The 72089-nt window shown below is 39.3% G+C and overlaps 1 long non-coding RNA gene and 2 gene segments (V, D, J or C); all 3 read left to right on the top strand.

The window, feature by feature from the left end:
• The first annotated feature begins 319 nt into the window (after window positions 1-319).
• LOC121909404 lies at window positions 320-2800 on the top strand. The segment is given in 3 exon segments: window positions 320-326; window positions 1176-1253; window positions 2105-2800. Coding segments are annotated over 3 exon segments (414 nt in total).
• Window positions 2801-4101: 1301 nt separating this feature from the next.
• LOC121908859 lies at window positions 4102-7022 on the top strand. The segment is given in 3 exon segments: window positions 4102-4239; window positions 5172-5459; window positions 6952-7022. Coding segments are annotated over 3 exon segments (414 nt in total).
• A 16532-nt stretch (window positions 7023-23554) lies between these two features.
• Window positions 23555-33658, top strand: LOC121909410. Its single transcript, XR_006099430.1, has 4 exons — window positions 23555-23856; window positions 24539-24637; window positions 26078-26125; window positions 33605-33658. It is a non-coding gene; the product is annotated as an uncharacterized LOC121909410 (long non-coding RNA).
• Window positions 33659-72089: the final 38431 nt, after the last annotated feature.

Below are 72089 nucleotides of genomic sequence, written 5' to 3'. Positions count from 1 at the left end.
ATTGTTTGAATATAGTTTTAGTTTTGACACACTTAATAAAGTGTGTGTGTGTGTGTGTGTGTGTGTGTGTGTGTGTGTGTGTGTGTGTTCAGTGAACTGTATCAGTCAGTTTCTGTTCAGTCTGACTGAGGGAGGTTTTTGTACGACGCTTTTTCACTGTGTGAACACAGGCTGACTGCTGATATTGTGGAGACTCTGACAGTAATAAACTGCTGCATCTTCAGTCTGAACTCCACTGATGGTCAGAGTGAAGTCAGAGTTTGATCCACTGCCTGTAAAACGATCTGGAATCCCTGATTCTCGCTGATTAGCAGTGTGAATGAGAAGTTTAGGAGTTTCTCCATCTCTCTGTTGGTACCAGGCTAAAGCGTAGTAGCTGCTCCCACCAAGATTCAAAGCATAAACATCCTGACTGGTCTTACAGCTGATGGTTGCGGAGCCTCCCAGAGCAGATGTCTCTGCTGCAGGCTGAGTCACTGTGACCTGGCCTCTGGACTCTGAGGATACAGAGACAAAAACATAAAGCAGCGTCATGGTTTTGATGGTTTTGATGGTTTTGTGGGCTTCATGTCAGAGGGACGGATGTTCATAGAGGAGAGGAGTTTGATTCTCTGGACTTTACCTGTGAAGCAGCAGCAGAGGAGAGTCCAGATGAGGACGGAGATCAAAGTCATGTTGTTGATGAGGAGGATTTCTGTGGCTTCTGTTGTGATGAAGGACAGCTGTCAGTCATCCAGTGTTCAACTCTCAGGACTATAAACTCTCCCAGAGCACTGGAGCATGGTGCCGCTGATGCAAAGTGTCTCTCTATGGAAATGCTCTGACTGACTCCAACAGGGACTTGGATTACTCTGATGATGCTGTTTCATCAATGGATCAATCAACTTATCACAGTATTGATTAGGATGTGTCAGTGATTTTTTTATGTGGTTTGGACTTCATGTGTATTGACGACTGTTTTTTTTTTTAGAATGTATTTTGTTATATTCAAATGTATTACCAAAAAAAGATAATATAACTTGAGTTTTAAAATCATTATATACGAAATAAAATCACATATCCATAAATTGGCGGCTCTGTGTTCTTGTAAGTTTTCGAGTTATTTCAGTAATTTTACTTCATTTTGGTGAGTTTGTTTGTGTCAAAGTCAGAGAGCCGTGTCTCTCTACACTGAGAGGTTTTTGTACGGCGGCTCAATGAGTTTGTATCACTGTGGTGGACTTTTGGTGGAGGAACCAGACTGGATATTGGAAGTAAGTTTCTGCTAAAATATTAAATACTGTATCATCAGTTAAGTTTATAATTTCTACGTCTGAACATTTGTAGTAGATATAAGTTTCCACTGTGCTGATCTAAAACACTTTAAAGTCTCAGTTTTATTGTTTGTTCCTCTTGTGTTTCCTTAAAGTTGAACTCAAAGCAGCTTTACTGAACTTTTTTTGAAATGTTCAAGTTAATTTGTTAAATGTGAACAGCTTGAACTGCAGGACAGAGTAAAAAACAACAGTCCTACTTTAAAAATGATTTTAATTTCAGCCTTTAATTCTCTGTTTTAATTTAATAATTTAAATTCAAAGAAGATAAACAATGTGAAATGCTGTGAATCTCTGATCATTTAAAATGTCTCCAGTTGTCTTTTAACCTCAGTCTGAAATCATTTTGACAGATTTTTGAGGGTTTTTCATTTTTTGAATGTCTCAACATTTTCCGTATATTACGGTGGTCTGTTAGTTTTGACTGATGAATCTGATTAACTGTTGATCTTTTGATAGTTTTGAAAGTAAATATGTTGTTATAAATTCAAACTAAATCATAGATGTCTGAATTATATATTCAAACTTTATGTCCTTATTTATATATAGTGTATAGTGTAAAATAAAATACATTAAACAGTCATATAAACGACTTAAAGGAGTTTCTGTCAGATGTTTTTTCTGCTCCACCAGTCACTCACTGACACACTGTTTCACTTCCCTCTGAGAAACCTCTCATGCATATCAGCACAGAAAGAGTCCTCATATGGCTCCACCCTCTCACAGTAAAGGTGTCCAAGTGTCTGGTGTTGGATTGACAGCTGTCCTCTAATCTGATTGGTGTCTCCTAGGTGATGTCCGTCCCACCCTGACGGTGCTGCCCCCCTCCAGCGAGGAGCTGCAGCAGGGGAAGGCCACGCTCATATGTCTGGCCAACAAGGGCTTCCCCTCAGACTGGAGTCTGGCCTGGAAGGTGGACGGCAGCAGCAGCAGCAGCAGCGGGGAGGAGAGCAGGAGCTCCGGGGTGCTGCAGAAGGACGGCCGCTACAGCTGGAGCAGCACCCTGAGGCTCCCTGCAGACCAGTGGAGGAAGGTGGGCTCTGTGACCTGTGAGGCCACCCAGGGCTCCCAGACTCCAGTCTCAGAGACACTGAGGAGAGACCAGTGTTCCCAGTCCTGACCTGACTCACTGGGACTCTGCTACTGGTTTTACTCTGCTACTGCTCTCACTCTGATCTCTAATCAGAACAGTGTAACATTGTGTAACTTCAAACTGTAACAACTGCATTATTGTAGTACTGATGACTTAGATGCTTGAAACAATAAAAATTTTCTCTCTTGAAATCAAATATTTTTCTGTGGATGTTTGACACCAACAATACATGCAGGATTATAACTCTTTCTTGATCTTAATCTTGGGATTATATAAAGTATTGTTACATATCTATGAAGTCTTTGAGTCTCAACTGACAGTGTGTCTGTTTAGCAGTGGTATCATAAATCATTATGTAAAACATGGTGTTAATGGAAGGATGAAAGGATCCCATAATTTTAAAACCCTTTCAAAATGTAGTTTACATTAATAGAGTTTTGAGGATTAGAAACAAAGTGCAGAGTATTGTCAGCAAAAGATGATATCACCTGGTTCTTCTTTTACACCAAAGGTTTCCATGTCAGTATGTTTGTTGCATGTTTCTTTAAGAATACCAAAAGAACACCTCTGATGTGTTTTTATTTATGTGCTGCATTAAAGTTCTTATTAAATTATCCCTGGTTTTGAGATGTTAAAATGTGCAATAATATGTTTTAATGTCTGAAAGGGTATTATCTTATTCAAAGAGAAAAGTAACATTTGTATTTGTAATGTTTTAAACAGATATAGAACTTTGTTTGCTCATATTTTAGTTTTCTAAACTAGTTTGATCATTTCATGGAAAATCACCCAGGTATCCTTTGACCTTGATGTAATTTATTATTATTTCAGTTTCATAAAGGGTAAATGTGCATTAAGCTGATATCCTGAATCCTGTCAATAAATTGACAAAAGTCTAAAGAATAAAAAATGAAGATCTGACATAGAATGCAGGACATAATCATAACAAATATGTAAAAATAACAAAACATGAGTGTGATCTCTAAAGTTACACTATGTACATATACAGTAGGTACAATCATTGTACAAATGTAGTGCATACGGCCTGCCTCCCCATGTTCCCCCCACACTAGACCTCTGACCTTTTCATGTGTGTCTGAAAGAAAAAAGGGAAAAAAACTGCTAATAACACAAAAATGACTGTCTAAGATAATTTTGTTTCCATTAGAGTTCTTCTTAAAAGCCTTCCTTAATTTCAGCTCCTGCCATGAAACCAAGAGATACCAACATTGTAGACGTAGACATGGACAGCGATACTGCAAGTGGGAACTACGAGAGGCCGCTGCAAACGTTGGTTGTGCCACCATCACACCAGTTCATGGAGAGAGAGAATACCACCAACAAGGACCCCTTAATTTCTCTTCTTGTCTCTTTCTCTTCTTCACAAAATAAATCTTCTGTTAGCTTCCTCAGTGCAGTTTCTCCTTTGGAATGTAGGTAACAGTAGCAGGTAGCAGTTGACAGCTAGCTAGCTGTTTTGATTTAAAAATATATCTAAAGATGATATTTCCTCTACTGTTAATTAATTTTGTTACCTCTTCTGTAGAGTATCTTCTGAAGAGTATTTGAAGGTTATTTTGCAAAATGTCCCACTTTGTAGGTCCAAGTTTGAGATGTATTCAGGAGCCCATCTCTGGTGCAGCCACTCTCTGAGCTGTGAGAGCAGGGAGGAGGAGATTAAGGGAGGAGCAAAACTGTCACTGAAGTACAGAAAGACACAAACTTTCACTGTGGTGTTTCATACTAAACAACACAGACAGTTTCTTCTTATCTTCAAGATGGTGTCAATGCAATTAAGTCTGTTTTCAACTTTGTTTCTGATCACACTAACAGGTAGGTGACACACTTCATATTTACTTCTATTGATGTTTGATTGAAAACTGAGCATGAAGTTGTATGTATTCATGTTATGAGTCTTTGACATGTTATAACAGAGTTATCTCTTCCTTTAGGTGTCAGCTGTCAAGAACTCACTCCAGTCAACAATGAAGAGAACAGTTTAGAAGGCAGCACTGTTACTCTGTCCTGTACATATTCTAAAGGAGCTGCTGATTATTTCTTCTGGTATCGACAATATCCAGGAAAACCACCAGAGTTCCTCATCTCTCACACAGACACAGGGGCTTTACTATCAGATCCAGTATCTAGACTGTCTGTTAATGTCAGTAAAGAGAAAACCCAAATGGATCTGCAGATCTCCTCTGCTGCAGTGACAGACTCCGCTCTGTACTACTGTGCTGTGAGGCCCACAGTGACAGCAAACCCACAGTCTCTGTACAAAAACACAAGCTGACACACTGACAAGCTGCTGGAAGCCTTTTTTCCACACTGTTGTACTGAACTTTTTACCTCCACTAGAGGGCCACATTATCAAGTAGACGGTGCACTACTTCTGCACTGTGTTCAACCATTCATGTCACTGTGATGTCACAGTGATGTCATTAAGGGAAGAGGGGCTTCCTCTACAGATGGGAGAAGCCCAGCTGTCCCCATCAGAAAGTAAGCAGACTTCAGTAAGTTGACTTTGAGGATTACTGAGCTGTTTATCTTTGAACATGTTGCTTTTAGTGCCAGCTCTGCTCCTCTGTATATTCACTGGTAAGTCACATTTTATTAACTTTATTAATTAGTTGAATTCAGTGGCAAGAACATTCATATCTGATAATGTAATTAAAGCAGCTACATAGTTACTGACGCACAGAACAAGAAGCCCAAGAAAATGTAAATTTGTTCACTAACTTCTGGATTTAAATACTTTCATGTAGGTGTCAGCTGTGAAGAACTCACTGCAGTCAAGAATGAAGAGAACAGTTTGGAGGGCAGCACTGTTACTCTGTCCTATGAATACCCAAAACTTTCATCTAGTAATTATTTCTTCTGGTATCGACAATATCCAGGAAAACCACCAGAGTTCCTCATCCAGCACTCGGCTTCTGGAGCAGTAGCAAATCCAAAACCTGGACTGGAGATTACAGTGAAGGACAAACAAATCCATCTGCAGATCTCCTCTGCTGCAGTGTCTGACTCTGCTGTGTACTACTGTGCTCTGCAGCCCACAGTGACAGGAAACACCAAAACTCTGTACAAAAACCTTTGGAGCAAAGACAACAGAATACTCCACAACATCCACTAGAGGGAGTCACACACTGTTAAACTTCAGTGGTTTCTTATCAAACAGTCTAGATTCTTTTCCCTCATGAGACACAGTTGTGATGAAGAGTTTTACAAATGAATGTCATTTGACATGTGAGTCTCCTCCTACTGACTGCAGAGGTGGCTGCATGGCAGAGAGCTGTTTGATTCCAGCTGTGAACATCAGACCAAACACAACTCACAAAACCACTCAACACTTATTCAAACTCAACATTCACTTACAGCACATTTCACTTGTGTAACCATGGAAACACTGGCTGTCATTTCACTGTTTTCAGCTCTTGTAGGTACGTATGTTTTTGTCATTGTGTGATATTTTCCAAATGATGGATATTTGACTCTGGAACAGAACTTTAATACAACATGTTTCCTTCACTAGGTAACACCTTGGAAGATGATTTCTATAGAAATCAGTCAAATGAACAGTTGATCAGTTTGTGTCCACAGAGTAACACTGTACAGTTGACATTTTCCACTGTCTTCTCCTCTCAGCCTCATGAACAATGTTAGTCTAATGGCTTCATTTTCTCTACTTTTTCCAGGACTAATAGCTGGAGACACAATCTCCCCTGAACAAGATGAAGTCAGTGGAAGAGAAGGAGGATCTGTCACACTCACATGTACCTATCAGACAAGTGCAATTGGTGGTGTTTACCTTTACTGGTACAAACATCATTCTGACCTTCAGTCACCTCAGTTTATACGACATGGATCCCAAACATCAGCTACAACAACTGAGCTGACCATACATAATCTAACCCTGGCAGACACAGCTCTCTACTACTGTGCTCTAGACACACAGTGATAGAAAGTGTAGAAGAGGCTGTACAAAAACCTGAACACAGATATCTGACTACTCTTCAAAGAGGAGGGAAGTGGTATTCAAACCACAGCTTCATATCAGATGGATTCTGCTAATTCCTGTTTTATCAGAGTCACTGTGGTTACAGCTGCTAATGAAACACTGTGGGAGGATTCACATGAGCAGCAAATCCACATCAATGACAAACCAGCTGGATGATGCTTCAAACACAAGACACCATTTCAGAGACAAAAAATATTAAATGAAAAAAACAAGTATAATAACAATAATAATAAACTTTATTTATATAGCACTTTTCAAAAACAAGTTTACAAAGTGCTTCACAGACATAAAACAAAATACACAATGCAATTACATATCTAAGCTAAAAGACAGTAACAAATGGAAACAAAGGTAAGACCAAATAAACAAATTTAAAAAAAAACCTACTTAAATGAACTTGTATAAAAATGAGTTTTTTTTAAAGAGTTTTAAAAGAGGACACTGAGGTAGCTTGTGTGATTTCCAGAGGAAGGTTATTCCACAATTGGGGAGCTCTAACAGCAAATGCCCTTCTACCCCGTCTCAAGCTTTGCCCTGGGGACTGAGAGCAACAGCTGCTCCACAGATCTTAGAGAACAAGCTGGGGTGCAAGGGATGAAGGTCAGTGATATAAGATGGGGCTAGGCTGTTCAGAGATTTAAAAACAAGCAGTGAAATTTTAAAATCAATTCTAAAAACTACAGGCAACCAGTGCAATGAGGCGAGAACAGGGGAAATGTGATCATATTTTCTAGCTCTTGTAAGAACCCTAGCCGCAGTATTCTGTACAAGCTGTAGGTGGTTGATTGATTTTAGGGGCAGTTCAGCAAATAAGGAGTTGCAGTAATCTAAATGACTAGAGACAAAAGCATGAATGAGTATTTCAGCATCACTGAAAGAAAGAAAAGATCTAATCTTTGCAATGTTCCTGATTTGAGTGATAGCTGATTTGGTGATTGTGGTGTATTTTCATTAAAAGTCATTGGTGTGCTTAAAGACAATATTAAGCTATGCAGATTGATTTTATAAGTTTATAAGCAATAAGGGCTAGTGTGATACAATTTGGATTGGTGTAGTTATAATCTCATGAACCACATTTAATCACACTGTACGTATAGAGGCACGGTAGAAGAATCATAATCATACACTGGAGAAATTTGAGTGTGTTTGTATTACATGTCACTTTGCTTGGGCTTGCTAAAGTCTTCACCTTTCAAAAAATACTCTCTGGAGGAGATCAAGAAATAAGGGTGTAAAATGACTAGAATAACTTATAAAAAAAATAAAAGGCCAGAAGACAACTTGGCAATAATGGTGTAAAATGATTCCCAATACTTATATAAAATATATGGATTATATATATATTATATATGGATATAATCAGGTAGAATTGAATATGCCAGTACATATCCTCAAACACCTCAAAACCTGTTTTGAAGAGTTTTGACCAACAACGAGTGACGGAGATAAAAGTAACATAATAATTGGTCAAAAATTAGGGAGGGTGGATGATAAGGTGTGACCTAAGCTGACCAAAGGGCATAAAAACAACGCCCCAAAGAAAAAACCTTTGGAGCGATTTGGTTCGTTGTAAAAGTGCTGATTGCTCCCCTTTTTTGCCGGCATTAAAGAACACTTTGCTGCTTGGACCTCTGACTCCCTTTTTATTTTCAACAGAGAGTTTTTTGCTCTGGTACCTTTTTCTGCAACAATTTGATACAACATGATTTTGGTAAAATGTTTAGAAAAATTCAAGTCTGAATCAAAGATTACACCCAGATTTCTGGCCTCATGGGTGCACTGCAAACCCTGGGAAACTAAGGTCTTGCTTATAGAGTCCCTGTGTGCTCTGGGCCCAAACACCATCACTTCAGTTTTGTCATTATTGAGCATTAAGAAATTATTGGACATCCAAGATCTAATACTTGAAAGACATGTTGTGAGTGAGGTAATGTCTGATGGATTTATGGATAGATATATCTGTGTATCGTCTGCATGAAAATGGAAGGAAATATTGGAGTTGTGAAGGACTTGACCCAGTGGTAACATGTAAATGGAAAACAGTAAAGGGCCAAGAACTGATCCTTGAGGAACGCCGCAGCTGATAATTGAGGATTTGGAAGAGACATTTCCAATTGAAACTGAGAATGTTCTGTTGTCAAATAAGATTTAAACCAGTCTAGAGCAGTACCAGTCACGGCGATGCAGTTTTCTAGTTGATTAATTAAAATTCCATGATCGACTGTGTCAAATGCTGCAGAAAGGTCTAAAAGTACCAGAACAGTACAGCAGCCAGCATCCAAATTCATTATAATGTCATTTAAAACTTACTTTAAAAGTGCAGTTTCTGAGGTATTGCAGAAATTCTCACAGGTTTGTGGCGTGATGGGTCTAAAATAACGAGGGCCTCTAGGGTTCGAAACCATAGGCACTAATGGGATGTTAAAAAGGATAGCTGCAAGGTCAGAAACATGCTTGTTTAAGGACTGTAGATTTACTGGATTAATGTCATAAATAATAATTAGGTCAAGAGTATGACCATGTTGGTGAGTAGAGCCAGAGACATGCTGAATACAGTCAAAAGTACTGATAAGATCAAGGAATTCAGATGCACGTTTGTCACTTTGGTTGTCAATGTGAATATTAAGTCTCCCAATAAAATAACTTTCTCACAGTTAGTGGTAGTTATTGAAAGCAAGTGATCAAATTCTGAAAGAAAGTTTCCTTTTGAGTTAGGAGGGTGATATAACAGCCCAAAAAAGATCGTATAGTGGGAAATAGTGAATGAGAATAACTCAAATGAGATAAATTTGCCAATAGCAGTTGGTGTACATTTGTTGTCAGCTTTATAAATGACAGCAAGTCCACCTCCACGTCCACTTAACCTAGGACTATTCCAAAATGTATATCCGGGGGGACATGCTTCAATGAGACATCGGTGTCTGCTCAAGTTTCAACCATAAAGATAAAATCTAAATCATTAGAAGAAATAAAATCTTTATCAGTAAAAGACTTATTGGTGATAGATCTTAAATTCCACAGACAACCATTTAAAAACGATGCACTGCAACAACTGGCAGACTGAGTCTTAATAGAAATGAGGTCAGATGGGACCCTTTTGTGTCTGCCGGTCCATTTTTTGGATAGCCTTGCAGTATAATGTACTGGAATAGTTGACACCAGTGAAGGAGAATCAGAAACACCATCATCACTCAGAGGATAGCTAACTGCAGAGTTCAGGCATAAACCTATGGGATGAGGGGAAATAGAAGAGGGGGCTATAATATCGGGTCCGTGCCAGTTATATGCACTAATTAAATTAGTGGAACTAATCAACAGATTATTCAAAATTAAAAAGTTTTGATATTTGCAGCCTTGTTCATTTTTCCTTGTTTTGGTTTGTATCAAGATTTCAAGTGTTTGTTGTCACTATTCAGCCATGATGTGTCAGTAGATGAACACAACACAGAACGCATCGTTCCCATCAGAAAAAGTGCTTTCAGTCAGTCAGTATTCTGTCATTGCAGCTAAACAGTGGAACTCGCTCCTCAAGCTCATCAAGGAAATTCATACATATCACATTTTCACAGACCAGCTGACGATGTGGCTCATTGAAAACCAGGTTTGCCGACATTAGTCTGTCGACAGCCCTCTCTGCTGCCATCTTGTGTTTTTAATGTGATACATGTAATTCTGTTTTATCATATGTCTTCAGTTATTATCTTATTCTGTTCATGTAGTTATAGGCTTTAATATCTGGTCAGAGACAACAGATGAAACTAATCCTCTCAGACTAACACTGGCTCATTAATATGTTCATCAATGAGCACTGTCCCTGACAAATCAACTAACAAATGAAATGAAAGTGAGTAGTCATGTAGTTCAGTATCCATGATGTGTTCATCCAGCAGGCAGACTGTATGAGACTAAAACGCTGTTAACCTGAACATGTTTCACACTCACAACACAGTTACTTTCTGTACAGTTTGCAGTTTGGACTTTTTGACTTGTCAGAAAGTTGTTTCTCTACAGATTGATTGTGGTGAATTTTCTGCAGATTCCTCCTTCAGTCTGACCTTCTTGGATGATGATGACTGCAGCATCACTGTCATTTCTAAAGCTTCCATCAGCCTGAATGTAAACAGACCACAGCAAGAGGAGGAGCTACACAACTGAATATGAAAGGCTTCATTTGGAACTGAAGAGATACTGTGTTCTTTCTATTGTTCATTCACTACAAGTCAAATAATGTTACTTCATTTCATTTGGATGATGATGCTCACTTTTCATACTGGTAAGTACTCAGGACACCAATCAGCATGTAGCAAGAGATGCTAGACATCATTCAATAAACAATTATTAACTTTTTAAGAATTTATTTATTCTTTTTTTTACTCAGTTTAAATATATTTTATCATTTTAAAAATACAAATTTCATGGTGAAATATATATTTGTTGTTTTCAGGATCCTCTGAGGATTTACTGACACCATTTAAAGATGTAATGCTGGCTTTGGAAGGAGACAATGTGACTCTCTCCTGCAACTATTCTGGTTATGTTAGCATGCTCTACTGGTATCAACAGAAGTCCAGTTCGCCTCCACAGCTGCTCATCATGGAAAATTCAGAGAAAGAAGGGTTGTTTTTGAAACATGACAAAGAAACAAAGACATTTCATCTGCAGATCTCCTCTGCTGCAGTGTCTGACTCTGCTGTGTACTACTGTGCTCTGCAGCCCACAGTGACAGGAAACACCAAAACTCTGTACAAAAACCTTTGGAGCAAAGACAACAGAATACTCCACAACATCCACTAGAGGGAGTCACACACTGTTAAACTTCAGTGGTTTCTTATCAAACAGTCTACATTCTTTTCCCTCATGAGACACAGTTGTGATGAAGAGTTTTACAAATGAATGTCATTTGACATATGAGTCTCCTCCTACTGACTGCAGAGGTGGCTGCATGGCAGAGAGCTGTTTGATTCCAGCTGTGAACATCAGACCAAACACAACTCACAAAACCACTCAACACTTATTCAAACTCAACATTCACTTACAGCATTTCACTTGTGTAACCATGGAAACACTGGCTGTCATTTCACTGTTTTCAGCTCTTGTAGGTACGTATGTTTTTGTCATTGTGTGATATTTTCCAAATGATGGATATTTGACTCTGGAACAGAACTTTAATACAACATGTTTCCTTCACTAGGTAACACCTTGGAAGATGATTTCTATAGAAATCAGTCAAATGAACAGTTGATCAGTTTGTGTCCACAGAGTAACACTGTACAGTTGACATTTTCCACTGTCTTCTCCTCTCAGCCTCATGAACAATGTTAGTCTAATGGCTTCATTTTCTCTACTTTTTCCAGGACTAATAGCTGGAGACACAATCTCTCCTGAACGAGATGAAGTCAGTAGAAGAGAAGGAGAATCTGTCACACTCACATGTACCTATGATACAACCAAGACTCGTGTTGACCTTTACTGGTACAAACATCATTCTGACCTTCAGGCACCTCAGTTTATACTCTGGAAAGGAGCAAGAGACATTACAACTGAATATATTCCTGATAAACGATATAAATCCCAAACATCATATACATCAACTGAGCTGACCATACAGAATCTAACCCTGGCAGACACAGCTCTCTACTACTGTTCTCTAGACACACAGTGATAGAAAGTGTAGAAGAGGCTGTACAAAAACCTGAACACAGATATCTGACTACTCTTCAAAGAGGAGGGAAGTGGTATTCAAACCACAGCTTCATATCAGATGGATTCTGCTAATTCCTGTTTTATCAGAGTCACTGTGGTTACAGCTGCTAATGAAACACTGTGGGAGGATTCACATGAGCAGCAAATCCACATCAATGACAAACCAGCTGGATGATGCTTCAAACAAAAAACCATTTCAGAGACAAAAAATATTAAATGAAAAAAACAAATAATAATAACAATAATAATAAACTTTATTTATATAGCACTTTTCAAAAACAAGTTTACAACGTGCTTCACAGACATAAAACAAAATACACAATGCAATTACATATCGAAAAGCTAAAAGACAGTAAGAAATGGAAACAAAGGTAAGACCAAATAAACAAATAAAAAAAATTAAAAAACTCTAATTAAATGCACTTGTATAAAAATGAGTTTTTAAAAGAGTTTTAAAAGAGGACACTGAGGTAGCTTGTGTGATTTCCAGAGGAAGGTTATTCCACAATTGGGGAGCTCTAACAGCAAATGCCCTTCTACCCCGTCTCAAGCTTTGCCCTGGGGACTGAGAGCAACAGCTGGTCCACAGATCTTAGAGAACAAGCTGGGGTGCAAGGGATGAAGGTCAGTGATATAAGATGGGGCTAGGCCGTTCAGAGATTTAAAAACAAGAAGTAAAATTTTAAAATCAATTCTAAAAACCACAGGTAACCAGTGCAATGAGGTGAGAACAGGGGAAATGTGATCATATTTTCTAGGTCCTATAAGAAACCTAGCCACAGTATTCTGTACAAGCTGTAGGTGGTTGATTGATTTTAGGGGCAGTTCAGCAAATAAGGAGTTGCAGTAATCTAAATGACTAGAGACAAAAGCATGAATGAGTATTTCAGCATCACTGAAAGAAAGAAAAGATCTAATCTTTGCAATGTTCCTGATTTGAGTGATAGCTGATTTGGTGATTTTGGTAAAATGTTTAGAAAAATTCAAGTCTGAATCAAAGATTACACCCAGATTTCTGGCCTCATGGGTGCACTGCAAACCCTGGGAAACGAAGGTCTTGCTTATAGAGTCCCTGTGTGCTCTGGGCCCAAACACCATCACTTCAGTTTTGTTATTATTGAGCATTAAGAAATTATTGGACATCCAAGATCTAATACTTGAAAGACACGTTGTGAGTGAGGTAAGTGAAGTAATGTCTGATGGATTTATGGATAGATATATCTGTGTATCGTCTGCATAAAAATAGAAGGAAATATTGGAGTTGTGAATGACTTGACCCAGTGGTAACATGTAAATGGAAAACAGTAAAGGGCCAAGAACTGATCCTTGAGGAACGCTGCAGCTGATAATTGAGGATTTGGAAGAGACATTTCCAATTGAAACTGAGAATGTTCTGTTGTCAAATAAGACTTAAACCAGTCTAGAGCAGTACCAGTCACGCCGATGCAGTTTTCTAGTCGATTAATTAATATTCCATGATCGACTGTGTCAAATGCTGTGGAAAGGTCTAAAAGTACCAGAACAGTACAGCAGCCAGCATCCAAATTCATTCTAATGTCATTTATAACTTTTAAAAGTGCAGTTTCTGTGCTATGATGAGTGTGAAAACCAGCCTGAAACTTTTCAAAGAGAGAGTGGTCATTCATAAAAGAAATAAGCTGAGAGTAAACCACTTTCTCCAGCGCCTTGGTGAGAAAGGGTCATTTGGATATGAGTCTAAAATTATTCAGATTAGTGGCATCAAGATTTGATTTTTTGAGAAGGGGGTGAAAAACAGCAGATTTTAAAATCGGAGGCACAATCCCTGAAGACATAGATTTGTTAAAAATTGTTAAAATATCTGAGGATAAAAAGGCAGAAAACTCCTTTAAAAATCTAGTGGGTAAAACATCAGAGGGAGAGGTGGAAGATGTCATGCCATTGATTATCCTCAGTAAATCTAACTTAAAGAATTAAAAAATTGATGCACTTCACAGTGTGGCAGAATAAGCAGAAATGGTATGATTTGGGCTCTAATGTTGAAAACTTTATTGACAAAAAACAAATGAAAACTCACACCTTTCAATTGAGGAGACTTCTATGGAATTGGGAGTTAATGGTACTAAAAAGTAACTTGTTGGGGATTTGCAGCAATAAGATGAGAGAAGAATTTTGATCTTTTGTCCTTTACAGTGAAATTAAATTCTTTTAAAAGCTCTTTCATGGCATTAAAATCGTGTCTTAATTTGGAAACTTTCCATTTCCGTTCAGCACGTTTACATGCCCTTCTAATGTTCTGGACACACTCATTAAACCATGGAGATGGTTTTGTCAAAATAGGACTTTGGACAATTATACAGGTGCTACAGTGTCCAGTGTAGTAGCACAACGTTGCTAATATTTAGAAGCCAGCTCCTCTACAGAGCAGGAATAATCTAAAGGGTCAAGCTGCTGAGAAGCATGATGAGTATTACAGAAATTCTCACAGGTTTGTGGCGTGATGGGTCTAAAATAACGAGGGCCTCTAGGGTTCGAAACCATAGGCACTAATGAGATGTTAAAAAGGATAGCTGCAAGGTCAGAAACATGCTTGTTTAAGGACTGTAGATTTACTGGATTAATGCCATAAGTAATAATTAGGTCAAGAGTATGACCATGTTGGTGAGTAGAGCCAGAGACATGCTGAATACAGTCAAAAGTACTGATAAGATCAAGGAATTCAGATGCACGTTTGTCACTTTGGTTGTCAATGTGAATATTAAGTCTCCCAATAAAATAACTTTCTCACAGTTAGTGGTAGTTATTGAAAGCAAGTGATCAAATTCTGAAAGAAAGTTGCCTTTTGAGTTAGGAGGGCGATATAACAGCCCAAAAAAGATCGTATGGTGGGAAATAGTGAATGAGAATAACTCAAATGAGATAAAATTGCCAATAGCAGTTGGTGTACATTTGTTGTCAGCTTTATAAATGACAGCAAGTCCACCTCCACGTCCACTTAACCTAGGACTACTCCAAAATGTATATCCGGAGGGACATGCTTCAATGAGACATCGGTGTCTGCTCAAGTTTCAACCATAAAGATAAAATCTAAATCATCAGAAGAAATAAAATCATTATCAGTAAAAGACTTATTGGTGACAGACCTTACATTCCACAGACAACCATTTAAAAATGATGCACTGCAACAACTGGCAGACTGAGTCTTAACAGAAATGAGGTCAGATGGGACCCTTTTGTGTCTGCCGGTCCATTTTTTGGATAGCCTTGCAGTATAATGTACTGGAATAGTTGACACCAGTGAAGGAGTATCAGAAACACCATCATCACTCAGAGGATAGCTAGCTGCAGAGTTCAGGCATAAACCTATGGGATTAGGGGAAATAGAAGAGGGGGCTATAATATCGGGTCCGTGCCAGTTATATGCACTAATTAAATTAGTGAAACTAATCAACAGATTATTCACATTAAAGTTTTGATATTTGCAGCCTTGTTCATTTTTCCTTGTTTTGGTTTGTATCAAGATTTCAAGTGTTTGTTGTCACTATTCAGCCATGATGTGTCAGTAGATGAACACACGGATGAACACGCATCGTTCCCATCAGAAAAAGTGCTTTCAGTCAGTCAGTATTCTGTCATTGCAGCTAAACAGTGGAACTCGCTCCTCAAGCTCATCAAGGAAATTCATACATATCACATTTTCACAGACCAGCTGACGATGTGGCTCATTGAAAACCAGGTTTGCCGACATTAGTGTGTCGACAGCCCTCTCTGCTGCCATCTTGTGTTTTTAATGTGATACATGTAATTCTGTTTTATCATATGTCTTCAGTTATTACCTTATTCTGTTCATGTAGTTATAGGCTTTAATATCTGGTCAGAGACAACAGATGAAACTAATCCTCTCAGACTAACACTGGCTCATTAATATGTATATGTTCATCAATGAGCACTGTCCCTGACAAATCAACTAATAAATGAAATGAAAGTGAGTAGTCATGTAGTTCAGTATCCATGATGTGTTCATCCAGCAGGCAGACTGTATGAGACTAAAACGCTGTTAACCTGAACATGTTTCACACTCACAACACAGTTACTTTCTGTACAGTTTGCAGTTTGGACTTTTTGACTTGTCAGAAAGTTGTTTCTCTACAGATTGATTGTGGTGAATTTTCTGCAGATTCCTCCTTCAGTCTGACCTTCTTGGATGATGATGACTGCAGCATCACTGTCATTTCTAAAGCTTCCATCAGCCTGAATGTAAACAGACCACAGCAAGAGGAGGAGCTACACAACTGAATATGAAAGGCTTCATTTGGAACTGAAGAGATACTGTGTTCTTTCTATTGTTCCTTCACTACAAGTCAAATAATGTTACTTCATTTCATTTGGATGATGATGCTCACTTTTCATACTGGTAAGTACTCAGGACACCAATCAACATGTAACAAGAGATGATAGACATCATTCAATAAACAATTATTAACTTTTTCTTTACACCTAAACTTATTTTAAAGACATTTTATCATTTTAAAAATACACATTTTAAGGTAAAAAAATATATTTGTTGTTTTCAGGATCCTCTGAGGATTTACTGAAACCATTTAAAGATGTAATGCTGGCTTTGGAAGGAGACAATGTGACTCTCTCCTGCAACTATTCTGGTTCTGTTAATCAACTCTACTGGTATCAACAGAAGTCCAGTTCGTCTCCACAGCTGCTCATCATGGAACATTTAGTGAAAGAAGGGTTGTCTTTTAAACATGACAGAGAAACAAAGACATTTCATCTGCAGATCTCCTCTGCTGCAGTGTCTGACTCTGCTGTGTACTACTGTGCTCTGCAGCCCACAGTGACAGGAAACACCAAAACTCTGTACAAAAACCTTTGGAGCAAAGACAACAGAATACTCCACAACATCCACTAGAGGGAGTCACACACTGTTAAACTTCAGTGGTTTCTTATCAAACAGTCTAGATTCTTTTCCCTCATGAGACACAGTTGTGATGAAGAGTTTTACAAATGAATGTCATTTGACATATGAGTCTCCTCCTACTGACTGCAGAGGTGGCTGCATGGCAGAGAGCTGTTTGATTCCAGCTGTGAACATCAGACCAAACACAACTCACAAAACCACTCAACACTTATTCAAACTCAACATTCACTTACAGCATTTCACTTGTGTAACCATGGAAACACTGGCTGTCATTTCACTGTTTTCAGCTCTTGTAGGTACGTATGTTTTTGTCATTGTGTGATATTTTCCAAATGATGGATATTTGACTCTGGAACAGAACTTTAATACAACATGTTTCCTTCACTAGGTAACACCTTGGAAGATGATTTCTATAGAAATCAGTCAAATGAACAGTTGATCAGTTTGTGTCCACAGAGTAACACTGTACAGTTGACATTTTCCACTGTCTTCTCCTCTCAGCGTCATGAACAATGTTAGTCTAATGGCTTCATTTTCTCTACTTTTTCCAGGACTAATAGCTGGAGACACAATCTCTCCTGTAAAAGATGAAGTCAGTGGAAGAGAAGGAGAATCTGTCACACTCACATGTACCTATCAGACAGATTATGATGGTGCTTACCTTAACTGGTTCAAACATCATTCTGACCTTCAGGCACCTCAGTTTATACTGGTGAAAGGAGCAAAATCATGGAGTGATGATGAATATATTCCTGATAAACGATATAAATCCCAAACATCAGATACATCAACTGAGCTGACCATACAGAATCTAACCCTGGCAGACACAGCTCTCTACTACTGTGCTCTACACACAGTGATAGAAAGTGTAGAAGAGGCTGTACAAAAACCTGAACACAGATATCTGACTACTCTTCAAAGAGGAGGGAAGTGGTATTCAAACCACAGCTTCATATCAGATGGATTCTGCTAATTCCTGTTTTATCAGAGTCACTGTGGTTACAGCTGCTAATGAAACACTGTGGGAGGATTCACATGAGCAGCAAATCCACATCAATGACAAACCAGCTGGATGATGTTTCAAACACAAGACACCATCAAACATAAAGTGACATGAAACTGTGTTGAACAAAAACCTGAAGTTACTCGTCGGGTTAAAAAGTGAATGTAATGAAAATATGAGAATGTTTGTTTCATACTGTCAGTTTTTATCATGAGCTGTTTCCATCAGACATTCAACAAGGGTGTCTGCTGCCTCCACTGTTTGAACTACGAGTGTGAATGAGATATGGTCACTGACTTCATGTTGTCTTCAGGTATTTATAAATGGACACTGACTGACTGACTTCATCCTCTTTGTTCCCTGTTGGCCACCAGGCCACAATCAGCTCCTTCCATTGTTCACTATCCTTGACAACATGTTGAGCTTCACCTCAAATACACACTGAAGCATTAAAACTCTGAAATTACTGCTCATTTATATTTTCACACATCAAAAACTCATAGAGACTCTGTAGCAGAACAGCAGCAGCAGAACAGCAACAACAACAATAGACACATGACTAGCAGCAACAAACAGCAACAGCTGGAGAAGGACAGAAGAAGGACGCCAACATGTCAGCATGGTCCGTGGGGTTTCCTGTGGATGAGAAAGCACAATGAACTCTGGGGAAGAAGTCAAGTTAGTAACATTCATTAATGGTAAAAGAATACATACAGATGGAGAAGAGGAGAGAGGAGCTCAGTGCATCAATGGAAGTCCCCCAGCAGTCTAGGCCTATAGCAGCATAACTAAGGGCTGGTCCAAGGCGAGTCTGGTCGACCCTAACTATAAGCTTTATCAAAAAGGAAAGTTTTAAGCCTACTCTTAAACATAGAGAGGGTGTCTGCCCCCTGGACTGAATCTGGAAGATGGTTCCACAAGAGAGGAGTCTGATAGCTGAAGGCTCTGCCTCCCATTCTACATTCGACTGTAGGAACCACCAGTACCACTGATAATAATGAGTTGCAATAATCCAGCCTAGAGGTAACAAATGCATGGACATGGACATGCATCTTGTTGACAGGATGTGCCTGATTTTTGCAGTATTATGTAAGTGAAAAAAGGCATTCCTTGAAATTTGTTTTATGTGGGAGTTAAAGGACTTATCAACAACTCCACCATCTTTGCATTTGACTTCTTTCAAGGGAGGTAAGACAATCAAGCCTTAGAGAACAGTGACTCTGAAAGAGCCGTGGTACAAACTCATTCTCAGGTCACTTGAAACTGTTCAGATTAAAAATATTAAAGGAACAGCAGCAAGTCCTCAAAAATGAACCTTTTATATGTTCAGGAACAAAGTGAGTCTGCAGCAGATGTAAAACATTCATTTATTCTCAGTTTACTTGCAGTTTTTATCACAAAAACAAATAAAGAGGCAGCAGCAGGTTTAAAAGATTCAGGGTCTGATCTTACACCTGACGCAAAGCGACGCCAAGCGTGACGCAAGTGTCTTTGTTAGTTTAAGACCGACGCAATTGTTATTTTCCCATCCAGCGCCCACATTGTTTAAATAGCAAATGCACTTGTTCTCATCTGTCTGAGCAGCCATGTTGGCCTTAAAATGAGGTTTGGTCATTGTTGGCTCATTGGTATCTTAAGGAAGTGGAAAGTGAATGCGTGATTGACCAACAAAAACCTGGTCTGAAGTCAATGTCGCAGTGTTTCACTATCATTTTAAGGTTGCATTATCAAGATAGTAATATGTGCCTACATAGGCGGCAACACAAGGAACGTACAATCTGCTTTTTACACACACAAGATTATAAATAAAAGGATTACAATGTGAAATGATGGAAGAAATTATTTGACCAAAAAGTATTTTAACAGACCCTTCAGGTTGAGAGTTTCTGTCAAGACCCAGAAAACAGATTTCAACAAGGGATCAGACATGGATTGACTTTCCTGATACATCAATACATGAGGACATGAGGAACACATGAGGAAATAAATGAGGTGAAAATAAAGATTAAACTAAGGAGGGAAAGAAGTCTAGACAGCTTCTAGCTGCTGCCAGCAGCAGGATCAGCACCTTGGACAGCTGATCAAGCAAGCTTTCTTTTTGGAAATTCAACATGGTTCATTAGATATCTAATCAGTTTGCTAATATTATGTGTGTGTGTTTTTAAGTTTTGGGCAGTAAGACTGAGTGACATGTGACAGGAATGTGATTACTTTATTTCACTACCTTAAAGTGTAAGGGTTTCCAATGTTACACTCAGTAATTACATTACACTCACTAAGCTCAGTAACACTCTGTTACTTTGACTCTTTGGGAGTTCAACTTGTTTGCGTCTCACCTGCAGTTAGATGTAGAATAGATATCAGTTTTGTCTGTGTGTTCAGTGGAAGGACTGGTTCACAGTGTGTTACCATGGTGCAGGATATGCACGTTAGTTAAAATACTATACATACAGTTCAATAGTCAGAATATATATTTAGAGATACAGCAAATGCTCCCTCAGCTTTTGTTTTTTAGAGAATATGAATGTATGTAAACATGAATATTAAGAAAAGTGCCCCACAATGTGTTATATGAGATTCCTTGTTTGCTTCATGCAAAGATTAGAGACTCTAATTATTCACCAGTTTAATATATTTTGGAGATGTATGGAGAACAATGACTTATTAACTGGAGTTTATCTGTGTGGGCTTCAAACATTTAAACAGATACATAAATATACACTCACCGGCACACCTTGCTAGTACTGGTTTGGACCCCCTTTTGCCTCCAGAACTGTCTAAATACTGTGTGGCGTAAATTCAACAAGGTGCTGGACACATTTCTCCGAGATTTTGGTCCATATTTACATGATAGCGTCACACAGTTGCTGCAGATTTGTTGGCTGCACATCCATGATGCCAATCTCCTGTTCCACCACATCCCAAAGGTGCTCAAATGAGATCTGACTGAGACTGAGATCTGGTGACTGTGGAGGCCATCTGAGTACAGTGAACTCATTGTCATGTTGAAGAAACCAGTTTGAGATGATTTGAGCTTTGTGACATTGGCTGCTGGAAGTATAGCCATTAGAAGATGGTATACTGTGGTCATAAAGGGATGGACACAGTCAGCAGCAATACTCAGGTAGACTGTGGCCTTTAAATGATGCTCAAAGGGGCCCAAAGTGTGCCAAGAAAATATCCCCCACACCATTACACCACCACTAGCAGCCTGAATACAATATAGTATAATACAAGGCAGGATGGATCCATACTTTCATATTTTTACGCCAAATTCTGAATGTTGCAGCAGGAATGGAGACTCGTCAGACTAGGCAACATTTTTCTCTCTTCTCATCCTCTGTTCTCCAATTTTGGTGAGCCTGTGTTAATTGTAGGCTCAGTTTCCTGTTCTTACAGGAGGGACAGCCAGTGTGGTCTTCTGCTGCTGTAGCCCATCTGCTTCAAGGTTCAACATGTTGTGTGTTCAGAGATGCTCTTCTGCATACCTCGGTTGTAACGAGTGGTTATTTGAGTTACTGTTGCCTTTCTATCAGCTCGAAGCAGTCTGGCCATTTTCTTATGACCTCTGCCATCAACAAGGCATTTTCATGCAGAGTACTGCCACTCACTTGATATTTCCTCTTTTTCGAACCTTCCTCTGTAAACTCTAGAGATGGTTGTGTGTGAAAATCCCAGTAGATCACCAGTTCCTGAGATACTCAGACCAGCCTGTCTGGCACCAACAATCATGTCACATTCAAAGTCACTTTAATCACCTTTCTTCCCCATTCTGATGTTTGATTTGAACTTCAACAGATCATCCTGACCATGTCTACAAGCCTAAATGCACTGAGTTGCTGACACGTGATTGGCTGACTAAACATTTGTGTTAACGAGCAGTTGAACAGGTTTACCTAATAAAGTGGCCGGTGAATGTATATAGAGACAGATGTAGAGGTCTTGTCTTGGTGCTTATAACATTGGCATGAGAGGAGGAATAGGTGGAGGGAGGGGCGACTAACAGAAGAAGAGAACAGAAGAAGACTCCCGTTGTCAGAGGCAGTCGATACCTGAACCACTAAACACAGATACTGTCTGTCAGATGTTGTCACTGCATTGTTGTGATATTTTGTAGTTTTTTGTGACCGTACTAAAAGGGAGGTGAAACAATACAGGAATAATAAATGTCTTTAACAATGTGAGAAACTTGTGAAGCAGATAATCTGATTTTAACTTTGTGTTTAACATCAAGTTATCTCTTCCTTTAGGTGTCAGCTGTGAAGAACTCACTCCACTAGAGGGAGTCACACACTGTTAAACTTCAGTGGTTTGTTACCAAACAGTCGAGATTCTTTTCACTGGTGAGAAAAATGAAAGAACAATGAAGGCAGAAAGATAGAAGAATGATGTAGACTGTCCTGATAGTTATGAAGTATGGTTCACATCAATGAGAGAGTATCACACAGTAACTCTTCTGACAACAACACTAACAGCTGAGAGGCTCCCACCAAGGGTCCACTTTCTCCTCACTGCTGTTTTATCCTAAAGGACTCAATCAATATACAACACAGTCATTAACTCCATGTGGTAAAACTGTCAGCTGTCAATCAGTGTAATGCTATTAGCTATGAGCTAATCAGTATAATGTGATATGAAAAGCACATTGAACACATTATTAGTCAGAGCTGTGAGAGCAGGGAGGAGGAGATTAAGGGAGGAGCAAAACTGTCACTGAAGTACAGAAAGACACAAACTTTCACTGTGGTGTTTCATACTAAACAATACAGACAGTTTCTTCTTATCTTCAAGATGGTGTCAATGCAATTAAGTCTGTTTTCAACTTTGTTTCTCGTCACACTAACAGGTAGGTGACACACTTAATATTTACTTCTATTGATGTTTGATTGAAAACTGAGCATGAAGTTGTATGTATTCATGTTATGAGTCTTTGACAACATGTTATAACAGAGTTATCTCTTCCTTTAGGTGTCAGCTGTCAAGAACTCACTCCAGTCAACAATGAAGAGAACAGTTTAGAAGGCAGCACTGTTACTCTGTCCTATAACTACTCCAAACAAGCTGCTTATAATGATTATTTCTTCTGGTATCGACAATATCCAGCAAAACGACCAGAATTCCTCATCTCTCACTCAGGAACAGGAAGTCTGATATCAGATCCAGTATCTAGACTGTCTTTTAAAGTGAGTGAAGATAAAACCCAAATGGATCTGCAGATCTCCTCTGCTGCAGTGACAGACTCTGCTCTGTACTACTGTGCTGTGAGGCCCACAGTGACAGCAAACCCACAGTCTCTGTACAAAAACACAAGCTGACACACTGACAAACTGCTGGAAGCCTTTTTTCCACACTGTTGTACTGAACTTTTTACCTCCACTAGAGGGCCACATTATCAAGTAGGCGGTGCACTACTTCTGCACTGTGTTCAACCATTCTGTCAATAATAACTGCTGCTGTGAAGAGAACAATTCTCAGACTGAATGTTGAACATCAGATAGTTTCTCCTGTCAGGAGCGTCGCAGTCGTGGGTGTTATGGATGATGTGACATTCGCACTTTCACGGAAACATAATTCCGTCCCCCCACTTTTTCCTGAGGTAGTCATTGATGAAATGAAACTGAGTTTCCCATACATGAAAAACCTATTGGTCAAGTTAGATTAATTGAACAGCCATCCAGCCAAACACAGCCATTTGACCAACCCACCAGGCCAGAGAAGAGTAAACAGTTAAAGTACAGTAAAGTTACGTTTGTGCATTCAGCAACGGTGCTTCTGTTACTCGCTGCTGGTTGATGAGAGAATAACAGATCAGAGGTATGAAACAGCTATTTAACTAGTTAGTAATGTAGAATTTTCTTTTGTAACTGTCTTGTTATGTGATGTATCAGTTCAGCTAACATCATTGAACATAAATGAAATAGGCTATCCTAAATGTGAGCCAGGTGGCAAATTTGTTTGTAAAGTCACTTCTATTGTGGTTTTAAATGGTCAAAGACAAAGGTGAGCTTTCATATTTAAGATGTGTAACATCTGTCTGTCATAGGGAAATGTGTTGCCTGCCTCATTGTAAAGTCTTAATGACCAAATTAATGTTTGTTAGCATGCTAATCGCTAATCGTGAGTTAAGCTAATCGCTAATTAGCCACCATGCTAGGTGGACTTTAGCAAGAATATGTACAAGTTACACCTCTGTGTCCAGAATGTAAACTCACATAGTTTATGCTGTTTTAAGCTTAATGTCAAAGGAATATGTTGCTTTAGACGTCATAGTTTTACTCCTCATGTCAGAGAGTTATGTGTGTTTTACATTTAATATAAGTTAGAATGAGCTATAGTTTGTATTGTGTATTAAAGCTAGACCACAGTAATATTACTATTTATTATTGAGCTTAAAAAAGGTTCAGATGGTTGTAGCTGTGGTCTGTGAGAGCTAGTTGCTCACTCTCTGCACTCACTAGCCTCAAATCACCTGCTTATGTGATCTTTCTCCTGTTAGCTTTGAGGAAGACTTCAGATGAAGAGGAACAGCTTCTTCCCTGTGGCTGTTGGAGAGGAACTGACGCCTGCTGATACAAAACCTCCTGGACAACTTTTGGTATTTAATTTCCCAGTTAAAGACAATTAAAGGTCCCCTTTGGATTTTTTTTTTTTAATTGAAGACAATTTAGGTTGCACTTGTCCCTGGACTCAGAAATGACTCTTTACTGATACTGATTTGTTAGCAGGATTCAGGTTGTTATGCATCCATATACTATCCATTTCATTTTAATGGAAGTGTAAGTTTTCTTTAATTTCATGTCTATAAGGTGTGTGAGGAAGAAGATAAAGATACTCTGTGATTATCTTAAGTATAATAAGGATAACTATGCTCCAGCACAGCAATTCATACAAATAACTGGATGTAAGTAGTAAACTGCTATGAGACCCTAAATAAATTCTGCTGAGTTGTTACACTCATATGGTCTCAGTAATTATTTAATGGTAAGCTGAAGCAGTGGTTACAACTACAGTAGTAGAAAACATTGTTTAAATTCATGGCATTCATTTTGATTTGGCATGTTGAAACTGGAACAGGGCTCGAAGGTGGGGGGTTGCCGTGCTCATGTCCCACCTCTAGAACCCCCACACTTTTAAAAACGCTGCTCCACCCCTGTTTGGGGGCTTCCAACATACTACAATCATTTTCTTAGCAGCTGTCAGACCTGAAAGCACTATACACTTCTGATGTTTAGAGACCTGAAGCGAGGAAATGATGTTCAAAACCAAAACTGGTATGAAATAAATGCTGTCAGTTTGGAGGCAATATCCTGCCAGAACTGGGCACCAGGCGGACATTCCCATGTGAAGAAATGTGTCGGGGGTCTTTAACAAGAACAAGGTGCACGAGGCATCACTGATAACTTTGATGAGATAAAGCTTCAGGGGCGTCAGGTAAATTCTGTGCATATAATTATAATGAATCTGCTGATGGTCGGGATTCTGAGAGGCCAGATTAATGAAATGAAATCTTACTACTGTGTCTGAAAACAATTTCTTTTTGCATTTTCATAAACACGTCTAATCCAGGTCATAGTGAGCTTGATTATAATTTTCTCTACACAGAAGAACTTGACAAGAACGTCCTTTTTCTCCACAGTTTGTGTTCCTGTCATTGTTGATCAGATGTGGTGACAGACCTCATGTTAGCTCCAGGAGACGTTATATGATAGGACACTGAACACTTTGATAGAAACATCTCTTTTATATCTCCAAAAGAAACTTATTGAGATGATGATGATGATGATGATGATGATGGTGGAATACCAGGGTGGTTCACTGATTAAAGAGACCTTCCTGTTTAAAACAGTTGACAGGTTCAATCTCCTCATGATGAGCTGCTCTGGATAAGAGCGTCAGCTAAACAGCTGAAATGTAAATGTGATGTAAATGTTGAGAGTTCCTCAACAGATGATAAAGAGGAAGGGCCAATGATGTGAAGGCCCAGATCCATCAGAGTATCAATGTTCTTCCTCTCTCTCCTCCCCTCTCACTGCAGACATGAAACACTGGCTGAGAAACATCCTGATTCTGACTCTCTGGCTAGGTAACTCTTTAAAGCTGCTGATTGTTCTCCTTTAATCAATCATCTTTATTGATTCATCTCTTCCTCTGCATGTTCTGTTCTTCCCCAGAGTGTAAAGGACAAGACAGCGTGATCCAGCCAACAGGAGATGTCATTGATGCTGAAGGAGACACAGTTACACTTGCTTGTACATTTAAGACCAGTGACACAGGTCCATACTTATTCTGGTACAAACAGGAAGTAAATGGTTTCCCGAAGTATATTTTGCACCGTAATAATTATGGAGCTGAAGATAATGCTGCAGAGTTCCAGAAAGACAGATTTGATGCTAAAATCAACGGGACATCAGTTCCTCTGAAGATCCAGAAGCTGCAGCTGTCTGACTCTGCTCTGTACTACTGTGCTCTGCAGCCCACAGTGACAGGAAACACCAAAACTCTGTACAAAAACCTTTGGAGCAAAGACAACAGAATACTCCACAACATCCACTAGAGGGAGTCACGCACTGTTAAACTTCAGTGGTTTCTTATCAAACAGTCTAGATTCTTTTCCCTCATGAGACACAGTTGTGATGAAGAGTTTTACAAATGAATGTCATTTGACATATGAGTCTCCTCCTACTGACTGCAGAGGTGGCTGCATGGCAGAGAGCTGTTTGATTCCAGCTGTGAACATCAGACCAAACACAACTCACAAAACCACTCAACACTTATTCAAACTCAACATTCACTTACAGCATTTCACTTGTGTAACCATGGAAACACTGGCTGTCATTTTACTGTTTTCAGCTCTTGTAGGTACGTATGTTTTTGTCATTGTGTGATATTTTCCAAATGATGGATATTTGACTCTGGAACAGAACTTTAATACAACATGTTTCCTTCACTAGGTAACACCTTGGAAGATGATTTCTATAGAAATCAGTCAAATGAACAGTTGATCAGTTTGTGTCCACAGAGTAACACTGTACAGTTGACATTTTCCACTGTCTTCTCCTCTCAGCCTCATGAACAATGTTAGTCTAATGGCTTCATTTTCTCTACTTTTTCCAGGACAAATAGCTGGAGACACAATCTCTCCTGAACAAGATGAAGTCAGTGGAAGAGAAGGAGAATCTGTCACACTCAAATGTAACTATGATACAACCAATACTGATCCATGGCTTTACTGGTACAAACATCATTCTGACCTTCAGGCACCTCAGTTTATACTCTGGAAAGGAGCAAAATCAGATAGTCATCTAGAATATATTCCTGATGAACGATATAAATCCAAAACATCAACTACAACAACTGAGCTGACCATACAGAGTCTAACCCTGGCAGACACAGCTCTCTACTACTGTGCTCTAGACACACAGTGATAGAAAGTGTAGAAGAGGCTGTACAAAAACCTGAACACAGATATCTGACTACTCTTCAAAGAGGAGGGAAGTGGTATTCAAACCACAGCTTCATATCAGATGGATTCTGCTAATTCCTGTTTTATCAGAGTCACTGTGGTTACAGCTGCTAATGAAACACTGTGGGAGGATTCACATGAGCAGCAAATCCACATCAATGACAAACCAGCTGGATGATGCTTCAAACACAAGACACCATCAAACATAAAGTGACATAAAACTGTGTGTTGAACAAAAACCTGAAGTTACTGGTCGGGTTAAAAAGTGAATGTAATGAAAATATGAGAATGTTTGTTTCATACTGTCAGTTTTTATCATGAGCTGTTTCCATTAGACATTCAACAAGGGTGTCTGCTGCCTCCACTGTTTGAACTACGAGTGTGAATGAGATATGGTCACTGACTACTGAGCATGTGCAGGAATGCTATTCTGTTAACAGAGCTTCGCTAGCTTGTTGTGCTACATATCACTATCTATTAACATGGTACTACATTATGAATATCTTGAAGAATTTCAGTACAAGTTACAGTACATTTCTCAAACAGGTTGTAGCCACTGTAGGTCTTTGGTTATTGGCCATGATTAATGCTTCTTAACTGTTTAAAGTTAACTAGTGTGCAGTGTCTGCTTAACAAACCTGATCTGGATCCAACTGTATGCAATCATTTCAGGTCTAGCTCAAAATGACCTTTTATTTCAAAAAATATTTTGAGTTGTTGGATCTTAGCTCAGATTTCGATACAGTGGATCATGGAGTCCTCAGTGACAGGCTACAACGGTGGGTTGGCCCATCTATTTCTGATTTAAGCTGGTTTATATCATATTTATCAAATAAACAATTATTTGTGATGGTTGGTAATGATATGTCTGATGCTGCTGTCTTGAGTTATGGAGTGCCTCAAGGGTCTGTTATTGGCCCTATCTTATTTTCTATTCATATACTACTGTTTTAACATATCTTTTCACTTTTATGCAGACGACAAACAGCTGTACATTTCCCTCAGATGTGGCAATTTCAGCAAATTGTCTGATTTAAAGGATTGCCTGGACTCTATGAGAAGCTGGATGTTTAAAAACCTATTTAACTTTCTTATTCAGTGATGATACAACAGAGGTTTTGAGGCACTATTTAACTACATAACTAAATCTTTACTTCAAGATTCAAGATTTAGTTTATTGACATTTTCTTGTGTATTTGCATACACAAAAAACAAAATGCTGTTCCTCCCAGCTCAGAGCAGTGCAACAACAACAGAGAGGATAAAGATATACTGTGTATGCAAAAATTCTATTTAAAAAAATGATAAAAACACATAAATCCCAAGAGAAAAAAACAAAAAAGAACGAGCAGTTAGCAGCACAGTGTATTAAAGTGCATTTAGAGAGAAAAGTACATGTCTCAATTGGATGTAGACAGCTCTTGCATGTCAACGACTGACCAGCACTGATGGGGGAGTTATATAATCCATTATGCTGTCCAGAGAACATTTGGCAACATGATTATTGTTGCATGACCGGTATGTATAGGTTAGCAGTTAGCCTAGCTTGCACTCATCTGCACTTGCTTTGGGTCCACTGGGTGCAGCAGACCAAACGCCATCAGCTGATTTAGCTCCCAGCCAGTATTTCTCAAAGCAAAAGTCTTTGTCACAAATGTCCAAAAAAACTGATATAGACATATTATAGACATATTTCCTCTACACTCCACAGGTTGACACAGATGTAGACGTAGACATGGACAACGATACTGCAAGTGGGAACTACGAGAGGCCGCTGCAAACGTTGGTTGTGCCACCATCACACCAGTTCATGGAGAGAGAGAATACCACCAACAAGGACCCCTTAATTTCTCTTCTTGTCTCTTTCTCTTCTTCACAAAATAACTCTTCTGTTAGCTTCCTGAGTGCAGTTTCTCCTTTGGAATGTAGGTAACAGTAGCAGGTAGCAGTTGACAGCTAGCTAGCTGTTTTGATTTAAAAATATATCTAAAGATGATATTTCCTCTACTGTTAATTAATTTTGTTACCTCTTCTGTAGAGTATCTTCTGAAGAGTATTTGAAGGTTATTTTGCAAAATGTCCCACTTTGTAGGTCCAAGTTTGAGATGTATTCAGGAGCCCATCTCTGGTGCAGCCACTCTCTGAGCTGTGAGAGCAGGGAGGAGGAGATTAAGGGAGGAGCAAAACTGTCACTGAAGTACAGAAAGACACAAACTTTCACTGTGGTGTTTCATACTAAACAACACAGACAGTTTCTTGTTATCTTCAAGATGGTGTTAATGCAATTAAGTCTGTTTTCAACTTTGTTTCTGATCACACTAACAGGTAGGTGACACACTTCATATTTACTTCTATTGATGTTTGATTGAAAACTGAGCATGAAGTTGTATGTATTCATGTTATGAGTCTTTGACAACATGTTATAACAGAGTTATCTCTTCCTTTAGGTGTCAGCTGTCAAGAACTCACTCCAGTCAACAATGAAGAGAACAGTTTAGAAGGCAGCACTGTTACTCTGTCCTACAACTACTCCAAACAAGCTGATTATGATAATTTCTTCTGGTACCGACAATATCCAGGAAAACCACCAGAGTTCCTCATGTACATCTCAGGACTGAACAAAGCAAGACCAGCAGATTCTCTGAAGTCAGACAAAAGATTCTTGACTGATCTGTTTGAAGACAAGCGTGAAGTCAAACTGCAGATCTCCTCTGCTGCAGTGTCTGACTCTGCTGTGTACTACTGTGCTCTGCAGCCCACAGTGACAGGAAACACCAAAACTCTGTACAAAAACCTTTGGAGCAAAGACAACAGAATACTCCACAACATCCACTAGAGGGAGTCACACACTGTTAAACTTCAGTGGTTTGTTTTCAAACAGTCTAGAGTTATTGTGGTGTACTACAGGGTTCAACCTGAGGTCCTCTCATTTTCAATTTACACATTTCCTTTGGGTTAAGATTTGTGGTTTAAAACAACAATTTCAGTCGTTTTACTGATAAAACTTGATGGTATATTACATTAAAATACAGTCATTATGGCAGCTGGTGTGTTACATGTTAAGTGCTGCTGTTTCAGACTTTCCTACAGTTCAGTGCCTCTAGAACTGAGATCCTTCAACTTGTGAAAATTCTGTCAACAAGTTGAAATCAAACCTTGTTCAGCTGTCCATTAATGTGAAGCATATTGCTCATAGTCTGTGTATAATATCTGATGCTGAGCTTTCCTTTCATTATCAGCTGACTTCAGTTGTACAATGATGTAACACTTTTGTCTCTACTGTAGGAGCATAACATCAGGTCCTTTGTGTTTTTGTAAACCCTGAAAAGGTGATCCATCCTTTAAATAATCACAGCTACATGTCTGGAACTCCCTGTATAAAGGGGTCACTAAAAAAACATTTCCCTCTTCCAGCTGATATAAAATCATGCTAACAGTCTGTTAACTGTGAGCAGGAATCTTTGGGAAACTCACAGTTTGGGTTGAACATCCACCATAGGTGTCCTCTCTCTCTCTCTCTCTCTCTCTCTCTCTCTCTCTCTCTCTCTCTCTCTCTCTCTCTCTCTCTCTTCTTTTTATCCTTCAAACTGAAACTGGTTCACACAACCTGAAGGTTTTGGCCCAGAGGACAAATAAGACACATAATGATCTCTGATTACTTTTATAAAAACATGAGGCAGTTCTCTGCATGTTGACGGTGTTCCTCAGTGACGGCGTATAAATTCAATCTGTGTTTCTCTTGTTGAAGCAAATGTGTGATGTGGACGCTACAGACAATAAACTTTATCTCCAACAGGCAGAGTGACATTCAAGAGTTAACAGAATGATGCCATGATGGCTTCTTATCCATATTTTACATTTATTCTCATCATGCATAAAATATTAAATGGCTATACTCAAAGAAAACTAATATCATTTTTCCTCTGAGTGATTTATAATTTAATCAGATAGGTTTCCTCATAATTACTAAATAATTACTACCTCATACACCTATTTCCTTTATCTATTTAATCTCTAATGAAAACTGTCATTTAGTACAAGTCTCCTGACTGAACTGTTACTGAGGATGAAGTGATGATGTGAAAAATATATTTCTGTTATAAACTGAAATTATTTTAATGTAAAATCACTTTTTGTATCCAACATGAGTGAAACATGATTTATATGATGGTGACTGCAGCATCAGAGTTTCCAGAGTTGAAGGTAGAGGAAGAGTAACTGAGAGAAGTGAAAATACAGATCTAAGAGGAGACGGAGAGATTCAGGGAGGAGCTAAGCTGTTACTGAACTATAGAAGAGAGACGAACTTCCATATTCAGCAGAGTTCAATACACAAACCACAAACATTACCTTCATTCAACATGCTGGCATTGGACTATTATGTATTTTCTTTACTGTTTCTAGTCATTCTGACAGGTATGAAAGTTTCTGCATGAAAAAAATTCAATTCCACTTTTGTCTGAATGTGATTCCTTGATCGTGACTTTAACATGTTATAACAGAGAAACATGAAAACATTTTGTATTATGAAAATATTGTACATGTGTTTCTTAGATAATGATTACAGTCTAATCTTTCTCTCCACTGCTGTTATACATTCAAATATTAATTTATTATGAACTGTTGCATTAAAGTCATCAGTCAGCATCTGTGAAATATAAGAGACCCTCTCTGGAAACTAATGTTTTTAGCACATCACACACTTAAAAACATCTCAACTTATGAATTAAAGAAGTAAATATTTTAATGGAGCAGTATCTGCTGCAAAATAATGATCACATTAATGTCTGAAAACATGTAGATTGAAGCCAAAGTTTATTTCGTTCACTGTTCTCACAAAGAAACATTTAAAAATTTAATGAACAAGCTACAAAGTCTGATAATTATCCTTTTATCACCTGATCGTAGTTATATAATATCCTGAAGAGGAAGACAGCAGCAGGAAGGAAAAACAGCTGAGAGCTGAGAGGAGGGAGGAGAAAACCTGAGACTGAAGAACAGAAAAGACACAAACTTTCACTGTGGACTTTAACACAAACACGGTTGGTTTTTAAGATGCTGTCAGTGCACTTTAGTCTGTTTCTGACTTTGTTTCTCGTCACACTGACAGGTAGGTGAGCAGATGAACTACTAAAAAATATTTTCTACTATTGACTGTAAAGGAGTTTTACTGATAAACATGAAGTAAAACAGAGTTATCTCTTCCTTTAGGTGTCAGCTGTGAAGAACTCACTCCAGTCAACAATGAAGAGAACAGTTTAGAAGGCAGCACTGTTACTCTGTCCTGTACATATACGAGAGGAGCTGCTGATTATTTCTTCTGGTATCGACAATATCCAGGAAAACCACCAGAGTTCCTCATCTCTCACATGGAAAGCGGAGAAGTGGTTGAAAATCCAGTATCTGGACTGTTTGTTAATGTGATTAAAGATAAAACCCAAATGGATCTGCAGATCTCCTCTGCTGCAGTGACAGACTGCTCTGTACTACTGTGCTGTGAGGCCCACAGTGACAGCAAACCCACAGTCTCTGTACAAAAACACAAGCTGACACACTGACAAGCTGCTGGAAGCCTTTTTTCCACACTGTTGTACTGAACTTTTTACCTCCACTAGAGGGCCACATTATCAAGTAGGCGGTGCACTACTTCTGCACTGTGTTCAATCATTCTGTCAATAATAACTGCTGCTGTGAAGAGAACAATTCTCAGACTGAATGTTAAACATCAGATAGTTTCTCCTGTTGATTTAAACCTTGTTGTAGAGATGGAACATTGGCTGTGGATTATTCTTGCTGCTCTTTTCTTTGGTAAGACAGAAAGCAGAATGTGTTTCCTTTCTCAACAGTTTTTAACACAGAACTGAGCTATAAGTGCTTTAAATGTCCATCATAGAGGGAACAAGTTATTTCTGCCACCATTTATAATTCTTTTTAGAAAAAAAGATGTGGTTCAGTCTGACAGACAGCAGTCAGTAGAAACAGACTATTCTAGATGTCTCAGTGTCTGCTAGGTAACTCTTTAAAGCTGCTGATTGTTCTCCTTTAATCAATCATCTTTATTGATTCATCTCTTCCTCTGCATGTTCTGTTCTTCCCCAGAGTGTAAAGGACAAGACAGCGTGACCCAGCCAACAGGAGATGTCATTGTTGCTGAAGGAGACACAGTTACACTTGCTTGTACATTTAAGACCAGTGGAAGTCCCATTTTGTTCTGGTACAAACAAGAAGTAAATGATTTCCCAAAGTTTATGCTGAGAGGTTTAATGTCTGGAACAGCAGCTAATACTGCAGCTGAAGATAGGATTGATGCTAAAATCAACGGAACATCAGTTCCTTTGAAGATCCGAGAGCTGCAGCTGTCTGACTCTGCTGTGTACTACTGTGCTCTGCGGCCCACAGTGACAGGAAACACCAAAACTCTGTACAAAAACTTTTGGAGCAAAGACAACAGAATACTCCACAACATCCACTAGAGGGAGTCACACACTGTTAAACTTCAGTGGTTTCTTATCAAACAGTCTAGATTCTTTTCCCTCATGAGACACAGTTGTGATGAAGAGTTTTACAAATGAATGTCATTTGACATATGAGTCTCCTCCTACTGACTGCAGAGGTGGCTGCATGGCAGAGAGCTGTTTGATTCCAGCTGTGAACATCAGACCAAACACAACTCACAAAACCACTCAACACTTATTCAAACTCAACATTCACTTACAGCATTTCACTTGTGTAACCATGGAAACACTGGCTGTCATTTCACTGTTTTCAGCTCTTGTAGGTACGTATGTTTTTGTCATTGTGTGATATTTTCCAAATGATGGATATTTGACTCTGGAACAGAACTTTAATACAACATGTTTCCTTCACTAGGTAACACCTTGGAAGATGATTTCTATAGAAATCAGTCAAATGAACAGTTGATCAGTTTGTGTCCACAGAGTAACACTGTACAGTTGACATTTTCCACTGTCTTCTCCTCTCAGCCTCATGAACAATGTTAGTCTAATGGCTTCATTTTCTCTACTTTTTCCAGGACTAATAGCTGGAGACACAATCTCTCCTGTGCGAGATGAAGTCAGTGGAAGAGAAGGAGAATCTGTCACACTCACATGTACCTATGATACAACCGAGACTATTCCTGCACTTCACTGGTACAAACATCATTCTGACCTTCAGGCACCTCAGTTTATACTCTGGAAAGGAGCAAAATCAGCGAGTGGTCTTGATCATATTCCTGATAAACGATATAAATCCAAAACAACAGCTACATCAACTGAGCTGACCATACAGAGTCTAACCCTGGCAGACACAGCTCTCTACTACTGTGCTCTGCAGCCCACAGTGATAGAAAGTGTAGAAGAGGCTGTACAAAAACCTGAACACAGATATCTGACTACTCTTCAAAGAGGAGGGAAGTGGTATTCAAACCACAGCTTCATATCAGATGGATTCTGCTAATTCCTGTTTTATCAGAGTCACTGTGGTTACAGCTGCTAATGAAACACTGTGGGAGGATTCACATGAGCAGCAAATCCACATCAATGACAAACCAGCTGGATGATGCTTCAAACACAAGACACCATCAAACATAAAGTGACATAAAACTGTGTGTTGAACAAAAACCTGAAGTTACTCGTCGGGTTAAAAAGTGAATGTAATGAAAATATGAGAATGTTTGTTTCATACTGTCAGTTTTTATCATGAACTCTTTAAGTCCTGCCGTAAAATCATAATTTGACATTAAGGTCAATCTTTAAATTGTTCAATATTATATTTCAGTATCATATTAGCTATGAGCTAATCAGTATGATGTGATGAAAAGCACATTGAACACATTATTAGTCAGAGCTGTGAGAGCAGGGAGGAGGAGATTAAGGGAGGAGCAAAACTGTCACTGAAGTACAAAAACCTTTTTTAGTGCCAAAATTAAAAATATCCACCTGCAACTGACCTATTCAAGAAATATAACATGCAGTTCACTTTATCCACCAGTCTGTGCTCCCCCTCTTCTACACTCTCTAGTTTTAAACTACCAACTGTTGCTGAAATATCTGGCCTCATTCGAAAATCCAAATCTTCTGCCTGCCAACTAGATCTTCCTCCTACTCACTTGGTAAGAGCCTGTCTACCCCACCTGTCCTCTCTAATAACCGACATCATACATTCCTCCCTTATTTCTGGTCTTGTTCCTTCATCTGTCAACACAATTTGAATAATTTCAATTTCAAATTTACCATTTCTCTCTTAAATACTCAAAAGAACAGTTGCAGCTCAGATTCAGGTTCACTTGTCAGACAATAACCTGTATGAACATTTTCAGTCTGGTTTCCGTCCCTCCCACAGTACAGAGACAGACTTGGTCAGAATCACCAATGACCTGTTGATAGCAGCAGTCTCTGGCCTCTCAACCATACTTGTCCTCCTGGATTTGAGTGCAGCCTTTGACACCATGTCACATACCATCCTCCTTGACAGATTAGCTTCCACTGGAATCACTGGTATCCCACTTTCCTGGTTTCATTCATATCTCTCTGGTTGCCCTCATTTTGTCCAACTTGAAAATCTAAAATCCCAGTCCTTCCCTGTTATTAGCGGTGTTCCTCAGGGCTCTGTCTTGGGCCTCCTTCGTTTTATCATTTATCTCTCACCACTTGGCCATATTCTCAGAAAATTTGGAATAGAGTTCCGCTGCTATGTGGATGACACCCAGCTCTATCTGTCTACCAAACCTACTTCCACTCTTGCATCCTCTTCCTCTTCCGCTTGCCTGCTGGAAATCAAATCCTGGCTTTCACATAATTTCCTCCAACTTAACAGTGATAAAACAGAGATTCTCCTCGTGGGTACAAAATCTACTTTATCCAAACTCACCAGTTTTTCACTGACTATTGATTATTCCACAGTCACCCCTTCCCCCCAGGTTAAGAGTCTGGGCATCATCCTTGACAGCACATTATCCTTTGAGCCACACATCAATAATATCACCCTGTCTGCTGACTTCCACTTACACAATATCTCTCATCTCTGTCCGTCTCTTACATCCAACAGTACCACCATTCTCACTCATGCTCTGATTACATCCTGTATTGATTACTTCAACTCTATCCTTTCTGGTCTTCCTCACAAGTTCCTCCATAAACTTCAACTGGTTCAAGATTCTGCTGCCCGTATCATTACCAGAACCTCTTCCAAAGAACATTTCACCTCTGTTCTCCAGCAACTATACTGGCTTCCTGTTAAACACCGTATTGACTTTAAGATTCTGCTTCTCACCTTCAAGGCCCTTCATAAGTTAGCACCTTTGTATCTCTCTGACCTCCTTCACACCTTCACACCCTCCTGTACTCTCAGATCATCCTCTGCCATTCTCCTCACTACACCTCCTGCCTGCTTGACAACCATGGGGTCCAGAGCCTTCAGCTGTGCTGCCCCTCACCTCTGGACCTCTGTCTCCCAGACATACGCAACACTGATTCTCTCCCAACCTTCAAATCCCGTCTCTAAACGCACCTTTTCAAAGTGGCTTATTCCCTCTGATTGCTTTATTCAAATCAAGTTTGCATTGATGATGATTTTATACTTCTATTTACTATTTTAACCCTATTTTATATGATGCTGCTTTGTTGGATTTATTTATGTTGTTTTCACTGCTGTGTGATTCATTTTAATTTGTGTTTGTAAGGTTTTTTTGTAGCAGTGACAGGAAACACCAAAACTCTGTACAAAAACCTTTGGAGCAAAGACGACAGAATACTCCACAACATCCACTAGAGGGAGTCACACACTGTTAAACTTCAGTGGTCTAAGTGTTTGTTTTATAAAACTGAAACTCTGATGTTAATGAGCTGAACATGAATAACAGAGATATGATGCAGCAACAAACAACCAGACAGTTATACATATATAATAACAGTATAATGAACACAAAGTAGTTTATTTCTGTTGACTGTTCAACTCAGTGATTTTTGAGATGTAAATAAATAACTTTCTGATATCAGTTAAACTCAAAGAGGAACAACAAGATCCTCCAGTGTGGACAAAAGTGACAACAGAACATCTCAGATACAGTTTGGATCATTTCTCAGAGGCACATTTGTTATTAACACACAGAAAAATGTGATTGTTGAAGTTGAACCTCACTGATCACAGAATGTCAACAGCTGGTTTCAGAGCCCCGTCCACTGAAGTTCAAGTTTGTTATGAAACAGTCTGGATTTGTTGAAATGATAAAATTCTCAGGAAAAGTGCAGAAATTAAGACGAAAGAATGATGGAGAGTGATAAACTTACTACTTAAATACTCTTTAATAATTCAAATTCAAAAGCCAGACATCAAATTTTATAAAGACCTCCAATCTAGCGACCCCCACTCCTACCAGTACAAAGCCCTTCAGTGCCAAGAGTTGAACAAAGATAAGAGTCCCCTCTGCCAGCTGGTCCTGAAGCTCTGCCCTCACACACCAGGGCTTCAGGACAGACACCAAACAATCTGGCCCAACTCAATCATCTCAAAACAACAAGAAGATGATATCAAATATTGGAACCAAACCACCGAATCACAAAGTAAATTTGAATTGTATTTGACCCTAAAGAGAGAGTACATGGTGGCAGAGTACCTGACCACCGTGACTGATAGAAAACTAAGGAAAACACTGACAGACTGAGTGGACACAGCCGGGCCATAGAAACAGGTCGTCACAGGCAGAACAGGCTCCCCAGGGAGGCCAGGCTGTGTTCACTTTGTCATAAAAGAGAGGTTGAGACAGCATCTCACTTCCTGTTATACTGTGAGAAATATAAAGATTTAAGAGAGAAAAAATAAATCATATATATCCTGAGTTGATCCATCTCCCCGACCCTCAGAACCTGCCTCTATGTGGGGAGAGAAGTCAGTGTGCAGTAATAGCTGCAAAATATGTTAAATATTGTCATACTTTAAGAGAAACAAGCTCTGTACTACATGTTTCTGTGTGATTACATCTGTAAAAAAAAGCCTTTTATTATATTGTGTTTGATATGATTGTTGATATTTGCATATTGTATATTTATTGCTAATCATCTGTCAATGTTAATACTTTTCTGTAGTGTTTTGGTAATATAGGTTTGTGATCTGTCATGTCAATAAAGCTTATTTGAATATGAATTTGATATGTAGTTGTATGGTGCAACACTGATGACAATAAGGTTTTGGGATGTTAACTTTGTATGTGAGCTATTGTTGACATAAGTGAGAGTATCACACAGTAACTCTTCAGACAACTAATCTAACAACAGAGAGGAAACCACCAAGGATGTCCTTTCTCTCCACTGCTGTTTGATCCTTAAAGCTCAAACTGCTTCACACAACCTGACAGTTTGGTCCAGAGGATAAAAAAACAAGACACAGGATCAATAATTATTTTCATTGATTATCTAAAAGCAACAGATTTAGGTTGAAGCTGATGTTTAACTGCTTAAATTCCAGCAGGTACAATGACATTCACCAAAGTAGAGAAGTTGTCCTGTAACACTCATTGAGACATTGTGTGTATTTGAAGTAAACTAACACTCAAGACTTTATATAATGTCAGAATTCAGAAGCTCAGTTTCTTTAAGTTTCCTCAGAGACACTTTGCTTTTCATCTCTCCCTGATCTCACTTTGGTTGGTTTGGAACAAGAATCATCAAAAATCATCAACTGTTATGTAATTTCATCTCAACACTTCCACAATCAGTAGAGCAAATCATTTCTACATGAGACTTTTTTATACTTTGTATGTTGGTTTCATATGTTTGACTCAATGATAATGAAGAAATAAACACTATTTATATCCAACATGAGTGAAAAATGATTTATATGATGGTAACTGCAGCATCAGAGTTTCCAGAGTTGAAGGTAGAGGAAGAGTAACTGAGAGAAGTGAAAATACAGATCTAAGAGGAGACGGAGAGATTCAGGGAGGAGCTAAGCTGTTACTGAACTATAGAAGAGAGACGAACTTCCATATTCAGCAGAGTTCAATACACAAACCACAAACATTACCTTCATTCAACATGCTGGCATTGGACTATTATGTATTTTCTTTAGTGTTTCTAGTCATTCTGACAGGTATGAAAGTTTCTGCATGAAAAAAATTCAATTCCACTTTTGTCTGAATGTGATTCCTTGATCGTGACTTTAACATGTTATAACAGAGTTATCTCTTCCTTTAGGTGTCAGCTGTCAAGAACTCACTCCAGTCAACAATGAAGGGAACAGTTTAGAAGGCAGCACTGTTACTCTGTCCTACACATACTCCAAAAAAGCAACTGGTTCTGATCAATTCTTCTGGTATCGACAATATCCGGGAAAACCACCAGAATTCCTCATCTCTCACTCAGGAACAGGAAGTCTGATATCAGATCCAGTATCTAGACTGTCTTTTAAAGTGAGTGAAGATAAAACCCAAATGGATCTGCAGATCTCCTCTGCTGCAGTGACAGACTCTGCTCTGTACTACTGTGCTGTGAGGCCCACAGTGACAGCAAACCCACAGTCTCTGTACAAAAACACAAGCTGACACACTGACAAGCTGCTGGAAGCCTTTTTTCCACACTGTTGTACTGAACTTTTTACCTCCACTAGAGGGCCACATTATCAAGTAGGCGGTGCACTACTTCTGCACTGTGTTCAACCATTCTGTCAATAATAACTGCTGCTGTGAAGAGAACAATTCTCAGACTGAATGTTGAACATCAGATAGTTTCTCCTGTTGATTTAAACCTTGTTGTAGAGATGGAACATTGGCTGTGGATTATTCTTGCTGCTCTTTTCTTTGGTAAGATAGAAAACACATCATGTTTTTATTTATCTTTTCATTTTGAATGTTCAGAACATAAATCTCTGTTTTGATCAGTTTGTGTCCACAGAGTAACACTGTACAGTTGACATTTTCCACTGTCTTCTCCTCTCAGCCTCATGAACAATGTTAGTCTAATGGCTTCATTTTCTCTATTTTTTCCAGGACTAATAGCTGGAGACACAATCTCTCCTGAACAAGATGAAGTCAGTAGAAGAGAAGGAGAATCTGTCACACTCACATGTACCTATCAGACAAGTTATACTGATGTTTGGCTTTTCTGGTACAGACATCATTCTGATGTTCAGGCACCTCAGTTTATACTCTGGAAAGGAGCAAAATCACAGAGTGATGAAGAATATATTCCTGATAAACGATATAAATCCCAAACATCAGCTACATCAACTGAGCTGACCATACAGAATCTAACCCTGGCAGACACAACTCTCTACTACTGTGCTCTACACACACAGTGATAGAAAGTGTAGAAGAGGCTGTACAAAAACCTGAACACAGATATCTGACTACTGTTCAAAGAGGAGGGAAGTGGTATTCAAACCACAGCTTCATATCAGATGGATTCTGCTAATTCCTGTTTTATCAGAGTCACTGTGGTTACAGCTGCTAATGAAACACTGTGGGAGGATTCACATGAGCAGCAAATCCACATCAATGACAAACCAGCTGGATGATGCTTCAAACACAAGACACCATCAAACATAATAAATGGACACTGAAAACACTGTAAAACAAACTCTTATTAAAAATTCAAGGTATCAGATTAGAATGACATCATATGTAACTGATTTATGGAATTAATGTTTTGTCTACTAAACAGATTTAAATGATGTATATAAATGACACTTTAGAGGAGTTTTCCATTCAACAGCATGAACCCAAATCACACAGCAGAAGTTCAGCAATGAAACAACAATATTTGTTAAGTAACTTTTGTTCCTTTAATGCCAATTCTCTTTCTGAATCTAAACTCTTTCTGACTAAAGGTCACGCAGGTTTCAGCTTTATAACTTTATAACTTGTCAAAGAAGAGACACAAAGTTGTATTTCAGTCTTTTGTAGTTTAAGAAGCATCCGAATCTCTTTCTGGTTGAATTATATAAGTGTTGTGGAGTTATGAAAGATCAATCACAGCCTTTTTGACAACAGACTGCTTTTAAATACTGTTATGTCTTCACACAGTTTATACAATGTGTGATTGGTCCATCACATTCCAAACTAGAGCTGCAACTAACCATTATTTTCATTATCAATCAATCTGTTGATTTTTCATATCCATTAACAGATAAATTGTTTTGTCTATTCCAGAAAATTGTAAAAAATGTCTGTCATAATTTCTTTGTAGGAATTTGTGCACTCAATATCTTTATGAATTATGAGTTATTATTGTGCACAACTCCAACATTAAATTATTCGTCCAGTGACATAACTCATATTAGAGTAGGTATAATAACAGGGAAATAGTCCTCCTTGTTGGCCACACAAGAAAGGTCAATTAGAATTATGATTGTTATTAATCTTAATTATGATTTTGCAAGAGTATAAGGTCTTTTAAGGTTAAGTGGCTGAGATGCAAGCACAAGACAATAGAAACAAGTTCACTTTAGTTACATTCACATTTATTACTAATAATAGTACTAAACACTACAACATTTTACAGACAAGACACAAGAGGGAAAGAGAAACTGGTACACAAGGCTATGGCTAGTGAATGATTGAAATGCATGATGCAGCGTTATCTATTGTGTAGTTGGTATGAGAGACCTGATAAACAGATGAGATGACTGTTACCTGAGAAGCAGTGAGTCAAATCAATGGTACCACAACTGAGTTCTGAATTGCCAATTGAAATGAGAAATCATGAAAGCAGCAGGGTTTAAGCAAGTTGGTGAGGGTTTTGTATGAATACTTGCTTGCTCTCTGGGGTGGCTTCTTACGGAGAATCGAGTCTGATGTGCTGGGGTGAGGAGCTGGAGTCTGGATCTTGTAATGATGAGTGAGTCGGCCGGTCTGAGCTTGAAAAATTCCCATTGGAAGAGAGCCCCTGGTTTATGCTCTCATGCTCTCCTAGGCTTGACCCTCAACTCATGATTCTAGATTCTGAGGTTTCACCTCCTGTTGTTTTGATTCTGCTGCTTCCGTGACACAGAAATATAACAAACATAATCAGTAACAAGTTTTAGTTCAGACAAGCTGTTCTTTTTCGTGCACACAGAAAGACATTTTCTGACATTTTAAATAGTTGGAGCGAGTGTTTGGCCTGAGGTAACTGTCAGGAGCTCCAAGTAAATATGATGAGTTTGTCAGGAGGCTGATGGATCTCAGTGTTCAACTCAAACTTAACAGAACTGAAAGCCGTGTTAAACTGTGATGAAGTTCATGATGTCATTGATAGTTCAACAACCTATGGAGGTGATTTCCTGGCCCCGCCCACTGAGGTTCAACTCAACCAATGAGATTCTTTCTGTCTGCAGAGCAGAAATGTTTGAGGAAGTAAAATCCCAATCAGCTTGATGCTGAGGAGGAGGGCTGTGCAGCAGAGAGGCTGTTTAGTTTCTTCATTCTACTGCAGTGGAAGAACATTGATCATCTGCTGTCTGTTTGGTTTCAACAACTCCAAAGACATGTTGCTTTACCTCTTTATACTTTTATCTCACTTTATAGGTGAGTGTTAGAACAGAGATGAAAGTCTCATTTTACCTGATGTATTAACCAGATATCTGTTTTTCATGGCTGGATGATTTTGTGGAAGTAAATTCACAAACAGAAAGAACATGTTGGGTTTTTAATGCATTTTAAAATGATGAAAGATGACAGTAAAAGTCAAGAACCTCTGTTGAGTCTCTTTTAAAATCTCTTGCAGACTAACTGACATGAATGACTCATTTTGCAGCCATGGGTTCCATGAACAGCATAAAGCCAGAAAATACTGAAGAACGTGTTGCAGAGGGAGGAAACATCAACCTGACCTGTAAATATGAGGGTTCTATCTACAATATCCAGTGGTACCGACAATACCAGAGATCCAGACCAGAGTTCCTGCTCTATATCACAGAGGACGGATCGATTTATCCAACTGTTTCTGATTTCTCAGCTTACATTAACATAACAGAGAAAGAGAAACGTGTTCATCTGCAGATCTCCTCTGCTGCAGTGTCTGACTCTGCTCTGTACTACTGTGCTCTGCAGCCCACAGTGACAGGAAACACCAAAACTCTGTACAAAAACCTTTGGAGCAAAGACAACAGAATACTCCACAACATCCACTAGAGGGAGTCACACACTGTTAAACTTCAGTGGTTTCTTATCAAACAGTCTAGATTCTTTTCCCTCATGAGACACAGTTGTGATGAAGAGTTTTACAAATGAATGTCATTTGACATATGAGTCTCCTCCTACTGACTGCAGAAGTGGCTGCATGGCAGAGAGCTGTTTGATTCCAGCTGTGAACATCAGACCAAACACAACTCACAAAACCACTCAACACTTATTCAAACTCAACATTCACTTACAGCATTTCACTTGTGTAACCATGGAAACACTGGCTGTCATTTTACTGTTTTCAGCTCTTGTAGGTACGTATGTTTTTGTCATTGTGTGATATTTTCCAAATGATGGATATTTGACTCTGGAACAGAACTTTAATACAACATGTTTCCTTCACTAGGTAACACCTTGGAAGATGATTTCTATAGAAATCAGTCAAATGAACAGTTGATCAGTTTGTGTCCACAGAGTAACACTGTACAGTTGACATTTTCCACTGTCTTCTCCTCTCAGCCTCATGAACAATGTTAGTCTAATGGCTTCATTTTCTCTATTTTTTCCAGGACTAATAGCTGGAGACACAATCTCTCCTGTAAAAGAACAAGTCAGTGGAAGAGAAGGAGAATCTGTCACACTCACATGTACCTATGACACTAGTTATACTTTACCTGAACTTTACTGGTACAAACATCATTCTGACCTTCAGGCACCTCAGTTTATACTCTGGAAAGGAGCAAAATCATACAGTGGTTATGATCATATTCCTGATAAACGATATGAATCCCAAACAACAGATACATCAACTGAGCTGACCATACAGAATCTAACCCTGGCAGACACAGCTCTCTACTACTGTGCTGTAGACACACAGTGATAGAAAGTGTAGAAGAGGCTCTTTGACTTTTAACTCAGTATGAGAGTTGCATTGCGTTGTCTTTTTGTCTGTTAAACTGGTCTTTGTGTCTTTATTGTGTTGTTTATGGCTTTTGTTATCTTGATTGTTCAGCACTTTGGTCAACTTGTTGTTTTTAAATGTGCTTCATCAATAAATTTGAGTTTTATGTGTTTATTAGTCCTGACATGTAACACAAATACAACATTACTGATATTTGTGTTTGACTAAAATGTTCTATATTATATTTTAATTGATTATAAACAGTATTTTCTTATTGATTGATATTATATCAATCTGAAAAGTACATTGAACACATTATTAGTCAGAGCTGTGAGAGCAGGGAGGAGGAGATTAAGGGAGGAGCAAAACTGTCACTGAAGTACAGAAAGACACAAACTTTCACTGTGGTGTTTCATACTAAACAACACAGACAGTTTCTTGTTATCTTCAAGATGGTGTCAATGCAATTAAGTCTGTTTTCAACTTTGTTTCTGATCACACTAACAGGTAGGTGACACACTTAATATTTACTTCTATTGATGTTTGATTGAAAACTGAGCATGAAGTTGTATGTATTCATGTTATGAGTCTTTGACAACATGTTATAACAGAGTTATCTCTTCCTTTAGGTGTCAGCTGTCAAGAACTCACTCCAGTCAACAATGAAGAGAACAGTTTAGAAGGCAGCACTGTTACTCTGTCCTACAAATACTCCAAACAAGCTGATAGCTTTGATCATTTCTTCTGGTACCGACAATATCCAGGAAAACCACCAGAGTTCCTCATGTACATCTCAGGACTGAACAAAACAAGACCAGCAGATTCTCTGAAGTCAGAAACCAGATTCTTTACTGGACTGTTTGAAGACAAGCGTGGAGTCAAACTGCAGATCTCCTCCTCGTACAAACAAGAATTAAATGATTCCCCAAAGTTTATGCTGCGGCGTTACAAGTCTGGAGGAGGAGATAATACTGCAGCTGAAGAACGGATTGATGCTAAAATCAACGGGACATCAGTTCCTCTGAAGATCCAGAAGCTGCAGCTGTCTGACTCTGCTGTGCACTACTGTGCTCTGCAGCCCACAGTGACAGGAAACACCAAAACTCTGTACAAAAACCTTTGGAGCAAAGACAACAGAATACTCCACAACATCCACTAGAGGGAGTCACACACTGTTAAACTTCAGTGGTTTCTTATCAAACAGTCTAGATTCTTTTCCCTCATGAGACACAGTTGTGATGAAGAGTTTTACAAATGAATGTCATTTGACATATGAGTCTCCTCCTACTGACTGCAGAGGTGGCTGCATGGCAGAGAGCTGTTTGATTCCAGCTGTGAACATCAGACCAAACACAACTCACAAAACCACTCAACACTTATTCAAACTCAACATTCACTTACAGCATTTCACTTGTGTAACCATGGAAACACTGGCTGTCATTTCACTGTTTTCAGCTCTTGTAGGTACGTATGTTTTTGTCATTGTGTGATATTTTCCAAATGATGGATATTTGACTCTGGAACAGAACTTTAATACAACATGTTTCCTTCACTAGGTAACACCTTGGAAGATGATTTCTATAGAAATCAGTCAAATGAACAGTTGATCAGTTTGTGTCCACAGAGTAACACTGTACAGTTGACATTTTCCACTGTCTTCTCCTCTCAGCCTCATGAACAATGTTAGTCTAATGGCTTCATTTTCTCTACTTTTTCCAGGACTAATAGCTGGAGACACAATCTCTCCTGAACGAGATGAAGTCAGTAGAAGAGAAGGAGAATCTGTCACACTCACATGTACCTATGATACAACTGCAAGGAAGCCTTGGCTTTACTGGTACAAACATCATTCTGACCTTCAGGCACCTCAGTTTATACTCTGGAAAGGAGCAAAATCAGATAGTCATCGAGAATATATTCCTGATGAACGATATAAATCCGAAACAACAGCTACAACAACTGAGCTGACCATACAGAGTCTAACCCTGGCAGACACAGCTCTCTACTACTGTGCTGTAGACACACAGTGATAGAAAGTGTAGAAGAGGCTGTACAAAAACCTGAACACAGATATCTGACTACTCTTCAAAGAGGAGGGAAGTGGTATTCAAACCACAGCTTCATATCAGATGGATTCTGCTAATTCCTGTTTTATCAGAGTCACTGTGGTTACAGCTGCTAATGAAACACTGTGGGAGGATTCACATGAGCAGCAAATCCACATCAATGATCATTTATATCTTCACGCATGAAAAACTCAACAGAATCACTTTAACAGCTGAAGCTTTAGAATCAGCTGATTCATTAAAACTGAAGCTTCCACAACAACTCCACCATCTTTACATCTGACCTCTGACAGCTGCAGAGCACCAAAAGACACAAAATTATCAATTTAAAAGAGTCAGAGTATTTTACCAACTAGTATTTTGTTAAAACAAAGTACAACGTTTCCCTATCCAAGTTGTTTTAGTGCCCTAACCTGTTTGTTTGAAGCCCACAAAGATAAACCCCTGTTACTATGTCATCGTTCTCCAGACTAAATGTATTAAACTGCTGAATAATTAGAGACTCAAAACTCATCATGCACGAAGGAAACTAGGAATCTCACATGAGACATTGTAGGACACTTTAATTAATATTCATGTTTACATAAATCTTGGTATACATATGAACTACATTTTAATATAAAAATAGTAAATTTATATAATAAATATATATTCTGACTATTGAACTGTATGTAGAGTATTTGTGTCCACAGAGTAACACTGTACAGTTGACATTTTCCACTGTCTTCTCCTCTCAGCCTCATGAACAATGTTAGTCTAATGGCTTCATTTTCTCTACTTTTTCCAGGACTAATAGCTGGAGACACAATCTCTCCTGTAAAAGAACAAGTCAGTGAAAGAGAAGGAGGATCTGTCACACTCACATGTACCTATGAGACAACTGAAAGTTATATTGGCCTTTACTGGTACAAACATCTTTCTGAAAAAAGGTAAATGGACACTGACCAACTGACTTCATCCTCTTTGTTCCCTGTGGGCCAAAATAATAATAATAATAATAATAATAATAATAATAATAATAATAATAATAATAATAATAATAAATTAGATTTATATAGCGCCTTTCAAAACACCCAAGGACACTTTACAGAAAAAGGAAGAGAAAAAAGAAATTAAGCCGAGCTTAAATAATAAACAACTGTGAGGTTAACAAGTTAACTTTGGGCCAAAAGCCTGAGTAAACAGTAGGTTTTTAGGGCTGATTTGAAAGAGTCCAGGGTAGGAGCGTTGTATATTTTGGAAGGGAGAGAGTTCCAGAAGGTGGGGGCTGCCACACTGAAAGCTCTGTCTCCAAACGTTCGTCGGCAGGTGCGGGGGATGGAGAGCGGTCCTGAGTCCGAGGACCGCAGGCTTCGGGAAAGTGTGGGTCGGTAGTGGAGGTCAGAAAGGTACTGGGGGTCCAGGGAGTGGAGGGTTTTGTAGGTGAGGAGGAGGAGTTTGTAGGAGATGTGGTATTTCACAGGGAGCCAGTGTAGGTGAATGAGAGTGGGGGTGATGTGCTGCCAGGGTTTGGTGTGGGTGAGAACCCTGGCAGCGGAGTTCTGGACATATTGGAGCCTGTCCAGGGTTTTACTGGGAACCCCGAACAGGATTCCATTGCAGTAGTCCAGATGATTTGAAATGAAGCTATAGATCAAGGTGTGAGTAACAGTGTTGGAGAGTGACAGCCGGAGTCGGGAGATGTTCTTGAGGTGGAAAAAGGCAGATTTGGTGTCGGATTTGATGTTACTGGAAGGAGAGGGTAGAGTCTAGGATGACGCCCAGGTTGCGGACTTCAGGGGACGGGGAGATGGAGCAACCATCGACCTCAAGGAGAAAATCCCCAACCTTCTGGAGCACACCTTAGGTGCTACAACCATGAGCTCCGTTTTCTTGTTGTTTAGTTTGAGCAGATTGGATGACATCCATGATTTTATTTCCTGCAGGCAGTTGATTAGAGACCGGGGGGGAGTTATGTGGATGGTGTGGTACTGAGATAGAGCTGAGTGTCTTCAGCGTAGCAGTGGAAATTTAGTCCATGATGGCAAATGATCTGACCGAGGGGGAGCATGTAGATGGTGAAGAGGATGGGCCCGAGGACGGAGCCTTGAGGCACGCCCTGGTTGACTGGGGCAGGTGGAGAGTGAGAGCCGTTAATGGAGACAAACTGTGCTCTGTTGGTGAGATAAGATCGAAACCAGGCGAGAACAGTACCAGTGAGGCCTAAATCAGAAAGACGGTTGAGGAGAATGGAGTGGGAGATCGTGTCAAAAGCGGCTGAGAGGTCGAGGAGGATGAGTAGACTGATATGGCCGGAGTCAGCAGCGATGAGGAGGTCGTTTGTGATCTTGATGAGGGTGGTCTCTGTGCTGTGATGTTTCCTGTAGACGGATTGTAGGGTCTCAAAGAGCATATTGTTAGACATGTGCTGATGGAGTTGGTCGGCGACCGCTCTTTCCTGGAGCTTACTGAAGAAAGGAGGGTTTGAGATCGGTCGGAAGTTATTGAAGTCGTTGGGGTCCAGACCAGGCTTTTTGAGGACAGGAGTGACTGAGGCGGTTTCGAAACAGGTGGGTACATAGCCAGATTCCATGGAGAGATTGATGATATCAACCATGAGGGCCATGAGGGGGCGGCATGTGGGCAGGCAGGCTTTAACAAGAGGTGTGGGCATGGGGTCAAGGCAGCAGGTGGAAGCTTTGGCTTTGGTGATCAGTTGGTAACAAAGGGAACATCAACAGGGGAGAAGGAGGAGAAGTGAGATCGGAGAGGGCGAGTTGTGGGCAGGGCAGCGGCTAGTGGCTGGGGCGAGAGGGGAAGACGGGGGGCAGCGTGCAACTGCGTTGGGTGTGAGGGAGGAGGGACAGGCGTCAGGAGCTGCTGGTGGATAGAAGCTACTTTTGCCTGGCCACAATCAGCTCCTTCCATTGTTCACTATCTTTGGCAACATGTTGAGGTTTACCCCAAATACACACTGAAGCATTAAAACTCTGAAATTACTGCTCATTTATATTTTCACACATCAAAAACTCAACAGAAACACTTTGACAGCTGAAGCTTTTACCAAGTTTAGAATCAGCTGATTAATCAAAATTGAAGCTTCCACAACAACATGCATTTGCATTTGACCTCTGATGGCTGCAGAGGATCAAAAGACACTAAACTGTTGATTTATATTCAAGATGAAATAAATTCTGAGAAGAACATAAAAAGTCATAAATGTGTTCAAATATTCGTTCTCAGTTTTCAGCTTTTAAGATGAAAAATATTAAAGGAGCAGCAGCAGGTTCAGGAATATTATCACCTTTTATATGTTGAGGATCAAAGTGAGTCTGCACCAGATGTAAAACAGGAAACATTAAATCTCCAGTGATGACTACATACAAGACAAGCTATGCTAGGAAAGGAGAGAGGCACAAACATGTGTTTAGTGTAAAGTTGTCAGTAGGAGGAATAACACAGGGCTGTGAATGATCTCTGTCACTGTGATCAGACTCCTCCTTTAAATCCACCAACTTAGTGTTGATGAAGACTAAACAGAGATCAGAGTCTTCTTTATACTCGCTGTAGCTCAGAGTTACTCAACACTGCAGATATGACGTCTCTGTTCATCTCAGTGTTGCTGGCTGCTATGTGCCTTGGTATGAACACAGCTCTGTTTCTGTCATATCAATCCAACATTGACATGATTCTTTAACAGCTCACTGATACTGTTTGTTGCTGTTTTACAGAATGCAGAGCACAAAAAGACAACGTGCTGCAACCAAAAGGAGATGTGACTGCTGCTGAAGGAGAGGCAGTAACACTTGACTGTCAATATAACAGCAGTAGTACAAATCATTACCTCTTCTGGTACAAACAGGATGGAAACAACAGCCCCAAATTCATCCTGAGCCGCTTTAATATTGGCCCAGGGAAAACAGAGGACGAGTTTAAGGAAAGATTTTCATCCACGTTGGATTCAACCTCAAAATCGGTTCCTCTGCAGATCTCCTCTGCTGCAGTGTCTGACTCTGCTGTGTACTACTGTGCTCTGCAGCCCACAGTGACAGGAAACACCAAAACTCTGTACAAAAACCTTTGGAGCAAAGACAACAGAATACTCCACAACATCCACTAGAGGGAGTCACACACTGTTAAACTTCAGTGGTTTCTTATCAAACAGTCTAGATTCTTTTCCCTCATGAGACACAGTTTTGATGAAGAGTTTTACAAATGAATGTCATTTGACATATGAGTCTCCTCCTACTGACTGCAGAGGTGGCTGCATGGCAGAGAGCTGTTTGATTCCAGCTGTGAACATCAGACCAAACACAACTCACAAAACCACTCAACACTTATTCAAACTCAACATTCACTTACAGCACATTTCACTTGTGTAACCATGGAAACACTGGCTGTCATTTTACTGTTTTCAGCTCTTGTAGGTACGTATGTTTTTGTCATTGTGTGATATTTTCCAAATGATGGATATTTGACTCTGGAACAGAACTTTAATACAACATGTTTCCTTCACTAGGTAACACCTTGGAAGATGATTTCTATAGAAATCAGTCAAATGAACAGTTGATCAGTTTGTGTCCACAGAGTAACACTGTACAGTTGACATTTTCCACTGTCTTCTCCTCTCAGCCTCATGAACAATATTAGTCTAATGGCTTCATTTTCTCTACTTTTTCCAGGACTAATAGCTGGAGACACAATCTCTCCTGTAAAAGATGAAGTCAGTGGAAGAGAAGGAGAATCTGTCACACTCACATGTACCTATGAGACAAGTGAAACTTATATTGGCCTTAACTGGTACAAACATCATTCTGATCTTCAGGCACCTCAGTTTATACTCTGGAAAGGAGCAGTGAGTGGTGGATATATTCCTGATGAACGATATAAATCCACAACATCAGCTACAACAACTGAGCTGACCATACAGAGCCTAACCCTGGCAGACACAGCTCTCTACTACTGTGCTGTAGACACACAGTGATAGAAAGTGTAGAAGAGGCTGTACAAAAACCTGAACACAGATATCTGACTACTCTTCAAAGAGGAGGGAAGTGGTATTCAAACCACAGCTTCATATCAGATGGATTCTGCTAATTCCTGTTTTATCAGAGTCACTGTGGTTACAGCTGCTAATGAAACACTGTGGGAGGATTCACATGAGCAGCAAATCCACATCAATGACAAACCAGCTGGATGATGCTTCAAACACAAGACACCATCAAACATAAAGTGACATAAAACTGTGTGTTGAACAAAAACCTGAAGTTACTCGTCGGGTTGAAAATTGAATGTAATGAAAATATAAGAATGTATGTTTCATACTGTCAGTTTTTATCATGAGCTGTTTAGGTTCTGCTGTAAAATCATAATGACATTAAGGTCAATCTTTAAAATGTTCAATATTATATTTCAGTATCATATTAGCTATTAGCTAATCAGTATGATGTGATATGAAAAGCACATTGAACACATTATTAGTCAGAGCTGTGAGAGCAGGGAGGAGGAGATTAAGGGAGGAGCAAAACTGTCACTGAGGTACAAAAACCTTTTTTAGTGTCAAAATTAAAAATATTCACCTGCAACTGACCTATTCAAGAAATATAACATGCAGTTCACTTTATCCACCAGTCTGTGCTCCCCCTCTTCTACACTCTCTAGTTTTAAACTACCAACTGTTGCTGAAATATCTGGCCTCATTCGAAAATCCAAATCTTCTGCCTGCCAACTAGATCTTCCTCCTACTCACTTGGTAAGAGCCTGTCTACCCCACCTGTCCTCTCTAATAACCGACATCGTACATTCCTCCCTTATTTCTGGTCTTGTTCCTTCATCTGTCAACACAATTTGAATAATTTCCAACCAATATCAAATTTACCATTTCTCTCTTAAATACTCAAAAGAACAGTTGCAGCTCAGATTCAGGTTCACTTGTCAGACAATAACCTGTATGAACATTTTCAGTCTGGTTTCCGTCCCTCCCACAGTACAGAGACAGACTTGGTCAGAATCACCAATGACCTGTTGATAGCAGCAGTCTCTGGCCTCTCAACCATACTTGTCCTCCTGGATTTGAGTGCAGCCTTTGACACCATGTCACATACCATCCTCCTTGACAGATTAGCTTCCACTGGAATCACTGGTATCCCACTTTCCTGGTTTCATTCATATCTCTCTGGTTGCCCTCATTTTGTCCAACTTAAAAATCTAAAATCCCCATTCCTTCCCTGTTATTAGCGGTGTTCCTCAGGGCTCTGTCTTGGGCCTCCTTCGTTTTATCATTTATCTCTCACCACTTGGCCATATTCTCAGAAAATTTGGAATACAGTTCCGCTGCTATGCGGATGACACCCAGCTCTACCTGTCTACCAAACCTACTTCCACTCTTGCATCCTCTTCCTCTTCCGCTTGCCTGCCGGAAATCAAATCCTGGCTTTCACATAATTTCCTCCAACTTAACAGTGATAAAACAGAGATTCTCCTCGTTGGTACAAAATCTACTTTATCCAAACACCAGTTTTTCACTGACTATTGATTATTCCACAGTCACCCCTTCCCCCCAGGTTAAGAGTCTGGGCGTCATCCTTGACAGCACATTATCCTTTGAGCCACACATCAATAATATCACCCTGTCTGCTGACTTCCACTTACACAATATCTCTCATCTCTGTCTGTCTCTTACATCCAACAGTACCGCCATTCTCACTCATGCTCTGATTACATCCTGTATTGATTACTTCAACTCTATTGTTGTGGAAATTTTCTCTCGAGAAAGAAGGCACATGGAGACATAAAGAAAGCATTAAACATTGTTACTTGTTGAAGAAGTTGTAAACACTGTACAATCCATCACATCATCAGTAACAATTATACAAATGTCCAAACACAAACAAAAATACAATCATCTTGTATTTTTGGAGAGAAAGCATGTTGTTCAGCTGGCCCTTTCCCTAAGGCCAGCCCTTTCTCTAAAGATTGTGAACTCAAACTAGACAGCTTTATATCTCTCCAGAAGCAAAGCTAAAAACAGTCTGGTCCCTAAATGGACACTTCCACAGACCGTTACACCTTCTTACAAACAAGTATGGTCTCTAAAACAGTAGGCTTAAGACAAAGATATCTCTAGCTAACCCCAGAGGTCAGCAAGCAACCCTCAGATAGAAACAGGTTCAAGAGTTCAACTAGCCTAGGAGCAGGATTTCTTCACCAACATGTGTCCCCAAAATGACAATGACATTACATCACATTCAGTTGATAACAAACATTGACTCCTTAGTTTGAAAACATTTGTAACATATATACAAAAGATTTATAAAATGATAACCTACTATTCAATTTTCTTTCACATTCCCTCCTTTTATCATTTGATAATCCCTTGTGCATATCAGAACTCAAGAGATCCCAAACTCAATACATTTTCCTTGAAACCTAAACACCTAAACACTTAATCATCATTACATTGCAACAAAAACACTACATCTGATGTAAAATTAAACCTCTTTCAACACATTCCAAAAAGGTAAACATGACATGCCCTTTTGACAACCCACAAATCCTTGACTCTTCTTACATTAAGACATTCTCAAACATGAAACTGCATGTATTGTACAACACTCAGTGTACAATAACTAGATGAAAAGTGTCCCATGATGATGAACAATGTCCCTTGCTCTGATGTTTCTCCTTGTCCCAGAGTCATATACCTGGGTTCGATAGTGACGATCTTACCAAACCTCTCAACACTGTCCCAGAAACTTGATTTTGCTCGTCCCAGCCTTGTGAGAACAACTCTTGCAGTCAGAGTTCAAGCAGGCTCTTCTCAGAACCAGTCTTGCTCAGACCCTTGCAGCCACTAGCTTATAGCAAGTGTTGAATCGAGTCCTTTTGTCTTCGCATTACACCAGGCTTATCCACACGACCCTCCTGGTCCTTCCTGTGGCTTCTTCACAGCCCTGGTGCCCTGAAGCAGCTTCAGTTTTGCTGTCCAAACTCAGTTCAGTGTCGTTCATGACCACATGCCTTCATGTGAAGGAGTTGGGGGAACTGCTGCACAGGGTTATTTTAGACCCTGCCTGTGTGTAGGCCTCTCTGCTTACTCTGTCCCACAAAACCTTTCAAAGTGACTTGACACTCGATGACGTCTTCAACCGTCCCATTTCGTCCAACCAAACTGTCCAAAACTCAAACACAGTCAATTAATAACAACATCACAGTTGAAACACGACTTAAAGACAGTTGAAACAGGTGTGGGCCGAAGCTACAGCATGTCATGTCTACCCTTTTAACACACATCATGTTTAACCGTGCAATGCAACAACAAAACAGTCATACACAAATTCTATATCAGAGTTGTAGGTCTCTTCAGTTCCTCACTGATTCCCTCCTGTGTTCCATAATCTAAGCACATCTCCATCATCAGAAAGAGCCTAATCATGTGATGCATCAATAAAACAAATCCTTGTACAACCACTTAAACACAAACAATATTCAATAACTTTGGTTTCTTACTTAAGACCTATTTTTATCTCAGATTCCTAAGAGAAGCATGTTGTAGACTCCCATATTGAGGAAATCCTGAATTCTTATGCCACTTTGGCAACAGAGCCATCATAACTCACTTTTCTTTTCTTTTTTTCTTTTTTTTTTAAATGTTTTTTCCACTTTTCCTTTACTCTCCCGAGTTTAACAGCTTATTGCTAACATTTGCTTTGGAAAGTTAAATCTTTTCTGAACTCTCCTCTCATTAACTTCTTTGCAGGTAGGAGCTGCAGACACATACCCGCACAGCAAAATGCAGTAACTCAAACAAAGAAAAACAGTACTGTACAGCACGGACTCGAACCGTACTAAGCGCTTCTTAACAATTTACGCAGGATCACATATTGATAGAACTCTGATCTCACCTCGTATTTTAGGCCTTTTTGGGGACTCTAACCCCTTTTATTTCTATGGCTTTTAGTTACGCAGGCTCACATATTGATGGAACTCTGATCTCACCTCGTATTGTACGCAGGCTCATGTTTGTTGTTCCCGGTCTTACCTCGCACTTTTAGCCCAGGGGACTCTAACCCCTATTAGCTTTTATCAAGGACTCTAACCTTGAAAGGGACCCTGGCAGCGGACTCTAACCCTGCCTCTTTTCTGTGCACTTTTTAGGCAAGAGAACACTTTTCTCTCCCTTTAGGCAAATTCCCTAGGAATTCCCTCTCTAAGCTTAGAGTATCTATGACGCCATTAAAACTTCAACAACCACCAATGCATGCCTTCGAACTAAACTCCCTTCTTTTTCCCTAAGAATTTTGGAAGCAAATAACAAATGCAATTTCCACAGAATTAATCACAATTACCAACAAACCAAAGATTGCTCACCACTGTCCCCATTTCCTGGAAGGTGACCCCAGCCTTCTCGCAAAAAGACCCTAACTTACATAGGTCCCCGAGGTTTCTGCAATCTCCTAGGATCGGTCCTGGCCACTGGACAGGTCAACTCTCCCAGGAAAAAGGTCAGTGGGTTAGCATCCCGGACGAGCCCCCAAATGTTGGGGAAATTTTCTCTCGAGAAAGAAGGCACATGGAGACATAAAGAAAGCATTAAACATTGTTACTTGTTGAAGCAGTTGTAAACACTGTACAATCCATCACATCATCAGTAACAATTATACAAATGTCCAAACACAAACAAAAATACAATCATCTTGTGTTTTGGAGAGAAAGCATGTTGTTCAGCTGGCCCTTTCCCTAAAGCCAGCCCTTTCTCTAAAGATTGTGAACTCAAACTAGACAGCTTTATATCTCTCCAGAAGCAAAGCTAAAAACAGTCTGGTCCCTAAATGGACACTTCCACAGACCGTTACACCTTCTTACAAACAAGTATGGTCTCTAAAACAGTAGGCTTAAGACAAAGATATCTCTAGCTAACCCCAGAGGTCAGCAAGCAACCCTCAGATAGAAACAGGTTCAAGAGTTCAACTAGCCTAGGAGTAGGATTTCTTCACCAACATGTGTCCCCAAAATGACGATGACATTACATCACATTCAGTTGATAACAAACATTGACTCCTTAGTTTGAAAACATTTGTAACATATATACAAAAGATTTATAAAATGATAACCTACTATTCAATTTTCTTCCACACTATCCTTTCTGGTCTTCCTCACAAGTTCCTCCATAAACCTCAACTGGTTCAAGATTCTGCTGCCTGTATCATTACCAGAACCTCTTCCAAAGAACATTTCACCTCTGTTCTCCAGCAACTATACTGGCTTCCTGTTAAACACCGTATTGACTTTAAGATTCTGCTTCTCACCTTCAAGGCCCTTCATAAGTTAGCACCTCTGTATCTCTCTGACCTCCTTCACACCTTCACACCCTCCTGTACTCTCAGATCATCCTCTGCCATTCTCCTCACTACACCTCCTGCCTGCTTGACAACCATGGGGTCCAGAGCCTTCAGCTGTGCTGCCCCTCACCTCTGGACCTCTGTCTCCCAGACATACGCAACACTGATTCTCTCCCAACCTTCAAATCCCATCTCAAAATGCACCTTTTCAAAGTGGCTCATTCCCTCTGATTGCTTTATTCAAATCAAGTTTGCACTGATGATAATTTTATACTTCTATTTACTATTTTAACCCTATTTTATATGATGCTGCTTTGTTGGATTTATTGATGTTGTTTTCACTGCTGTGTGTTTCATTTTAGTTTGTGTTTGTAAGGTTTTTTTGTGGCAGTGACAGGAAACACCAAAACTCTGTACAAAAACCTTTGGAGCAAAGACAACAGAATACTCCACAACATCCACTAGAGGGAGTCACACACTGTTAAACTTCAGTGGTTTCTTATCAAAGTCTAGATTTCTTGTAGTGGTGATTAAAACAACAGAAAATGAAGCATAACAGATAAAATGTGTGATTTATATAAACAATATTTCATTGTAACTGAGTGTAACAGCAAATACTCTGATATCTAATAGAGCTCAAATTCAACTCTGTGAATCAATTATTTTCATGAGACACTCTTATCCATGACTTTCCAACTATGTGTAGCTGAGTCAATTTACTGTTCATTTTATTTCTATTTTCTATTTTTTTTATTTTTTTGGTGAACATTCTCAAAATCTATGCAATGTAAATTTCCACGTATTGAATATAATGTATTGAATCAGTGAGTGAATCTTCATAGTTCCGGGTTACCTGTTGTAGCAGGGGGGGCTTTAATTAATGACACACAAAAGACACATGAGTGACGTAGCCACAAACTCCCAGCAAAAGCTGGACAGCTGTTGTGTGCTGGGGATTAAGAGAGAGCTGCCACTGTGTGTCTGTGTACTGACTGTGCTCCGTGATGCTCCCATGGAATAAACATGCAGATCCTGGTTCCCGGTGTGACTGGTATTCTTCACCCTGCCAGCGACCATTCTACAACTGCTACATATGTAACATTATTAGTAATGTGAACAATATATTTGAGTAAAAAAATTAAATATTGAATATCAGAATAACATGGTTATCATATATAATAGTGTGTCAACATTTTATTTTGTTATTATTGAACTCCATTATTGACAGATCACACACATTAAAACAAGTTTCTCTGTTCTCTCAGACTGTGATTTCTTGTGGTGTACCACAGGGTTCAATCCTAGGTCCTCTCACTTTTAATCAACATATTGTCTTGGATCAAATTTGTATTAAACATGGCACCAATTTCTATTGTTTTTCTGATCATATGAGATTATATATTCCATTAACATCCAGTCATTATTGCAGCTGGTTTATTACATGTTAAGTGCTGTTGAGATCCTGTAACTCCTCTGAAATCTTGTCGATCAAATGAAATCTAATCTTGTTAAGTTGTCCGTTGATGTTAAACATTCTGCTATAAATATTTGATTTTCATACAAGGGATTATAGACTGAATTTTTCATCATTTGCAATCGCAGATTTAAAGTTTAGTTGAATTTTCTTGTTTCATTTGACATATATTCAATCATCTGCATAAATGTGTTGACATCAAAGACTCAACTTCTGATTGGTTTTATTATTTTTTCTGTAATACCAGTTTCTCAGCTGTTCTTTCAGAAGAGGTGAATTCTTGTGGTGTACCTCAGGGGTCAATACAGACGACACATGTTTAAACGTTCATTTAAATTCCTGTAATTTCAGCAGCTGGTTCAAACACAAGACACAATGAAAAATAAACAGGCACTTACTGGTTAAAACATTGAAAGTATGGAATTACTCTTAATTTATATTTTCAGACATGACAAACCCAGCAGGATTACAGTTTAACAGTCGGAGCTTTTACCAAGATTCATAAAAACTGACGCGTCAACAACAACTCCACCATCTTTGCATTTGACCTCTGACAGCTGCAGACGACCAGAACACACTAAACTGTTCATTTATATTCAAAAGACTCAAGAGGAAGCAAATTCTAAAAGGAGCATAGAAGGTCAAACATTGTTCAAATTATTTGCAGCTTTTAAGATGAAAATCATTAAAGGAGCAGCAGCAGGTTCAGGAATATTATCACCTTTTATATGTTGAGGATCAAAGTGAGTCTGCACCAGATGTAAAACAGGAAACATTCAATCTCCAGTGATGACTACATACAAGACAAGCTATGCTAGGAAAGGAGAGAGGCACAAACATGTGTTTAGTGTAAAGTTGTCAGTAGGAGGAATAACACAGGGCTGTGAATGAGCTCTGTCACTGTGATCAGACTCCTCCTTTAAATCCACCAACTTAGTGTTGATGAAGACTAAACAGAGATCAGAGTCTTCTTTATACTCGCTGTAGCTCAGAGTTACTCAACACTGCAGATATGACGTCTCTGTTCATCTCAGTGTTGCTGGCTGCTATGTGCCTTGGTATGAACACAGCTCTGTTTCTGTCATATCAATCCAACATTGACATGATTCTTTAACAGCTCACTGATACTGTTTGTTGCTGTTTTACAGAATGCAGAGCACAAAAAGACAACGTGCTGCAACCAAAAGGAGATGTGACTGCTGCTGAAGGAGAGGCAGTAACACTTGACTGTCAATATAACACCAGTTCATCAAATTATTACCTCTTCTGGTACAAACAGGATGGAAACAACAGCCCCAAATTCATCCTGAGCCGAAATAACCTGGATGAAGGGAACACACCAGATGAGTTTAAGGAAAGATTTTCATCTACACTGGATTCCAATTCAATTCCTCTGACGATCCAGAAGCTGCAGCTGTCTGACTCTGCTGTGTACTACTGTGCTCTGCAGCCCACAGTGACAGGAAACACCAAAACTCTGTACAAAAACCTTTGGAGCAAAGACAACAGAATACTCCACAACATCCACTAGAGGGAGTCACACACTGTTAAACTTCAGTGGTTTCTTATCAAACAGTCTAGATTCTTTTCCCTCATGAGACACAGTTGTGATGAAGAGTTTTACAAATGAATGTCATTTGACACATGAGTCTCCTCCTACTGACTGCAGAGGTGGCTGCATGGCAGAGAGCTGTTTGATTCCAGCTGTGAACATCAGACCAAACACAACTCACAAAATCACTCAACACTTATTCAAACTCAACATTGACTTACAGCATTTCACTTGTGTAACCATGGAAACACTGGCTGTCATTTTACTGTTTTCAGCTCTTGTAGGTACGTATGTTTTTGTCATTGTGTGATATTTTCCAAATGATGGATATTTGACTCTGGAACAGAACTTTAATACAACATGTTTCCTTCACTAGGTAACACCTTGGAAGATGATTTCTATAGAAATCAGTCAAATGAACAGTTGATCAGTTTGTGTCCACAGAGTAACACTGTACAGTTGACATTTTCCACTGTCTTCTCCTCTCAGCCTCATGAACAATGTTAGTCTAATGGCTTCATTTTCTCTACTTTTTCCAGGACTAATAGCTGGAGACACAATCTCTCCTGAACAAGATGAAGTCAGTGGAAGAGAAGGAGAATCTGTCACACTCACATGTACCTATGATACAACTGCAGATGGTCCTGGGCTTTACTGGTACAAACATCATTCTGACCTTCAGGCACCTCAGTTTATACTCAGGAAAGGAGCAAAATCAGCGAGTCATCTAGAATATATTCCTGATAAACGATATAAATCCCAAACATCAGCTACAACAACTGAGCTGACCATACAGAGTCTAACCCTGGCAGACTCAGCTCTCTACTACTGTGCTCTATACACACAGTGATAGAAAGTGTAGAAGAGGCTGTACAAAAACCTGAACACAGATATCTGACTACTTTTCAAAGAGGAGGGAAGTGGTATTCAAACCACAGCTTCATATCAGATGGATTCTGCTAATTCCTGTTTTATCAGAGTCACTGTGGTTACAGCTGCTAATGAAACACTGTGGGAGGATTCACATGAGCAGCAAATCCACATCAATGACAAACCAGCTGGATGATGCTTCAAACACAAGACACCATTTCAGAGACAAAAAATATTAAATGAAAAAAACAAATAATAATAACAATAATAATAAATTTTATTTATATAGCACTTTTCAAAAACAAGTTTACAAAGTGCTTCACAGACATAAAACAAAATACACAATGCAATTACATATCGAAAAGCTAAAAGACAGTAAGAAATGGAAACAAAGGTAAGACCAAATAAACAAATAAAAAGAACAAAAAAACTCTAATTAAATGCACTTGTATAAAAATGAGTTTTTAAAAGAGTTTTAAAAGAGGACACTGAGGTAGCTTGTGTGATTTCCAGAGGAAGGTTATTCCACAATTGGGGAGCTCTAACAGCAAATGCCCTTCTACCCCGTCTCAAGCTTTGCCCTGGGGACTTAGAGCAACAGCTGGTCCACAGATCTTAGAGAACAAGCTGGGGTGCAAGGGATGAAGGTCAGTGATATAAGATGGGGCTAGGCTGTTCAGAGATTTAAAAACAAGAAGTAAAATTTTAAAATCAATTCTAAAAACCACAGGTAACCAGTGCAATGAGGCGAGAACAGGGGAAATGTGATCATATTTTCTAGGTCCTATAAGAACCCTAGCCACAGTATTCTGTACAAGCTGTAGGTGGTTGATTGATTTTAGGGGCAGTTAAGCAAATAAGGAGTTGCAGTAATCTAAATGACTAGAGACAAAAGCATGAATGAGTATTTCAGCATCACTGAAAGAAAGAAAAGATCTAATCTTTGCAATGTTCCTGATTTGAGTGATAGCTGATTTGGTGATTTTGGTAAAATGTTTAGAAAAATTCAAGTCTGAATCAAAGATTACACCCAGATTTCTGGCCTCATGGGTGCACTGCAAACCCTGGGAAACTAAGGTCTTGCTTATAGAGTCCCTGTGTGCTCTGGGCCCAAACACCATCACTTCAGTTTTGTCATTATTGAGCATTAAGAAATTATTGGACATCCAAGATCTAATACTTGAAAGACACGTTGTGAGTGAGGTAAGTGAGGTAATGTCTGATGGATTTATGGATAGATATATCTGTGTATCATCTGCATAAAAATGGAAGGAAATATTGGAGTTGTGAATGACTTGACCCAGTGGTATCATGTAAATGGAAAACAGTAAAGGGCCAAGAACTGATCCTTGAGGAACGCCGCAGCTGATAATTGAGGATTTGGAAGAGACATTTCCAATTGAAACTGAGAATGTTCTGTTGTCAAATAAGATTTAAACCAGTCTAGAGCAGTACCAGTCACGCCGATGCAGTTTTCTAGTTGATTAATTAATATTCCATGATCGACTGTGTCAAATGCTGCAGAAAGGTCTAAAAGTACCAGAACAGTACAGCAGCCAGCATCCAAATTCATTCTAATGTCATTTAAAACTTACTTTAAAAGTGCAGTTTCTGAGGTATTGCAGAAATTCTCACAGGTTTGTGGCGTGATGGTTCTAAAATAACGAGGGCCTCTAGGGTTCGAAACCATAGGCACTAATGGGATGTTAAAAAGGATAGCTGCAAGGTCAGAAACATGCTTGTTTAAGGTCTGTAGATTTACTGGATTAATGCCATAAGTAATAATTAGGTCAAGAGTATGACCATGTTGGTGAGTAGAGCCAGAGACATGCTGAATACAGTCAAAAGTACTAATAAGATCAAGGAATTCAGATGCACGTTTGTCACTTTGGTTGTCAATGTGAATATTAAGTCTCCCAATAAAATAACTTTCTCACAGTTAGTGGTAGTTATTGAAAGCAAGTGATCAAATTCTGAAAGAAAGTTGCCTTTTGAGTTAGGAGGGCGATATAACAGCCCAAAAAAGATCGTATGGTGGGAAATAGTGAATGAAAATAACTCAAATGAGATAAAATTGCCAATAGCAGTTGGTGCACATTTGTTGTCAGCTTTATAAATGACAGCAAGTCCACCTCCACGTCCACTTAACCTAGGACTATTCCAAAATGTATATCCGGGGGGACATGCTTCAATGAGACATCGGTGTCTGCTCAAGTTTCAACCATAAAGATAAAATCTAAATCATTAGAAGAAATAAAATCTTTATCAGTAAAAGACTTATTGGTGACGGACCTTAAATTCCACAGACAACCATTTAAAAACGATGCACTGCAACAACTGGCAGACTGAGTCTTAATAGAAATTAGGTCAGATGGGACCCTTTTGTGTCTGCCGGTCCATTTCTTGGATAGCCTTGCAATATAATGTACTGGCATAGTTGACACCAGTGAAGGGGAATCAGAAACACCATCATCACTCAGAGGATAGCTAGCTGCAGAGTTCAGGCATAAACCTATGGGATGAGGGGAAATAGAAGAGGGGGCTATAATATCGGGTCCGTGCCAGTTATATGCACTAATTAAATTAGCGGAACTAATCAACAGATTATTCAAAATTAAAAAGTTTTGATATTTGCAGCCTTGTTCATTTTTCCTTGTTTTGGTTTGTATCAAGATTTCAAGTGTTTGTTGTCACTATTCAGCCATGATGTGTCAGTAGATGAACACAACACAGAACGCATCGTTCCCATCAGAAAAAGTGCTTTCAGTCAGTCAGTATTCTGTCATTGCAGCTAAACAGTGGAACTCGCTCCTCAAGCTCATCAAGGAAATTCATACATATCACACTTTCACAGACCAGCTGACGATGTGGCTCATTGAAAACCAGGTTTGCCGACATTAGTCTGTCGACAGCCCTCTCTGCTGCCATCTTGTGTTTTTAATGTGATACATGTAATTCTGTTTTATCATATGTCTTCAGTTATTACCTTATTCTGTTCATGTAGTTATAGGCTTTAATATCTGGTCAGAGACAACAGATGAAACTAATCCTCTCAGACTAACACTGGCTCATTAATATGTATATGTTCATCAATGAGCACTGTCCCTGACAAATCAACTAACAAATGAAATGAAAGTGAGTAGTCATGTAGTTCAGTATCCATGATGTGTTCATCCAGCAGGCAGACTGTATGAGACTAAAACGCTGTTAACCTGAACATGTTTCACACTCACAACACAGTTACTTTCTGTACAGTTTGCAGTTTGGACTTTTTGACTTGTCAGAAAGTTGTTTCTCTACAGACTGATTGTGGTGAATTTTCTGCAGATTCCTCCTTCAGTCTGACTTTCTTGGATGATGATGACTGCAGCATCACTGTCATTTCTAAAGCTTCCATCAGCCTGAATGTAAACAGACCACAGCAAGAGGAGGAGCTACACAACTGAATATGAAAGGCTTCATTTGGAACTGAAGAGATACTGTGTTCTTTCTATTGTTCATTCACTACAAGTCAAATAATGTTACTTCATTTCATCTGGATGATGATGCTCACTTTTCATACTGGTAAGTACTCAGGACACCAATCAGCATGTAATAAGAGATGCTAGACATCATTCAATAAACATTTCATTTTCTTTAGAATTTATTTCCTGTTTTAACTACTAAACTCAGTTTAAAGATATTTTATCATTTTAAAAATACAAATTTCATGGTGAAATATATATTTGTTGTTTTCAGGATCCTCTGAGGATTTACTGAAACCATTTAAAGATGTAATGCTGGCTTTGGAAGGAGACAATGTGACTCTCTCCTGCAACTATTCTGGTTATGTACAAAACCTCTGCTGGTATCAGCAGAAGTCCAGTTCGTCTCCACAGCTGCTCATCATGGAAAATTCAGAGAAAGAAGGGTTGTCTTTGAAACATAACAGAGAAACAAAGACATTTCATCTGCAGATCTCCTCTGCTGCAGTGTCTGACTCTGCTGTGTACTACTGTGCTCTGCAGCCCACAGTGACAGGAAACACCAAAACTCTGTACAAAAACCTTTGGAGCAAAGACAACAGAATACTCCACAACATCCACTAGAGGGAGTCACACACTGTTAAACTTCAGTGGTTTCTTATCAAACAGTCTAGATTCTTTTCCCTCATGAGACACAGTTGTGATGAAGAGTTTTACAAATGAATGTCATTTGACATATGAGTCTCCTCCTACTGACTGCAGAGGTGGCTGCATGGCAGAGAGCTGTTTGATTCCAGCTGTGAACATCAGACCAAACACAACTCACAAAACCACTCAACACTTATTCAAACTCAACATTCACTTGCAGCATTTCACTTGTGTAACCATGGAAACACTGGCTGTCATTTCACTGTTTTCAGCTCTTGTAGGTACGTATGTTTTTGTCATTGTGTGATATTTTCCAAATGATGGATATTTGACTCTGGAACAGAACTTTAATACAACATGTTTCCTTCACTAGGTAACACCTTGGAAGATGATTTCTATAGAAATCAGTCAAATGAACAGTTGATCAGTTTGTGTCCACAGAGTAACACTGTACACTTGACATTTTCCACTGTCTTCTCCTCTCAGCCTCATGAACAATGTTAGTCTAATGGCTTCATTTTCTCTACTTTTTCCAGGACTAATAGCTGGAGACACAATCTCTCCTGTAGAAGATGAGGTCAGTGGAAGAGAAGCAGAATCTGTCACACTCACATGTACCTATGAGACAAGCTATACTGATGTTTGGCTTTACTGGTACAAACATCATTCTGACCTTCAGGCACCTCAGTTTATACTCAGGAAAGGAGCAAAATCACAGAGTGGTGTTGATTATATTCCCGATAATCGATATAAATCCAAAACATCAGCTACAACAACTGAGCTGACCATACAGAGTCTAACTCTGGCAGACACAACTCTCTACTACTGTGCTCTAGACACACAGTGATAGAAAGTGTAGAAGAGGCTGCACAAAAACCTGAACACAGATATCTGACTACTCTTCAAAGAGGAGGGAAGTGGTATTCAAACCACAGCTTCATATCAGATGGATTCTGCTAATTCCTGTTTTATCAGAGTCACTGTGGTTACAGCTGCTAATGAAACACTGTGGGAGGATTCACATGAGCAGCAAATCCACATCAATGACAAACCAGCTGGATGATGCTTCAAACACAAGACACCATCAAACATAAAGTGACATAAAACTGTGTGTTGAACAAAAACCTGAAGTTACTCGTCGGGTTAAAAAGTGAATGTAATGAAAATATGAGAATGTTTGTTTCATACTGTCAGTTTTTATCATGAGCTGTTTCCATTAGACATTCAACAAGGGTGTCTGCTGCCTCCACTGTTTGAACTACCAGTGTGAATGTGATATGGTCACTGACTTCATGTTGTCTTCAGGTATTTACATTTGTTGACATATGAACTGTCAGTTGTCAGTGTTTTACTATTATCTACCTGATAAAAGTTTTAAGTTATGTAAACCAGGACAGAAAAGACAATAACTTTCACTGTTTCCAGGTTTTCAAGCCTCTCATGAGCTGTTCTGGATAAGAACCTCAGGAGAAAAGACTGTTACAAGGATGTTTAATATAGAAAAACAGGGAATTCATCTTCACTGACTTCATGTTGTCTTCAGGTATTTATAAATGGACACTGACTGACTGACTTCATCCTCTTTGTTCCCTGTTGGCCATCAGGCCACAATCAGCTCCTTCCATTGTTCACTATCCTTGACAACATGTTGAGCTTCACCTCAAATACACACTGAAGCATTAAAACTCTGAAATTACTGCTCATTTATATTTTCACACATCAAAAACTCATAGAGACTCTGTAGCAGAACAGCAGCAACAGAACAGCAACAACAACAGTAGACACATGACTAGCAGCAACAAATAGCAACAGCTGGAGAAGGACAGAAGAAGGACGCCAACATGTCAGCATGACAGAAAATGACAGAAGTCAATTTAGTAACATTCATTAATGATAAAAGAATACATACAGATGGAGAAGAGGAGAGAGGAGCTCAGTGCATCAATGGAAGTCCCCCGGCAGTCTAGGCCTATAGCAGCATAACTAAGGGCTGGTCCAAGGCGAGTCTGGTTGACCCTAACTATAAGCTTTATCAAAAAGGAAAGTTTTAAGCCTACTCTTAAACATAGAGAGGGTGTCTGCCCCCTGGACTGAATCTGGAAGATGGTTCCACAAGAGAGGAGTCTGATAGCTGAAGGCTCTGCCTCCCATTCTACATTCGACTGTAGGAACCACCAGTACCACTGATAATAATGAGTTGCAATAATCCAGCCTAGAGGTAACAAATGCATGGACTATTTTTTCTGCATCTTGTTGACAGGATGTGCCTGATTTTTGCAGTATTATGTAAGTGAAAAAAGGCAGTCCTTGAAATTTGTTTTATGTGGGAGTTAAAGGACATATCAACAACTCCATCATCTTTGCATTTGACTTCTTTCAAGGGAGGCAAGACAATCAAGCCTTAGAGAACAGTGACTCTGAAAGAGCCGTGGTACAAACTCATTCTCAGGTCACTTGAAACTGTTCAGATTAAAAATATTAAAGGAACAGCAGCAAGTCCTCAAAAATGAACCTTTTATATGTTCAGGAACAAAGTGAGTCTGCAGCAGATGTAAAACATTAATTTAGTCTCAGTTTACTTGCAGTTTTTATCACAAAAACAAATAAAGAGGCAGCAGCAGGTTTAAAAGATTCAGGGTCTGATCTTACACCTGACGCAAAGCAGTGCCAAGCGTGACGCAAGTGTCTTTGTTAGTTTAAGACCGACGCAGTTGTTATTTTCCCGTCCAGCGCCCACATTGTTTAAATAGCAAATGCACTTGTTCTCATCTGTCTGAGCAGCCATGTTGGCCTTAAAATGAGGTTTGGTCATTGTTGGCTCATTGGTATCATAAGGAAGTGGAAAGTGAATGCGTGATTGACCAACAAAAACCTGGTCTGAAGTCAATGGCGCAGTGTTTCACTGTCATTTTAAGGTTGCGTTATCAAGATAGTAATATGCGCCTACATAGGCGGCAACACAAGGAACATACAATCTGCTTTTTACACACACAAGATTATAAATAAAAGGATTACGATGTGAAATGATGGAAGAAATTATTTGACCAAAAAGTATTTAAACAGACCCTTCAGGTTGAGAGTTTCTGTCAAGACCCAGAAAACAGATTTCAACAAGGGATCAGACATGGATTGACTTTCCTGATACATCAATACATGAGGACATGAGGAACACATGAGAAAATAAATGAGGTGAAAATAAAGATTAAACTAAGGAGGGAAAGAAGTCTAGACAGCTTCTAGCTGCTGCCAGCAGCAGGATCAGCACCTTGGACAGCTGATCAAGCAAGCTTTCTTTTTGGAAATTCAACATGGTTCATTAGATATCTAATCAGTTTGTTAATATTATGTGTGTGTGTTTTAAAGTTTTGGGCAGTAAGACTGAGTGACATGTGACAGGAATGTGATTACTTTATTTCACTACCTTAAAGTGTAAGGGTTTCCAATGTTACATTCAGTAATTACATTACACTCACTAAGCTCAGTAACACTCTGTTACTTTGACTCTTTGGGAGTTCAACTCGTTTGCGTCTCACCTGCAGTTAGATGTAGAATAGATATCAGTTTTGTCTGTGTGTTCAGTGGAAGGACTGGTTCACAGTGTGTTACCATGGTGCAGGATATGCATGTTAGTTAAAATACTCTACATACAGTTCAATAGTCAGAATATATATTTAGAGATACAGCAAACGCTCCCTCAGGTTTTGTTTTTTAGAGAATATGTATGTATGTAAACATGAATATTAAGAAAAGTGCCCCACAATGTGTTATATGAGATTCCTTGTTTGCTTCATGCAAAGATTAGAGACTCTAATTATTCACCAGTTTAATATATTTTGGAGATGTATGGAGAACAATGACTTATTAACTGGGGTTTATCTTTGCTAGTACTGGTTTGGACCCCCTTTTGCCTCCAGAACTGTCTAAATACTGTGTGGCGTAAATTCAACAAGGTGCTGGACACATTCCTCCGAGATTTTGGTCCATATTGACATGATAGCGTCACACAGTTGCTGCAGATTTGTTGGCTGCACATCCATGATGCCAATCTCCTGTTCCACCACATCCCAAAGGTGCTCAAATGAGATCTGACTGAGACTGAGATCTGGTGACTGTGGAGGCCATCTGAGTACAGTGAACTCATTGTCATGTTGAAGAAACCAGTTTGAGATGATTTGAGCTTTGTGACATTGGCTGCTGGAAGTATAGCCATTAGAAGATGGTATACTGTGGTCATAAAGGGATGGACACAGTCAGCAGCAATACTCAGGTAGACTGTGGCCTTTAAATGATGCTCAAAGGGGCCCAAAGTGTGCCAAGAAAATATCCCCCACACCATTACACCACCACTAGCAGCCTGAATACAATATGGTATAATACAAGGCAGGATGGATCCATACTTTCATATTGTTTACGCCAAATTCTGAATGTTGCAGCAGGAATGGAGACTCGTCAGACCAGGCAACATTTTTCTCTCTTCTCATCCTCTGTTCTCCAATTTTGGTGAGCCTGTGTTAATTGTAGGTTCAGTTTCCTGTTCTTACAGGAGGGACAGCCAGTGTGGTCTTCTGCTGCTGTAGCCCATCTGCTTCAAGGTTCAACATGTTGTGTGTTCAGAGATGCTCTTCTGCATACCTCGGTTGTAACGAGTGGTTATTTGAGTTAATGTTGCCTTTCTATCAGCTCGAAGCAGTCTGGCCATTTTCTTATGACCTCTGCCATCAACAAGGCATTTTCATGCAGAGAACTGCCACTCACTTGATATTTCCTCTTTTTCGAACCTTCCTCTGTAAACTCTAGAGATGGTTGTGTGTGAAAATCCCAGTAGATCACTAGTTCCTGAGTTACTCAGACCAGCCTGTCTGGCACCAACAATCATGTCACATTCAAAGTCACTTTAATCACCTTTCTTCCCCATTCTGATGTTTGATTTGAACTTCAGCAGATCATCTTGACCATGTTTACAAGCCTAAATGCACTGAGTTGCTGACACGTGATTGGCTGACTAAACATTTGTGTTAACGAGCAGTTGAACAGGTTTACCTAATAAAGTGGCCGGTGAATGTATATAGAGACAGATGTAGAGGTCTTGTCTTGGTGCTTATAACATTGGCATGAGAGGAGGAATAGGTGGAGGGAGGGGCGACTCACAGAAGAAGAGAACAGAAGAAGACTCCCGTTGTCAGAGGCAGTCGATACCTAAACCACTAAACACAGATACTGTCTGTAAGATGTTGTCACTGCATTGTTGTGATATTTTGTTGTTTTTTGTGACTGTACTAAAAGGGAGGTGAAACAATACAGGAATAATAAATGTCTTTAACAATGTGAGAAACTTGTGGAGCAGATAATCTGATTTTAACTTTGTGTTTAACATCAAGTTATCTCTTCCTTTAGGTGTCAGCTGTGAAGAACTCACTCCACTAGAGGGAGTCACACACTGTTAAACTTCAGTGGTTTGTTACCAAACAGTCGAGATTCTTTTCACTGGTGAGAAAAATGAAAGAACAATGAAGGCAGAAAGATAGAAGAATGATGTAGACTGTCCTGATAGCTATGAAGTATGGTTCACATCAATGAGAGAGTATCACACAGTAACTCTTCTGACAACAACACTAACAGCTGAGAGGCTCCCACCAAGGGTCCACTTTCTCCTCACTGCTGTTTTATCCTAAAGGACTCAATCAATATACAACACAGTCATTAACTCCATGTGGTAAAACTGTCAGCTGTCAATCAGTGTAATGCTATTAGCTATGAGCTAATCAGTATAATGTGATATGAAAAGCACATTGAACACATTATTAGTCAGAGCTGTGAGAGCAGGGAGGAGGAGATTAAGGGAGGAGCAAAACTGTCACTGAAGTACAGAAAGACACAAACTTTCACTGTGGTGTTTCATACTAAACAACACAGACAGTTTCTTCTTATCTTCAAGATGGTGTCAATGCAATTAAGTCTGTTTTCAACTTTGTTTCTGATCACACTAACAGGTAGGTGACACACTTAATATTTACTTCTGTTGATGTTTGATTGAAAACTGAGCATGAAGTTGTATGTATTCATGTTATGAGTCTTTGACAACATGTTATAACAGAGTTATCTCTTCCTTTAGGTGTCAGCTGTCAAGAACTCACTCCAGTCAACAATGAAGAGAACAGTTTAGAAGGCAGCACTGTTACTCTGTCCTACAAATACTCCAAACAAGCTGATAGCTTTGATCATTTCTTCTGGTATCGACAATATCCAGGAAAACCACCAGAGTTCCTCATGTACATTTCGGCACTAAAATCACAAAAGCAGCAGATTCTCTGAAGTCAGAAAAAAGATTCTTTACTGAACTGTTTGAAGACAAGCGTGGAGTCAAACTGCAGATCTCCTCTGCTGCAGTGTCTGACTCTGCTGTGTACTACTGTGCTCTGCAGCCCACAGTGACAGGAAACACCAAAACTCTGTACAAAAACCTTTGGAGCAAAGACAACAGAATACTCCACAACATCCACTAGAGGGAGTCACACACTGTTAAACTTCAGTGGTTTGAATCTTCACATATTTGACTCAGCCCTACAAAAGACTCATCTGTATCCAACATGTGTGAAACCTGGATTATGATGGTGACTGCAGCATCAGTGTCATTTCCACAGTTGAATCAAAGAAGTGTAACAGAAGGGATGAATGGGTCCGACTCTTTCTCTCTTGATAAGGATTCCTGTCTCTCAGCTCAGAGTATCTGCTGATGCAGAGTACTGATCCCATAGCAGTGCTCTCTTTTTCCCATATTCAAATCTGTGCACCCCACTGCTTGAAACTCATTGGAACAACTTCAACATGAGGTCACATGAGGTCATGGATTACTGACGTGACTGAATGAATATAACTGGTAGTGAAAACACTGAAGTATTATAATGACATGGAAGAAGAGACTGTATTACATGTAGATTGGTCTCATCATGGCAGATACTTGATCTGATGAATCACCTGAGTATTACTGCAGATACTGATGTAGTGTGTCAGTGTTTGTCTAACAGAGAGAACTATAAATACAGAACTACAAAGAGATGGAGACATTCAGGGAGGAGCTAAGCTGTCAGTTAACAGCCACATTTAGAGCAGCAGCACCTGAAAACAAAGAGACTCACCTCAGTTTGCATCACAAACATGTCCAAGTTACCATGTGGCTAGTTCAGTCCTGCCTTC

The sequence above is a fragment of the Thunnus maccoyii genome, chromosome 12 (genome assembly GCF_910596095.1).
Source record: "Thunnus maccoyii chromosome 12, fThuMac1.1, whole genome shotgun sequence".
NCBI classification, from domain to species: domain Eukaryota; kingdom Metazoa; phylum Chordata; class Actinopteri; order Scombriformes; family Scombridae; genus Thunnus; species Thunnus maccoyii.
The sequence above is the reverse complement of the archived record's forward strand: the minus strand, read 5'-3'. Positions and strand labels throughout refer to the sequence as shown.